General features: G+C 42.6%; 1 protein-coding gene and 3 long non-coding RNA genes across 4 annotated transcripts in view; 1 reads left to right on the top strand and 3 right to left on the bottom strand.

The window, feature by feature from the left end:
• Window positions 1-32402: 32402 nt before the first annotated feature.
• LOC143102782 (uncharacterized) lies at window positions 32403-33039 on the bottom strand. Its single transcript, XR_012982651.1, has 3 exons — window positions 32854-33039; window positions 32528-32696; window positions 32403-32444 (listed from the first exon to the last, which is right to left on the bottom strand). It is a non-coding gene; the product is annotated as an uncharacterized LOC143102782 (long non-coding RNA).
• A 10-nt stretch (window positions 33040-33049) lies between these two features.
• Window positions 33050-36368, bottom strand: LOC143102781 (uncharacterized). Its single transcript, XR_012982650.1, has 4 exons — window positions 36267-36368; window positions 36053-36154; window positions 34924-35130; window positions 33050-33970 (listed from the first exon to the last, which is right to left on the bottom strand). It is a non-coding gene; the product is annotated as an uncharacterized LOC143102781 (long non-coding RNA).
• Window positions 36369-49500: 13132 nt separating this feature from the next.
• On the bottom strand, window positions 49501-51736 carry LOC143102783 (uncharacterized). The gene is made up of 4 exons (XR_012982652.1): window positions 51510-51736; window positions 50779-50809; window positions 50147-50265; window positions 49501-49803 (listed from the first exon to the last, which is right to left on the bottom strand). It is a non-coding gene; the product is annotated as an uncharacterized LOC143102783 (long non-coding RNA).
• A 14794-nt stretch (window positions 51737-66530) lies between these two features.
• arg1 (arginase 1) overlaps window positions 66531-72089 on the top strand; it is a 23795-nt gene continuing 18236 nt past the window's right edge. The window contains exons 1-2 of the mRNA XM_076267015.1: window positions 66531-66729; window positions 66923-66995. Coding sequence (XP_076123130.1) covers window positions 66625-66729; window positions 66923-66995 — 178 coding nt within the window. The 5' untranslated portion in view covers window positions 66531-66624. The remainder of the gene's footprint in view (window positions 66730-66922; window positions 66996-72089) is intronic.

Raw genomic sequence — 72089 nt, forward strand, 5'->3', positions numbered from 1 at the left:
TTTTTTAATCTTTATCATGGATTAAAATATATTGTGTGGATGCTGTGATCATTTATAAAAAAAAAAAAAACGAAATACGAAATACGATACGGGGATGACGAGGCCCCCTGGTGGCCGAGGCCCCAGGCAATTGCCTGACCATGCCTAATGGCAGGTCCGCCCCTGCAAAGACACACACACACACAGACACACACACAGACACACACACACACACACACACACACACATACACGCACACGGTCTACATCTGATAGAAAGAGTGAAGGCTCTGGAACTAACACCTAACACACATGCAAACACACAAGCTCACGCACACAGACACACACACATACAAACCAGTGGTGGAGGATCTGAGGGGCAGACTGCAGGTGGATCTCAACACCTCTCTGGTCACACTGTCTGGGCTTAAAGTCTTGTGTGATTTCTTTTGTACAGTATAGAGAGGAGCTCAATGCCAAAGTTGCTCAACAACCAACTCAACAACCATTTATCTCCTGTAGCTTTACAAAATACACATAGAAATTCCATTAATGTCCTGTTGATATTAGATATTGTATGTTATTGTTGTTTGAGAGTTTTTCTGGAAACCATCACATGTTTTAATTTACCACCATTATTTCCTGCAGACTGTACATACATCTTTTTCTGCCGCTTTTGAAAATGACTGAAGTTTGTATCTTTTAAACAATTAAAGACATATAAATAAAGTCAATTAAACACATATAAATAAAGTCAATTAAACACATATAAATAAAGTCAAAAAAAGAGAACATTCTGTACTGAATTAATGTCATTCTGCACCGAATTGAATCATAACCATAAAGATGATGATGTTCTACCATCTAAACAGAAGCAAACATGATAAAACACCCACCTCGCACATCCACATATGAACTGAGGCCTGTTTAACACTGCAGTGTCCATGTACATCCACATATGAACTGAGGCCTGTTTAACACTGCAGTGTCCATGTACATCCACATATGAACTGAGGCCTGTTTAACACTGCAGTGTCCATCTACATCCACATATGAACTGAGGCCTGTTTAACACTGCAGTGTCCATGTACAGGGCCGACCCGAGGCATAAGCGAACTAAGCGGCTGCTTGGGGCCCCCTGCAATCGAGTTTATTTTCTTTTTTTACATAATAAATAACGTAAACAAGTGACATCAATGAATGAATAAATGAAACAATTAATCATGGGCGTAGATTTAGGGTGGGACGCTAAGGACTAGTTCTAATCAAAATTTTAAGATGACAAAATTATCCCCACCAATATTTTAGCTAACTCATTTGTGCTGCTGATCATTCCGACAGCCAGCACAACAGTACAAGAAACGTCGTCATTTGATTGGCTGAAAAACCGAGGGGGGGTGGTTATCTGACACGCACGCTACATGCATGGTGAGTGTCAAAGCACAGGCTACTTTGCACTGGTAGTCAAACGAGCATGTAATATTTTAAAATCGCAGAGCTCCCTCGGTCATGGAAAACCTGGAAAAGTCATGGAATTGTAAAATCATATTTTCCAGGCCTGGAAAAATCATTTCAGTAAATTCATTGATAGTTTTGGAAAAGTCATGACATTTTTCATACCAGGGACGTAGGTAGGAGGTGGCATATGGTGCTGGTCATATAATTAGAATATCATGAAAAAGTTTATTTATTTCAGTAATTCCATTCGAAAAGTGAAACTTGTATAAAGTACAGTATACATTCATTCCACACAGACTGATGTATTTCAACTGTTTATTTCTTTCAATTTTGATGATTATAACCGACAACTAATGAAAACCCCAAATTCAGTATCTCAGAAAATTAGAATATTGTAGCGCCGAGGCTATTTGCCCCTGTGTTGGTCTTTCCCCTGTGTTCCCCTGTGTCTTCTGTTTTCCCGGCGTGTGCAGGTGTGTGTGTGTGTGTGTGTGCGCGCAAGAGAGTGTTTGTGTCTCCCTCTCCCTCCTGTGTCATAGAATGTGTCAGATGATGTGTTTTGATTGAGGGGAGGTATCCGGGAGGGAATATTTAGGGGTTCAGATAGGTTAGCGATTGATAAGGGGAGGGAATAGAACAGGGAGTTCTAAGACGTCTAGTAAGTTTAGTCAGAGTAGAAGTGAATTGCGTGCGAGTGGGTTGTGTATCAGTGATCAGTTTGTTGCTTTGTAGTGGACACCTCCTGCTGCCCGTACCTTAACCTGTACATCCTTTAGAAAATAAATTACCGGAGTTTTGGAACGATATTTCAGCCTCCCCGTCTCCTACCTTCTCATCGGCATTACAATATTGTGAAAAGGTTCAATATTGAAGACACCTGGTACCACACTCTAATCAGCTAATTAACTCAAAACACCTGCAAGGCCTTTAAATGTTCTCTCAGTCTAGTTCTGTAGGCTACACAATCATGGGGAAGACTGCTGACGTGACAGTCCAAAAGACGACCATTGACACTTTGCACAAGGAGGGCAAGACACAAAAGGTCATTGCTAAAGAGGCTGGCTGTTCATAGAGCTCTGTGTCCAAACACATTACAGTTTTTCTCAGTCGCTTTGGTGCTATTCTCACATCACTATTAACATTTGCACAGCAGTTAGTGCATTTCTCAAAACAATTAGTGCAAACTGCAAAACCTAGTGGATGACCTGCAAAAGCACGTCACTTGCTCAAAATGGATAGTCCATTCCTCAAAAGCAGGTATTCATGTCAATGAAACTGTCAGTGTCATCAAAATGAGAAGTCTTGACACCATCGTTTATGAACAAGATAGTCAAATGGCTTTGTCATGTTTTCATTATGACAGTTCTCTCAGTGTTTTCCAATGCAAAAAAAAGGTCAGAACTCGGTGACACTACCTGAACATGCTCAAGACAGCACTATACAGTACTTGTACAGCCATTTGAAGACTACAGTAAAGTTACACATTGCTGTAGTTAGGGGAGTAAGTGAGTACAAGACACTGAATACGTACATTTTTACTGTATGCTCTTTGCAATTCTACAGCATTGTGATAGAATTTGATAACTAGTTCACCAATTTTGTATGTAATGACTCAAGCAATGAAATGAAGACTATTAGTTTTATTGGGAACGACTATTCAGTATCCATAAGTATAGTTCATTTTGACTGACATGACATAAGCAAATGATGATGTTGAAAAACAGCAGAGAACTGTATGAAAGCAACTGATACATGTCCAAAGCATTTGCAATTTGTTCAGAGGAAGGAGAAATTGCTACTATGATGTGCACAAATGACTAAATGTTGTGGAGGTTGAACTAATAGTTATGAGAATTTTAATTCTGATCTGAAAAAAGCACCAAAGCGACTGAGAAAAACTGTAATAGAGAGGCGAGGGAAGGAAAAGATGTGGTAGATAGGGATAACCGCACCCTGGAGAGGATTGTGAAACAAAACCCATTCAAAAATGAGGGGGAGATTCACAAAGAGTGGACTGGAGTCAGTGCTTCAAGAACCACCACGCACAGATGTATGCAAGACATGGGTTTCAGCTGTCGCATTCCTTGTGTCAAGCCACTCTTGAACAAGAGACAGCTTCAGAAGCATCTCGCCTGGGCTAAAGACAAAAAGGACTGGACTGCTGCTGATTGGTCCAAAGTTATGTTCTCTGATGAAAGTAAATTTTGCATTTCCTTTGGAAATCAAGGTCCCAGAGTCTGGAGGAAGAGAGGAGAGGCACAGAATCCAGTGTAAAGTTTCCACAGTCAGTGATGGTTTGGGGTGCCATGTCATCTGCTGGTGTTGGTCCACTGTGTTTTCTGAGGTCCAAGGTCAACATAGCCGTCTACCAGGAACTTTTAGAGCACTTCATGCTTCCTGCTGCTCTCACCAACTTTATTGAGATGCAGATTTCATTTTCCAACAGGACTTGGCACCTGCACACAGTGCATAAGCTACCTGTACCATTAAGGACCATGGTATCCCTGTTCTAAATTGGCCAGCAAACTGGTCTGACCTTAACCCCATAGAAAATCTATAGGGTATTGTGAAGAGGAAGATGCGATACACCAGGGCCCACTTCCCCGATAACGACGGAGACACGCTCTTAAGAGGGTTTTCTACGATTCATCTTACGATCGTTCGTTTGGTTTTTCCGACTGTTTCCCGAACATGCTCGTAGCGTGAACGCGCGTGCACTGCTCTTAAGATGCTCTTAAGGGGAGCTGTCCACGTTAATAGTTCTGAAATATCCTCTGATTTGACGGTGATGTCAGGTGACTGCACATCACAGCTATAGGCCTACCATTTAAACTTCGGATCTACACATTAATTCACATCAATACGAAAATAAAACACTTTGACATCTGCATGTAAGCATCCCAAGTAGGTTATATACCACACAGAGACATAAATAATTGTAATTATTTTAAGATTAGATTGTTGCACCATGCAATAATTTTTCGCGGTGCCACTTATGAACACGTTTGAAGATAAGAAAGAAGTCGAGTAAGAAAGAGAGGAAATGTGTAGGCTTAGATTTTGATGCAGTAGGCTACAGACTAAACCACATGTTGCTTTCTCTGCTTTTTACCTCATAGGCCTAATAAAATATTCACTTAGCAAAGATAAGGTCAAACTATTCTGGCAACGTCTCGTTTCATAACTTGATTACATTTTTGTCCGCTTTTCATCACATTATTATGACCATTAAATGTAGGCTATTTTGCACGCTAAAATCTGATTCATCACAGGTAAACACAATAAAGAATGGGAACGTAAATTGGATTATGTATTCTAAGTTGTAATTCCTCTGTATGTCCTGTTGGTGACCTCAGTGAGAAGTACTGTTAAGACGCTCTTAGCCGGTAACGAGTACTCTGGAGCACTCGTAGATCTACGAGTGTTTTCACGACGCTCTTAAGCTACGATGGTTTCGGGAAACAGTCGGCAAATCTTAAGACGTTCGTAAGAGGGACTTTACGACGCTCTTAGGCTTAAGATGCTTTCGGGGAAGTGGGCCCTGGAATTTAATTTAATATTGTTGTAATGGTAGGATAACTACACAGTTTACACAATAATTACACTGTGTTATAAATATTGTATATCAATGCATTTATTGTCTGTCAATTACCCAAAATTGTGGCTCTGTCTCTCATTGAACAGTAGCTTATTTAATGCATTCTAATCCATTGTCAATCACTTCCGGGAACTTTTTGAAGTTTACATGAACCACGTGACCTTAACGAATTTTGAACACCCATTGTTGCAACTCTACCTTTATATGGCTCTGGAATTACTGACATAAATCAACTGTTTGATGATATTCTAATTATATGACCATCACCTGTATGCCATTCAATCACTTTCTTCATGGAAATGGAATATTGGCAAACGCAAACTTCCTGCAAAATCCCTGACTGCATCTTTTAATATCTGACTGAGAAAGGGATTTATTTTCTATACCAATGGACAGATGATGATGTTCATATGATAGTTATGGTTGTTATTTGTTCAACCCTCAATAGCATAACAAAGAATGGCACACAAAAATAAGAAGATCAGTAACATTAGATTACTATTAGACCCCCATAATGTGTTCATGTATTTTTACGTATAACAGAATGGCAGAAGGGCCCCAGCTGTGCCGTGACTGGCTAGGGCACCTGCACCGTACACCGGCAACCCGGGTTCCCTATCTGATTAAACGCATAAAAAGCCCAAAAAATATACCTTAAAAAAGAATGGCAGGAGCTGATTTCACCCCCAGCCCCCAATGTTCACTCCATGGCAGAAAGGTACCTTTCCTAAAGCCTGCACAGTGCTCTGTTATCATGTAAAGCCCGCCCCATGCTGGATAAGCAATTGTGATGAGATCCTGGGTTTGTGGTGATTCGAAAGCGGGCCTCAATGAAATCCTTTCCAGACCAACCTGCAGAGCTAATTCAGATTTGCTAACAGGTTCGTCTGGGTTCACCCAGGCTAATCCAAAAATGCACCCTTGTTTTTAGACTGGGTTTCTCCTTTAATTTGTGTTTGTTCTGGAGGCTGCTTTAGCCAAAAGCGTAACCCGAACAGGGGAGCACTGTGGAGCAGGGACCAGCTGCAGCATCAAGGCTGTGTACTGCAGGCCTCCCTCCATGTGTGATGTGACTCACCCACTGACTGTATGAATAATAAGTGGCGTAATCTAATTCTTTAGTACAGGTTTTCCTGTTGCACTGGTTTCACCCACATACCACAGGTAATTTTATGAACTTTATCTGACCACACAAACTCTGACCATGTCTAGACAGACAGGTGTATGTATCTCTCAGATCTTATCTCTGCATGTGTGACTGGATACTGTAGACACAGAGAGGGCCATCTGAAAGGTTTAGCATGACACTACAATAAGCAGGCCTCTGTGATCCCTAGACATGGGGTAGAACGGCATACTTGTTGTGCTGTCACAATTGTTTGAAGGTTCACTGAGTAGCTTTTGTTATGAATACTGGAGCATCTCAAAATGTTTGAATATCATGGAAAAGTCTATTACACTGCCCAGGCAGTGAGATTAAAGGCTCGGGAAACCAGTGTTTTGACTAAATTAGCTGATTAGAGCTCATCTCAGGTCAATAGTTCTGTATAATACATTTGTTATGGTTATGGTTATGGGATTTGGCAGACGCTTTTGTCCAAAGCGACATACAAATACAAAACAATAGGCTATAATACTTAAATTTAACAGGGAATGTTGGTCGGACCACATTAAGGAGAATATCATTAATAAACAACAATGTCAAATGAATCAACAGCCTAATGAAAATAAACAATACTATAATATACAAACCATAATGATAGGCTATTCTATTATATTGTATTATATTATTATATTTTGAAATTCTACAAATTTTGGCTATCTGGAGTCGCCTAGCAACAGGGACTAGCTGCTCAAGCCGCTCCGTCTGACTTGTTTTTGTTCGGATTGTTTATATTTACTATTTTATTCCTGAGTATTTTTCCTTCATTCTTGTGCACTCGTTTAGTTTAGCTGCACGGTTATAGATAGCCTTTTTATTTCAATTCTTTATTTAGTTTTTCCATACTTTTACTGTGTTTTTTTTAAGTCTGCCTCTGCGTTCTACCTGCGCTGCCTGGTGATCAGCTGTTTTTGTTTTTCTGCCGTTTGCCATCAGAGATATCTGTGGGGTATACTACGAAGCACGTTAGACACATCTCGCCATCACTAGACCCAAGTGCAAGACTCAATGTCGGTGTTATACGGTAACTGGCTTTCATGTTAACTGGCTGGACTGTTTACTTTGCCTCTGGAGTTAACGTAACCGCCCCCTTCTTTTGCATGTGTGTTCAGCTGATGATTTAGCCTCCGATACCTGGTCGCAGATTCGTCTGTTTAACTCAAGTTCAAATAGAAATGTTTGTGATGCTCCACTTTGTTGTTTAATAAAGCTTTACAACACGATGTGTCGGCGTTGGAAGTGTCAGGTTGTCTGTAGTAGGCTAGGCTACATGCGCTGGACCATGAATATGCCACCAAATAAATAAAACTAAATAAACTCCACGTGGGTCTCGAACCGCTACTAAATTAAACTGCTTGTATGATATCCTGACATCAACCTGCTTGCGCCACTAACCAGCTAATACATCCCAGCATATTGGCCATACTTATGTAGGCCTACTAGGCCTACAAGTAAAAGAGGTCACCTAGTATGTTATTGTGTTTGTAGCAGGTTAACTCAGTGAATCATGGTAACTGGCTACCGTGCAACGTTGCCCAAGCCATTTAGACCTTCAAAGTATAGCCTATAATGGGTTCTACGTTTCACTGGCTGCCCGCGGCCACCTAGTCTATCTTCAGCCTAAATTGAGGAAGCATTGCTGGTCTAAAAATGTATAAATAAAAAAAAAAAAACTGTATATAGTTATTTTGCATGTTGTATATAGTTCTTGTATATAGTTATTGTATATAGTTATTGTGCATTTGTGTACGTGTGCATGCTGGATATAGTTATTTTGCATATTGTATATAGTTCTTGTGGGTTTGTGTGTGTGCATGCTGTTATATAGTTATTACCTCCGCCAAGGAGATTATGTTTTCATCGGGGTTTGTTTGTTTGTTTGTCTATGTGTCTGTTCATCTGTTTGTTCGCAAGATAACTCAAAAAGTTGGGAGTGATCCGGATCACCGTCTGGATCCAGGAGGCGGTTATGTTTTCGCTTGGCGGAGGTCTGTACTCTCGGAGTGCTTTTCTAGTTTTGCATGGTTCAGGTTAGACAGGTAGGGTCTCGCGCCAAATACTCAAGGCCGTGCGGGTGCCTTAGTTTTAGGCAACGTAGTAGTCAGTCATGGAAGAAAACTCGCACACCATTGTTTGCCGTTGAAAAATAAATAAAAGAAGTGTTTAATCCATCAACCAATGTGCTACCAAGTGAGGTGACAAACATTTCGGTCCTCAGACCTTCATCAGTGCAAACCATATACAATGACGTGGCGCCTATTTATAGTCTGCGTCTACTAGGTTGCAGCTCTGTCAATCAACCTGACCCCTAGCTAGGTAGGTTGAAGTGTAGACTCAGAGAAACATGGGAAAAGAAGGCCCTCAGGCTCTTCGTTACAGTAGAGTAGACCTAGACATAGAAAGTAGTCAAGTTAATGCAAAAAATAAAATAAAAAGAATTTTTACATGCAAAATAGAGAAATAAGAAAAACATAAGGAAACAAGATTAACAATGAGCAAGTGAGTATTAAACAATAGATGGATATACGGATATATAGTAAGCAGATTGAACATTCTCAGATAAAACAGCTCAAAGGAAACAAGACAAATCAAAGTCATCATTTAATCCATGTGGATGTAACGTTTCACTGAAGGAGCATCTGTCCTGTACAGCTCCTCCTACGGGTAGAAGAGACTCTATCTATTCCTAAAAATTTGAGATCTGACATGGAGTGGTTGGCTTCTGTGAAATGACGCGCAACTGGCGATTTAGGGTCCTGCCTGTTAATAGCACTGCGGTGTTCATTGAGCCTGACTCTTAGCTGTCTCCTTGTGCAGCCTGTGTATTGCAAACCACAAGGGCAATATAACAAGTAAATTACATTAGTGGAATTGGATGTAATGAATTTTCTTATGTTGTATTGTTTGCCAGTGGAGTAGCTTGTGAATTGGCTGGTCTTAGTGATCGAAGTACAGGACATGCAATTGCGGCAGGGAAAGAAGCCCGTGAGATCATCTAAGCGTTCACGGGGACGCATAGAGTGATTGAAGGTGTCCGAGTGGACCAACCTGTCTTTTAAGTTAGCAGATCTGGAGTGAGTAAAAAGGGGTGGGTTTTGCATGGCACACTTCATTTCTTAATCTGTCTGTCCATAGGTCAACACTGCCTCTTTACCAAGTTTCTTAAAGGTTTTCACCAATAGACCTCTGAAGTTCGCCTACAAAAAAGCAGCCATCTTTGACATCCGGTATCTGGCGATTTTTCCTATGGGAAAATAACATGGGGATTTTGAATTATCGCACCTGTTAAACTCTCGCAGGGATGAAAAAGTCTGAAATGCAGACGTTTTCCCGAACACACTTTTATCCTCTGCCTTCGAGTGGATACTGTGATCTCCGGTAAGTGAAGGCGGCACACTTAGATTTTTGCTACTCCAGAGCTAACTTGCAATGCAACTTGCCATAGGTAGTTAGCTTCAGTTAACAACCGGATCTCCTTATATGGGCAAAGATGGCCGTTTTGGTTCTTTTTTGTAGGCAAATTCAGAGGTCTATTCACCCCCCCAAGTATACGTGTTTACCTTGGAAAAACAAATTTGAGCCTGGCTTTATCACACTATCTGCTTTTGTGTGTATGCAAATTAGAGCATTTTTAATGAGATAGGGGCTCATTTGCATATACAAACATTAAAATATAAAAAAACATGCAATACATTTTTTTCTCATCTTAACATAAGTAATCAACTTAGAAAGTTTGATGGTGATATCTATTATTTACATTTTTTACCCTATTCACCTGTACTGCCTCGCCTTAATTGCCTATTTATGCTAATTATGCAAATTGCCCAAAGTGCAACTTTAGGCAACCAAGTTGAATTCCACCCACTAGGCCTATAGATGACATTTCTGCAATAAAACTTTAGGGTACGCAACATTTCTGGGTTCATGAAATCACAACTAGACTACTTTTACTAGTAACCTAGGGTATCCAATTTCACTGCAAAGTGTCAGCTGGTTAGTGGCGCAAGCAGGTTGGTATCAGGTTATCATACAAGCAGCTTAATTTAGTAGCGGTTTGAGACCCACGTGGAGTTTTATTTAGTTGGTGGCATATTCATGGTCCAGCGCATCTAGCCTACTACAGACAACCTGACACTTCCAACGCCTACACATCATGTTGTAAAGCTTTATTAAACAACAAAGTGGAGCATCACAAACATTTCTATTTGAACTTGAGTTAAACAGACGAATCTGCGACCAGGTATCGGAGGCTAAATCATCAGCTGAACACACATGCAAAAGAAGGGGGCGGTTACGTTAACTCCAGAGGCAAAGTAGACAGTCCAGCCAGTTAACATGAAAGCCAGTTACCGTATAACACCGGCGGAATCTTCTGACAAAAATATTTAGTTAGCTACAAACTTGACATTACAAACATCCAGGACTTTGACACGACAAGACAGAGAGACGATCCGACAAAGAAACAGGGGGGTAGAAATACACACACCAATTAACAGAAAGAAAGAGGACTGGACGAAACCAACAAGACAATAACGGGGAACAGGTGTGGAAGCAGAAACGGAGGGAAAACTAACAAGACAGGAAGCACAGACCAAATAAGGGAAAAGGAGACAGTCACATGACAGCAGACAGGTAAAAAAAACAATACACAAAATGGCCACCAGGGTGGCACAAAGTCAAGTGTGACCCTTGCTTTTAGCTCTGTTTAAATAACTCTCTGGTTTTCTAATCCTTACTGGTCCTATTTCATTTTTATTCTTTTATTTTATGTGTTTTTGATTTTTTTCTTGATTTAAGTATTATCTTATTTTGGACTTTTTAATTGCCCTTTGTGTATTTATTTTTCTATTTATCTATGTATTCATTTATTCTGTTTTATCTCTAGTTTTATGAGCATTGTAACCTTTTTTTTCCTGGTTTGTGTCTTACTGTCATCTTAACGCCTCTACTAGTTATACCCCCTTTTTAACTTCATTTTATTTGTCAATCTCCCTCCTTTGCTTTTTTGTAAGATGGCCTTACCTGTGAAGCACTTTGTGTCAACGTTGTTGTTTTAAATGTGCTATATAAATAAAGTGACTTAACTTGACTTTTCTTCATTTCTTTCAGTCACTCCTCTTTTGACAGAGGCTCTGTCCACATTTCCGGCATGAATTCGCCTCCACTGTTTGTTGTTTATTAAACCTGGCCTTGGAGGTGGGTTTCTGTGGGCCAGGTGAGGGCTGGTGTGGGGTAGCCGGAGGTCTGGGATGCACTGAGGGAGCAGGTGAAGGGGAAATTAAAACAGTGCCTGTGGCTGGGCTCTGAGGGAGGGTGAAAACAACTGGAGCAGGGAAAGATGGAAGCGGAGGGAAATGGGCAGAGACAACAGGAGGTGCTGTGGCTGAGGCAGCTGCTGGCTTTGGGGAAAGCTGCCTTGGTAGGCTACAGGTCTTGCATAGGCAGTAGGTGGAGCACCAACAGGGTCTTCTGCTGCTCGCCTCTTAACCCTGGCTTGCCCTACTTGCAGATGGTAATTGAGCAGGACACCAGGGGTTGGAGGAGGGATAACACTGTTGCGCTTTTGTGACGTTGTCTGGAGTGGATTGGCCACCTTGAAGATTCCGCTCCGTCTCGTAGGCTACTGCCGTCTGATATTCTTTTCAAACAGCGACACCGTCGTTGCATATCAGCTACACAGGCATGTTGTTTTTCTTTTCTTTGGTTATTTTTTGGGCTTTTTTGCCTTTATTTGGACAGAACAGTGGAGAGTGACAGGAAGCGGGTGGGAGAGAGAGATGGGGTGGGATCGGGAAATGACCGCAGGTCGGATTCGAACCTGGGTCTCCGTGGGCACTCGGGCCCGTATATGTGTCGCTCGCTTCGCTATCCAAATGTACAGTATCTTGCTTGTATGGCTTGTTTTTGGCTGCATGCATGAAGGCCAACGTGAGCATTTTTTTTTTCTCGGCCAGAGGTGCTACTCAAAAAATGTCTTCAAGATTGGCAAGTCTGAATTCTTGTAGGCAAACAATAAACACTGTCAGTGTCAAAGGGTTGGTCAACCAAGTAGCCTATTTAAGAATAAAAGTAATATAGACTTTATCCAAAGAAGTAATTAGAATAGGCCTAGGCTAGGTTAAGTTATAAGTCAGGCTTTGAGTTAATAGGCCTAATATGTCCACAGAGAACTGGTGGTCGGTATATTGTATATAAGTCGGGGGAAAGTCATGGAATTTTACATTTGACTTAGAGTGGGAAGCTTCTGTTTCGATGTCACCGGTGCATCGAAACTATGCCGCCGATTAGAGGTCTGCGCGGGACAGATTTTTCAGTCCCGCGCCTGCCCGCTCCCGCAATATTCTGTCCCGCTCCCGCCCGCATTAATGCGTCATTTTTAGTCCCGCTCCCGCCCGCATCTGTAACATCATGTCCCGCTCTCGCCCGCTAAAGCCCGCATGCAGGAGGGATAGCCTATTCAGTTTTTCTTTCTGTCTCACGAAAGGAGCACATACACATGAGAAAAAATCCAGATGTCAGTTTCTTGGTTCTGAATAACAACTGAAGGCCTAGTCTCGTGCCCTCTTCCTTTGTCATGCTTTCCATTTCCAGTTTTGACAATGAGCAGCAGGAACAAATTGAACCCACGTAGGCTAAATGACAATATAGGCTATAGGCCTGCTATCCGTCAGTTATGCTTAAACCCCATATCCAGCTGAACTATAGTTATGAACAGTACTTTAATCATTTCCATGTTTTACGCACAGACACACAGCTCTATCTGTCCTTTCCACCTGATGACCCCTTGGTTTCAGCACGGATCTCGGATTGCCTCTCAGACATAGCTACATGGATGAAGGCACACCACCTCCAGCTGAACCTCTCAAAGACTGAACTGCTGGTCCTCCCAGCTAAACCTACCATACACCACGACATCAACATCAAATTTGACTCTCTGTCTGTTTCACCTACCAGGACTGCAAGAAATCTAGGAGTTGTTCTCGACAACCAACTAAACTTCTCAGATCATGTTGCCTCAGTCGCCCGGTCATGCCGTTTCGCACTCTACAATATACGGAAAATCAGGACTTACTTAAATCAAGATGCCACCCAACTTCTGGTTCAGGCAATAGTTATCTCACGACTCGACTGCTGCAACGCCCTCCTGACAGGTCTCCCAGCCTGCGCAGTGAAACCACTTCAGATGATCCAGAACGCGGCGGCGCGCCTGGTCTACAACCAACCCAAGAGGGCACATGTTACCCCGCTACTCATCCAGCTACATTGGCTACCTATGGCGGCCCGCATCAAATTCAAGGCTCTAACGCTTGCCTACAAAGTAGTCTCCGGTTCTGCTCCCACCTACTTGAATGCCTTCATACAGATATACGCTACCTCCAGACCGCTGCGCTCCTCAGACGAACGACGTCTAGCTCTATCTCCGGTACGCTCAGGCCAATCCAAACTTTTCTCATCTGTTGTTCCTCGCTGGTGGAACACACTGCCAGTTCCTACAAGGGCAGGGACATCCCTCTCCATTTTCAAAAAACTCCTGAAGACCCAGCTCTTTAGAGAACATCTCCTCTCATAGCAACACTTACAACAAGTCTTGCTGATCCTAGCACTCACCAGCCGTCTTAAACTGACACGTAACTGTTAAAAACAGCACTCACTGATGCACTTATTCTTACTGTACTCTACCGTTTTTTAAATTGTCCTAATATTGTTGAGAATTGCTCTAAAACTTAAACTGTTTACCTTGTTGTTAGTCGCTTTGGCTAAAAATGCGTCAGCCAAATGTAATGTAATGTAATGTAATGTAATATTTAATTTGCGGGAGTGCAGTGAATCGTCGGTTTGTCCCGCACCCGCGAACGCACCTCTCTCATCCCGCCCGCTCCCGCAAAGAGCTTTCAAAAGTTGTCCCGCGCCGCACTCTTTTGCGTTGGGACCCGCGGGTCTACCGCGGGAGTGCAGACCTCTACCGCCGATTTCTTTTGGCTGTGACGGGCGAACGCTTTAGAAAATCAAAAATCCTTCTGGTAACTTTTGTGTGGCTTGGTCAGGGGATACGTCAAGTTTCGTGAAGATCGGAATAAATTTGTGACCTGTGAAATTTAGTTTCGCTTTCTATTAAATCCAATATGGCGGAAGAACGACAAGGGCCACCCAGTCAACACACCCATGTGGGGCCCATATGGGTTGGACATGGGCTGGTGAGTGGGCCCCATGTGGGCTGCCCTGCTGGGTCCCAGTTAATTTTGTCCGAGGGTTCCATGGTGGGCCCATGTGGGCAAGCCCAGATGGGCTAAAGGTGGGCTTCATATGGGCCCTAGCTAAAACCCACATGGCCAACCCAGGTTTCTGGGCTGATTATGGGTTCCTGCTATTCTGGGTAAAATTCATTTTGGGGGCTTATTTTAGTCAGCTCATACAGTTCTTTAACCGTTCATATGTTTGTTACAGAGCCAATCCGGGTCTGTTGAACCCCCCACATTAGGCTTTTTCAATACAGGCATAACAATGTATGTAAAAATACTTGACAGATGTTCACTTTAGCTCAGTTACCAATGATAGACTTCATTTATGGTTATTTGCTATTTAACTCTGTGAAATCACATTTATGATCATCATTTTGTGAGAAAACAAGTAAATTCAATTATAAAAAGGTAAATAGAAACAAGTTTTTTTTTATCATTATTGGTGCTTATTTCTTAGAACTTAATCAGAACAGGTGAAAGTGCTTTAATGTAAGTTTTGTAACTTTGTGTGGGGATAGCAGATGCAGAAAGCCAATGAGTTTGAGTGAGAAGAAATAATAAATAGCATCATTTTCTTTTTAGCAAACATTGAAAGCGGGTCCCACAGACCCAAACACCTTACAAGTGTTAAAAAAGCTATAATAACAAAGAGACTAGTAATATAATTCAATACCTTTTTATTTATGTAAAATTAAGAAAACATAGGTACATAGTACATACCCTATGTACTGATACTAGACTAAAAAATAAAATAAATAAAAATAATAAAAATAAATAAATAAATAAAAACAGCCAGTTAAGCTTTAGACAGCCGCAGGAACTTCAAAGATCACTAGACCAAATACTTCAGACATGAAAGCAGTTTATCAACAAGGCTATCGCGATTTCAGAACTGTTACATTCATGGCGTTTACAACTGTTACAACAGTAGGCTACCGCACATTTTAATGGCTACGTCAGGTTGTAAGGTAGGTCCTAGGCTAGCCTAGGCCTATATGTCGCTGTTAAGTTTAATTCTGAGATTCTGATACGTTTTCAACCCGGAATTGTGCAAATGTCATAGTTGAAATCAGAAGTTCAGAAATAATCACGTTATGCAGTCCGCTTAAGACCTCTGCAGAAGGCTACATGAAGTCGAATCCCCCAAACGTTTCACATTTTTTCTTTTTCCTTTTTTTATTTTGCAGGCGTCACGTGACCGCGGTATTGCAGTAATGCGGTTACCTTCCCAGCCCTATCAGTATAACTTAAAACATTATCCACATGCACACCTACCATATATTACTTCATACAGTTGTAAGGCCTTGAACTCTCTCTTCCCGTTTTGGCCCACAAAGTTGTACTGCCTGGATAGGCCATGGTCTAGGAGGAAGGTCATCATCCTTCTTGTGGCCTCGTCAACAGTTGTCCCCCCTATGTCAGTCACAGCTGCAACCTGAGGGGGAACAAAGACAATACAAAGCAAAGTTATCTACAGTATATTGCTCACTGGAGTAAACCACCCAACATGAACATCAACAGAACTGTCAGAAGCATGAGTGTGAGCACACTGAGGAAGTTTCAGATCAAGTTCACTGCCCAATAAAATTGAGTTGCACCACCCTAGACTTAACTCATTGAGTGCCAAAAACGTAATATTACGTTTTTTCTTCCCATGCGTTGAGTGCCAAAAACGTAAAATTACGAAACTAGACACTCTAACACACCTTATATGTGATTTTGGGAACTCTGTGATGAATGGAAATGAAATATATGATGATCGAAAACTCATGAAAACGCACAATCTGGACATTTTATCTGGACATTTTATCATAACTCGGTTGCCGCTTTGGGTCGAATCAGTGACGCATGCAGATGCACGTCATCTCAAAACCAGGCCATTTGCGTGGGTCTATCACTAGGTGGCAGTCTCGCCAGGTCTCGCTGATCACTTCCCGGAAAGTTTACAGGCAACACTTCATATTTCATGAAAGACCATTTCTAGAAAAAAACAGCGATTTTGATGAAAACTAGCCACTGTTTAGCTTGGGATTTCTCAGGAACAGAGGCGTGTAGAAATACACGGTTTGCACCCACTGAGAGCTTAAAGTTTCACCTTTTAAACGAGCCATTGTATGTGTTCATAGCTATAACACAGAATATGCTGTGGCTGTACAAAAATCATCAACAATGGTCTAGATTGCTGGCACTCTAGGACAAAGCTTCCGAAAACAGCTTGGCATTCAATGAGTTAACATACATACCAGTTTGGACATGAAGTTTGGATTTGCCAGTTTTCCTTCCATGACTTCCACAACGGTCTTTAGGGGGAAACCCTCTGGGGTAGAAGAGACGGTGGTGCCAATGTTGCCACGCTTTCAGCCCTACATTAAATTAAGCAAAGTTGCTCATTTATTGCAAAAGCAATATATCTTCAATTCATTTATCGTACTTCAAACCGTGTGTGTGCTATGATAATAGCCTTTATACATGCAAAGAACTGACCATGAAAATCTGAAATAATTCTCACAATTTATTTCTGTGACACTAAATGAAGATCAGATCACATTTTGTGACCAATTTATGCAGAAAACCAAATAATTCCAAGGGATTCACAAACTTTTACATTTTGGCTGTATGCATTCTCAATTAAAGGCCTATTCACACCAAGAACGATAACGATAACTATTAAACAAATATCGTTCTCATTAATATGAATGACGACGTTCACACATAAACTATAACGATAACGACATGAAGAACGATATCATTGGGGATCACTTTCAGAGCGATTTTGAGAACAATAAAAAGCTAAGAAGAACCCATCGATTTTTAGGCGTCACATTCATTAACACAAGGAGAGACTTTGGCTATCGTTGTTCAGTGCGAACACTTTTATCATTAACGTTATGGTTATAGTTATCATTCTTGGTGTGAATGTAATTGAAGTATGCAGCTCTCCATTTTGAAAACCATCCGCCAAAAACACCTCATAACTGTGTTGAGGTGAATTGCTCTTCACTGTATTTACATACCTGCAAACTCAGAAGGGCTGAAAAAGCTGATTTCCGAAAGACGCCCCCCCGCGCAGAAGATTTGAAAAAGATTTTACATTTTAACTATTTCACATAGGTAGACCTGCAATAATGAATATTGCATATTATCATATTATATTATAATAAACGTGCAGTAAGCAGAATTGAAATATGGCTGCATTTGACACTTTTACATTTTAAAATGACATAGTCCTAACAGTAGGCCTACCAGCTGTTTTGAGTTAAGGCCATGTTTAGCCTAATTGAATAACTTAATGATGGAGAAGATATTTTCAGACCTGCCATCCTTGAAGAAATGTCAGTACTACCTCAAACAAGGGAAAACACATTGCCCACCTTGGCCTTCATGTATGCAGCCAAAAAAAGACCAAACAACATAAATGTAGACAATCTGTTTTAAAGCCTAATCCTTATCTATAACAATCACTAGTGTTGATAGAAAGGGACTGTGGATATCCATTTTCTGGTCTCTATTCTAGCATGGCTGGTTTATTAGTACCTCTTTTCAATCCATTATTATTATTAGCTTCGCTGGCGGCGGTCATATAATGATTGTCAAAGTTTTTTTTTCTTTTTTTTTTTCCGTCATCTACTTCCTGAATTTTTTGTCAACGATACCCGGGACACCGAAACATCGGGGTACATGAAATTTGGTGGGTATGTAGTCCCACTAGACTTTTACGGAAAAATTTAGTTTGGTCCCCGGGGGCCACTCCCCCTCCGCGCTGGGCCCCCCGAAACCCAAAAAATGCAGTTCTTTTTCTAAATAACTACCTGAACCGTGGCACCGAGGATGAAGAAATTTTTATGGTATGTTGGTCTCAAGGGCCCACATCAACCTAGCCCATAATCACTCATTTGTGATTTGCACCCCCCCAGTAAAAAATGAAAATGCAATATCATTCTGCTTTAATCGCCCCTCTCTTCAGTTAAGATGTTCAGAACTGCACCAAATTGTATGTGTATGATTAACCTGGCATTCTCTGGGGGTATGCCAAGTTCGTAAAATTTCATCCATGGGGGGGGGTCTAAAAAAATGTAAGTTATGTGTACATTTAGTGACTGTACACTCATTGGCCTGTAGATGGTGGTGCACACATATACACACACACACACAGGCACGCACATACTATCGGTATCGGCAATTAGAACGGCCGATACATAATTACAAATTCAGTAGGATTAAAGGAAAACCAAATATTCATCATCATCATCATGGCTGCATTTCCAGTATTGGCGATACGTAGTCGTTTGTCCACCAGATGGCGCATCGTTGCAGTGAGACGTAATTTTGTTGGAAGTTAATCTAAAGTGGGTTGGAAAAACATTGGACGCTTCCTACAAGGACTGTAGTTTACCGCAGAGAACGTCTAATAAGGATAGGACGATTTTCACATGAAATGTAATTCCCATTTCTTCTTGAAGCCAAAATAAATCTGAGAATGTTTATCGGACATGCTTGGTTTATACTGCAGGTACGTTAACCTTATAATATCAATAGCTATATGACCTAGGTCCAATAATGTTACCGTTAGCATTGGTTGAGTCAGTGTTTCCCACAGAATTGGATTCAATTTGTGGCGGTAGCTGACTTGAACAAAGGGGGGGTATTAAGATCGTCTTGGTAGTGTATAGGTCTAATTGAGTGCCTGTCACTTTAAGACGTTTGAGGGAACCCTTGCAATTGTAACACAGTTGAAAGGCTGCTGATGTGTGGATGCAATTCATAACATTTTCTACATAGTTAAAATAAAGGTTCACGTACTTCTCCTTGGGACAAGCACTTTTGAATTTTGGAAAACACTTTTCCATTTACATCGGGATTTTGCAAACATTCAGTGTCAGAGTTAATAAAATGAGCCCTTCAACGAAATTGACAAGCAGCTGTAAGTAGGCTAAGCATGCTAAATTCGACATCCAAACAGTATTCTAACGTTAGCTTTGAGATACTGCTTGATTTCATAACTTAACTTAGTTTAGTCTCTTCAATGTAACCTACTATGTTGTGATAAGACCTTAGCAGAGTTCACTTCAATGCAGCAGTTTTGAAAAAATTTGCGCAGCATGGTCACGATGGTAAGCGGATTTAATAGCAATTTAGCCAGACGTCTTCTATGCAATGCTTCTATGTGGCAACAACAATCCTTCAAAAATCGTGAATATTTTGTTAAATGCACATGCAGAGGAGTGGCAGCGGGCTACGAGAGAGAGTGGGGCGGGGCAAGGAAAGGCTGCGTGCGTAAAAAGCGCAGCTCAATGGCAATGCAAGGATTTTACCTTATATTTAATTTAAATTAAATTAAACATAGAATATTAATCTGTGGCGGCCGATTTTTATTTCGTGGCGCCCCGCCACAGATTAGTCAATGTATGGGAAACACTGGTTGAGTGATGGAGGCCAATTTGATTGCATTTGTAGAAAACTATGCGGTTATACCAAGCAAATTGATAGCAGCACTAATTGTATCTTTCCACTGTCATCTCATTTGCTTATGACCATAACCTAGGCTACTAACAGGAGCTAAATGAGTTAGCCACAACACGTTTGCTACGTGATGGTTTTTTAATGGAAAATATATAGGCTACCTGAAAGATAACCTGTCTATGATGCATCCTAAACACCGGGCTGGGACATTTCTGCTCAAAGTCTCAAAAAGCATCTGAGTCAACGTTCATTCCCAAACACCCATATAGGCTACTTCAATCCTCTATTTTCAAAGGTGATTCAAGTAAGGAAGAGCATGGCCCAAAGTAAAGTAACTAGGACTGAAACTACATAAATTCGTCAAAGTGAATAATTTGTGTCAACTCGCCGCAATGTAGATTTATTAACGCACCCGTGATGATCTACATCTCCATTTAAACCAGATGTTTTAGAGCGCACGTTGAGAGATGTATCCAGGGCAGGGCTGTACCTACACATATTTGTTGCACGTGCTACAAAAATCATTCTTTGCGATGGATGATTTAGTACCAACGTTACACCGGTCCGATACAGTTTTGCCTATGGCTACCGTGAGACTGAGATGCTTTTTGTTTGTTCGAAGTGCGTGTTTAGGGTGTGAGAGGGGAGTCGATGTGCTTTGATTCCAGCTTGGTAGTTGTAGTCTAGAGTGGTGAAGTCCCGCCCCTTCCGTTTGCCTCCATGGGACCTATAGGGAGGGAAAGTGAAAACCAGCGCCCCAAGTGGTTGCGTTCCTATCGAAGAGCAGCTCCAATGTTAAGTCCCATAGACCTATTTTTTTTAAAATACTGTGAAACCAAATCAGCGATCTTATCTACCAAAAATATTTTTCAGTGTCTATACAGTAATAATCGTCTAACTGTGAAAATGTCAGACCCTATTTTGCCTTATTTATTTGCTCCTTTTGTTTCATAAACGAACTACAAAAAGCCATGTGACTTTACCCTTCCACGTTACTCACGGTAGCATGGTTTGTTTATTAGCCTGGTTAGCATTGCCACTTAACACTTACTGCCAGCTCTTCATGTGAGTAGAAGCACAACACCAGTTATCCAGACATAAAGGTTATCACCACGCGGTTTACATCACCTTCCGTTATTACAAAAATATGTAAGCCAGTTAAGCAAATAGCCGTATTGATCAGTTAGAGATTAAGCGCCCAAACCTGTGACGTCACATGCAACTGTAGTTTATTATCACCATGTTACGACAAAAACTCAAAACAATTCAACTGATCCTAAAAATAAGGTATGACCACTTGAAGCAATAGAGGTGACCCCAGTGCCTAACATATGGAAGGCATTAAATTAAGATCCCAATGTGCACCGAGATATATTTTTTCTAAAAAACAATCCCATCCCCTCCGCTAAACTCTAGGAACGCAACCACTAGATGGCGATGAGATTACTTTCCCTCCCTATCTTTCAAAAAAATTTGAACGGCAGTCTATGGCAAAAAAGAAATTATTTTCTGGTCCCAGTTGACTTGTCCCTTGAATTACCCATATGATGTTTGTCAATTTTAAAGACAATTTTTCATGTAAAGACATTTGCCGTTTGTTTCGTAACTATTGAATTACAACATTGTGAAAGATCGTAATTCCAACGACTACAAACCCATCAGTCGCGCTAGTGACGTTAGCTCATTCACAGCCACACTAGATTGTACAAGCATACCAGCAGCAGTGTTGGGAGTAACGGCTTTTAAGTATAACGGCGTTTCTAACGGCGTTAATTTGTCAATAATGGAGTAATCTAATTAATTACTTTTTACAACGTTACAACGCCGTTAACGTTACTGGACGTTAAATGCGGTGCTTTACTTACTTTGCATTGATTGAATAAACTGTGTAATCCGAACGCACCCCTGGCTCACAGCTAGTGAGGAGGTGGGTTAATAACGACGTAAGAGATTAGGATTGGCTAAAGCAGAGTCATGTTTCATGATAGCCAATCAGAGCCAGTGTTTTTACGCACTTGCCAGCACACGCGCCACACACACGCAACAGCTAAAGTAGAGATTCGATGAAGCAGCAGAGGTCAGGAGCAATCCGATGAAAAGTTGGCATTTTCAAGGTGGAGATATAAGCACTACTTCAAATTCATTGGGGTCAAAGGCAAGAACGTGCATGTAATGTGTACATTATGTCCAGGAGCGAAGACTTTGTCGACATCCGTTGTAAGCAACTCTAATTTAATGAGGCATCTCACACACGCTAGTGGCCAAAAACACCCCCCTCCACCAGAGATGATAGCTCGCAATCCACTAGCAGCTAGCAAAGAAGGACTCGGAGCAATGTCCTCCAAGCAGCAAAAGCTAGATCTTTCTGCCTCACAACAAAAACCTATGACACAGGCTGAAATCAACCGTAGGTCTGTCGATGTACAATTTCCCCTTGGGGATCAATAAAGTATCTATCTATCTATCTATCTATCTATCTAATATCGAAAGTTATGTAGCCTACAAACACCTGTCTGTTCTACTAATTTCAACTGGCTTTTCAAAACTGCTCAAAAAATCCAAATTCTTTGACATATAGCAACTTTATTTTTAACAGTAACGCAAATAGTTACTTTCCCTGGTAACGAGTTACTCTTATCATAGAGTAATTCAGTTACTAACTCAGTTACTTTTTGGAACAAGTAGTGAGTAACTATAACTAATTACTTTTTTAAAGTAACGTTCCCAACACTGACCAGCAGTCTTGAGAACAGTCTAGTAGGCTAGCCTACATAATAATCTGACATCAGAAACGCACTGTCACCGTCAGCACTCATTCTGCTGACACAGTGGCTGCGTGATAACTTAATTTGGCCTTGATCGTGCAGGACATTTCATAATGTCGACTGTGTAATCCATCATAAATGGCTAGTTTCAATGGAAAAGTTAGCTGGACAAATGAAAGAAAACGAGAAGGATTCAGTGAAGCATATCATCATATTTTAGAACCTTCAAAATTAGAAAACCGATGCAACTGAGATGGAGGACAACTCCACGTATAGAACAAAGACCTATTGTCCGAAGGAACTTACTGTAACTATTTGATAGCGAACCACACAGTTGTCCAATCAAAAGGTTTATTCACTGAGAATGAGAGCAGGGACACAGACCAAGACACAGAACACAGTACACACGGGGCAGGTCAAGCAGACACACACACTACACATACAGGGGAGGACGCAGCCCCCCACACAAAAAGGATCACACACGAGGGAGAACTAAAAGGGAAACATGCAGGGCATGAAATTGGCACCCGCCCACACGCCAAATGCGGGTAACTTTTGTGATTGGCGGGTGAAACTGTCAATGTACCTGCCACGTTGGCGGGTAGCCAATAAGACAACACAACACTGAGCAAGGAGATGCACTGTCCAGATTGCCGTTTGTAGGCTCGGAGAAAGCGAGATCAAACCCATTTGCAGGGGTGGCCTAACACGTTACATTTTTTTTCGAGGAACGGCAAATGACTTTACTTTTTCAAAACGTTAGCTTACTTCTACTCTTACTCAAGGACATTTTTGAGGCAATAATCTACTCTTTTACTCCGCTACATTTCAATTGCCTTACAATACGAGTAGCCTACAAGTTTATTATTGGAGAAAGTATCTCGAAGAGGGAAAAGCGCACCTCTCCCAGGAGAAAAGAAACAGGGCTTCAGAATGCGTTAGCCCACGATTATAAAAGTAATGCCTGGCCTAGCTAACAGCTCAGTTAACACAATGACGTACAGTTGCTGCATCTTCTGGTGAGGCTGCCAGAGTAACAACGAGACTAGAGGTAGGCTATGACATGACACGGAAACTTTCATGTATATTCATTTCTGGCCAGCATCGTTCAACAATCACATTGGACAAGGAAAGTAGGCCTACAACTTAATTTACAAGCAAATCAAATGCACTGGAAATCGAGCATACAAGTTAGAAAAAGCCTAGCATTCATTTATGTAGCCTCAATGTTGCAGGACATGACATGAGACGGTCGGCTGAGAAAACAGATAGCCTGCTCTGTCGCTCTGCCCGAGTGGATATGCCTAGGCTATTATAGCCTAAATATAGGTCTACCCATAATATAGCCATTGTTTTTAGGTTACATTGTCTGTATGGTGGAGTTATAACCAGACTTCTAGCAATGCAAAGCAGAAGAATCAGCTGCAATGTATTGGAAGACTGCTTTTCAATCCATAGCCACGTAATGCTTATTCTGGCTATGACAAAGTATATTAAATAAAATATATTTGAATTGGGCTTTTAAAATATGTTTGACTATATGATTAGCCTACAGAGGAGGAGAAAAGCAAATAGGCATAAAGGATACTTTTGTATCCCTTTAAAGGTCCATCAAAAATATAAAAATGTAGGCCTACAAACTTGTTAGGCCTACTTGAGTAATTTATTAACAAAGTACTTTTTTACTTTTACTTGAGTACTGTAATGTGTATTCTGTACAAGTTAAAGAACCATTCTTATGCATTTTCTGAGTCGTTCACCTTTATTTTGGGCACAAAATAATTTTGGCTGGTAAAAAAAACACTGTGGCAGGTGGATTTCAAAATTCACCTGCCACAGTGGCTGGTGGCCAAATAAGTTAACTTCAGGCCCTGGAAACATGTTACAACAAAGACGCTAACATTACACTCAAAACTAAGGAGAATTAACGACATAAACCCCCCAAATGTTCGCTCTCGTATCCCAGGATCCCCTGCGCGGGAGAACGCTAACACAGTCTTTTTGCGCCGACGCTACATTACATTAAATGAGGAGATATTAGCTGAATGTCACAAAAAGTGTTACAGAAATTGCTTGGCATCGCTTATTCAATGGCTCTCTACCGAAACGCCTGTAGCCTAGTTTGCGGAGGACGAACGAGAAAGCACTCGTTTGATAAATCAGCCAGTAGGCTATGCCTAGTAGACAAATAACTTTCAGAAATAATCTGTACTGCAAAAACGAATGTTGGTGGGTATTTAAACTATCTAGCGGGTGTTTTAACAGCTGCAAGAAATAGAAGCTTCATGGTCTTTATGTCCTGGTTCGTAAATTATTTTCATAAAACTTCAAGTTGCCCTATAACTTATATGACAGTATGATAGTAGGCTATTTATTTTCTGCAGGCTACAATAAACACTTTTTCAACTTTTGCAATATTACGCACTTGGCTACTGAACGCAAATCAGCAGGAGAGAGAATGCACGTAGCCTACAGTACGCAGCGTGTAGTGCAATGTGTGCTATTTGGTTACCAACTAACACTGTTAGCCAATTCACTAACTCAAGACTTCAGTGCCATCATATACAAAAAATTTTTATATAACAAATACAGAAAGGATGGAGGCAGCAAAAGTAAAGGAGTAATTTCAGATGGGGCAAGAACAAGGTGAATTTGTATGCTTGTCAAAACGTAGTCCTACCCTGCATTAGAGGAGCTGATCATCATACCAAGCACACTCGCTGTTTAAAGTCATACATCACGGTAAACTAAAACTAAGATAAAGGTAAATGTTACAAAGGTGGCAAAATGAATATACTTGTCAGGGTAGGCGGATAGGATCCAAATGCAAGACTCTTCCAGGCCGAGGTACAGACAAAAAAAACACTTTATTAGCAACTACAAACTACTTACATACATTCGGGGCTTCAACAAGACAAACAGAGAGACGATCCGACAGGGAACAAAGAAACAGGAGGGTAGAAATACACAGAGCAATTAACAAGAGAGACAGAGGACTGGACGAAACCAACGAGACAAAAACAGGGAACAGGTGAAGAGGCAGAAAAGGAGGGAAAACTAACGAGACAGGAAGCATGACCAAATAAGGAGATGGGGCGGAGACAAGACAGGTGACAGGCAGGTAAACACAAAGCACATGGGAAACAGGCAAGACAAACACAGGACACAAAATGGCCACCAGGGTGGCACAAACTCAGAAGTCCGGGCCAGATCCTGACAGTACCCCCCCCTCAACGGACGCCTCCCGGCGTCCCCAGAAAAGTCGAACCAGGGTGGGCGGAGGGGGCCTGGACGGAGGGACCGGTCCGATAGACCGTAAACACTGGGCAGACTCAGACGGGGCAGACTCAGACGGGGCAGACTCAGACGGGGCAGACTCAGAGGGCTTGGGCAGGGAACAAGCAGACGGGACCGACTCAGGCAAGGCAGGGACAGACTCAGGCAGGGACAGACTCAGGCAGGGACAGACTCAGGCAGGGACAGACTCAGACTCTGAGGGGGCAGACTCTGAGGGGGCAGACTCGGACAGGGCAGACTCGGACAGGGCAGACTCGGAGGGCTTGGGCAGGGAACAAGCAGACAAAGACAGGACAGACTCAGACGGGAGGACAGACTCAGACGGGACGACAGACTCAGACGGGACGACAGACTCAGACGGGACGACAGACTCAGACGGGACGACAGACTCAGACGGGACGACAGACTCAGACGGGACGACAGACTCAGACGGGACGACAGACTCAGACGGGACGACAGACTCAGACGGGACGACAGACTCAGACGGGACGACAGACTCAGACGGGACGACAGACTCAGACACAACAGGGGCAGGGGAAGGGACAGGAACAAAGACAGTGACAGGGACAGTGACTGGGATGGTGACTGGGACGGTAACTGGAATGGTGACTGGGACGGTAACTGGAATGGTGACTAGGATGGTGACTGGGACAGAGACACAGACAGAGACAGAGACGGGGATGGTGACTGGAACAGAGACGGGAACAGAGATGGGAACGGTGACGGGAACGGTAACTGGCACGGTGACGGGGATGGTGACGGGCACAAAGACAGGCACAGTGACTGGGACAGGGACAGACCACTCAGGATAGACAGGAACGAAGGGCTCGGGCAGAGGCGGGGCCGGAAAGTCAGAGGTGGGCGGAACCGACTCGGGCAGAGGCGGGGCCGGAAAGTCAGAGGGAGGCGGATCCGGCTCGGGCAGAGGCGGGGCTAGACAGACAGGCAGAGGCTGGGTTGCCGGCATGGCGTCGGGAGACGCGGCTGCAGGCGTGGCGTCGGGAGACGCGGCTGCAGGCGACTGGGCTGCAGGCGTGGCGTCGGGAGACGTGGCTGCAGGCGTGGCGTCGGGCGACTGGGCTGCAGGCGTGGCGTCGGGCGACTGGGCTGCAGGCGTGGCTGCAGGCGTGGCGTCGGGCGACTGGGCTGCAGGCGTGGCGTCGGGAGACGCGGCTGCAGGCGTGGCTGCAGGCGTGGCGTCGGACGACTGGGCTGCAGGCGTGGCGTCGGGAGACGCGGCTGCAGGCGACTGGGCTGCAGGCGTGGCGTCGGGAGACGTGGCTGCAGGCGTGGCGTCGGGCGACTGGGCTGCAGGCGTGGCGTCGGGCGACTGGGCTGCAGGCGTGGCTGCAGGCGTGGCGTCGGGCGACTGGGCTGCAGGCGTGGCTGCAGGCGTGGCGTCGGACGACTGGGCTGCAGGCGTGGCGTCGGGCGACTGGGCTGCAGGCGTGGCTGCAGGCGTGGCGTCGGGCGACTGGGCTGCAGGCGTGGCTGCAGGCGTGGCGTCGGGCGACGGGGCTGCAGGCGTGGCTGCAGGCGTGGCGTCGGGCGACTGGGCTGCGGGCACAGGAGCGGACTCGGCTGCGGGCACAGGAGCGGACTCGGCTGCGGGCACAGGAGCGGACTCGGCTGCGGGCACAGGAGCGGACTTGGCTGCGGGCACAGGAGCGGACTCGGCTGCGGGCACAGGAGCTGCAGGAGCAGGCGCCTCTGGGCTGGGCGCAGGAGCAGGCGCCTCTGGGCTGGGCGCAGGAGGCATGGTGTCAGAGGACCGGGTTGGACGACGCTTGGCACGTCTCCTCCTGGAGTTAGCCTGAGGGACCTGAATGAGTTCAGGGGGGAACTGGAACTCGTCAGGCTGAGGCTCTGGACCTGAGGTGACCGGCTGCAGGCGCAGCACGCCCACCCTAAGCCCCTGGCAATGAGCTGGAGGGGCAGGGTCAGGTGGGAGACTAGCAGCCTCACTGGAGGGAGCAAGGAGCGCCTGCAGGCTTCTCCTCAAGCCAGTGGTCTGAGCCAGTAACTTGGCTGCCGCTGGAAGTGCCGCCAGCCAAGATTTGGAGGAGAGATTCTTCTCCATTAGGGTCACGGCTGCCAGCTTTCTCTCCAACGACGTGTTGCCATGTAGGACTGCATTTAAGCTCTCAAACAAGTAGGCCATCTGCTGAGGTTCCTCCCAGGGCGGTTCAGGGTCTGCTGGGTCCATTATTGGTCGGATCGTTCTGTCAGGGTAGGCGGATAGGATCCAAATGCAAGACTCTTCCAGGCCGAGGTACAGACAAAAAAAACACTTTATTAGCAACTACAAACTACTTACATACATTCGGGGCTTCAACAAGACAAACAGAGAGACGATCCGACAGGGAACAAAGAAACAGGAGGGTAGAAATACACAGAGCAATTAACAAGAGAGACAGAGGACTGGACGAAACCAACGAGACAAAAACAGGGAACAGGTGAAGAGGCAGAAAAGGAGGGAAAACTAACGAGACAGGAAGCATGACCAAATAAGGAGATGGGGCGGAGACAAGACAGGTGACAGGCAGGTAAACACAAAGCACATGGGAAACAGGCAAGACAAACACAGGACACAAAATGGCCACCAGGGTGGCACAAACTCAGAAGTCCGGGCCAGATCCTGACAATACTAGGCTATGAATCGTTCGTTCATTTAAAAAAAAAAAATGGGGGGGGGGTTACAAATTTATTCAAAATAATCCCCCCCTCTGGTTTTTACACAAATCGCACCCTGGGTGTAGGCTAACTTACCTCTCACTATGGAAAGGAGGATGGTGCTAGGCTAAGTTAGTCAAAATCTTCCAAAAGGGTCACACTACTCATTAATAAGGCATGCTAATGATATTGTAGCTGTTTTTTTCTTTAATCGTGGAGACATCTTTTTCATGCATTTTATGAAGTAGAACTTTTTCATTAGAGGGGGAATAGCTAGTGCTATGAAGCTTAGGCTACATGATTGATATGCCTTGGTTTATGCGATAGATTTAGATTTTTTGAATTATTCGTGTTTGACAGAGCATTCAAGTTCATTTCATGGTAGTGTTTGTGTAGAAAAGACTATGGACTTTTAGTTTGATAACTAGTTTTCCCTGGTTAGTTAATGCATTTCCTGAGTTTAGCCTAATGACTCTTATTTTGACATCGCTAGTTTCAGGATATGACATCACGCTTTCCTCCATCTTTGTGTAGTTCAGATGCCATGATTCAGTTATACCTGACTTCAGAAAGTTTCCCCCTTTCATCTGAATTAATCCTTGTGTTTGTGTGCATAAATGACCAACGTAACGGCTCCCACACACAGCTGCGTTCCATCAATGCATGCCAGTGGGTGTTCCCGACGGTAGCTATGCAAATGACTTGAAGTAAAACCGTAATGTGATTGGTTGGTGCCGTCCGTAGATTGGCTTGATTGGCCGGTGCCGTCTGTCGGTGCAGCAACAGCTGAACTCCTCAACGCGAGCGGCGGGAGAAACGCGACGCGACGGACCCACAATTCAGTTCGGCAACGGATCACGTGAGCCCATGTAAAGTGAATGGAATGCGTCTCCAGCAACGCGAAGCACACAGCTGTGTGTGGGAGCCTTAAGTGACTGAATATTGCAGTTCAGATAAAGTTAAGTTAGTATTGATGCATATTTGGTATATTTGTGAGTAATCCTGTAGTTATTTGGTAGATTGTGTCGAACCTGCCTAGATCACATGCTGCCAATGTAAATCCAGTTCATCTACCTCAGTTATGTGTATTAATGATTGGAGTAGTGCTTAGTGTGGTGTGAAGAGATTAGTAACGCCACAGACAGCATCTGATTTATTTCTGTTGTGTTTACACTGTAAAAAATAACTTGTTATTTTTACGGTAAAATACTGGCAGCTGTGGTTGCCAAAACTCTACCGTTAAACTACGGTAAAACATTTCCTTATTTTACGGCAAAAAAATGTATTGATATTGTTGATTGCCCGGTTAAATAATGTGCTTTTTACAGTATTTTACCATAAAAAAAAAAAAAAAAATTTTTTAAAAAAACATTGTTTAACCTGAAAATGTACATGGAAATTTGTTATTTTTAATGGTAAAACATTTTTTTAAAAGTAAAAACTTACTTTTACTTATACGGTAAAATACTGAATTAATCCAGATACTACCGTTAAAAAAACATTACTTAATATGGATATTTTACAGTGGGAAAAAAACTATTAAAATTTGTTTTACATAAAAAAAAAACCCCACAAAAACCAAACGTAGAATATTGAAACTATTTATTATTCAGTAAGCATAGTTTTAAACTTACAAACTGTAACAATGTGTCAGGAAACCTCTATGTTTTATTTTAGACCATTTAAGTCTACTGTTAGTAACAAATCTTACCACAATGTGGTATTAGTGCACATATAGTGTATCATTTTCATATTATCAAAATAAAATCATCCATAAAAGGAAGCAAAAGTGTCAAATCTTGCAACATAAATGACATCCACCAATCATGGATTGAAAACCTATGGGACTTCTGTATGTAACTTTAAAGTGAATTATTTGTTTATTTATATGAATTGTACACCTCCAGTTAAGCAATTTTAATCTAAAGACATACATGGAACTATCAGGTTTGCCTTGACTTGGTTAAAGTACAAAAAACAGTTCAATAAACTAGAACATGTACAAACTGTACCAGACAATTTTCTTCCAAATAACACAACAGCCAGAGGCGTATCAAGCTTTTTAAAAGTGTGAGGGTTGTGGGATAGGAAAATGAAACAATCTGGCCAAATTATAAATAACTCCCTACAGGGACGTTGTAAGTATTTTCTGAGAGGGGTGCGGACTATATTGGTGTCCGGGAGTTTCTCCCCCGAAAAAAATGTGAGATTCTGATTGTATGTGTGGCTCATGTGACATGTAGGCCTACATGATCTACCTGCTATCACTTCACTATTTGACACTACCCTACATGGAGACATATCTCATATTATAAATCAAGAAATCATTTCAGAAATTATGTTTTGTGCATGTGGGTTAGCAGGCTACAATAAATTGCCTCACAGAAAACAGCCTAATTTCGAGGTATCACTAATACCTATTAAATAAATGTAAAGGACTCAGAATAGTGACAGAACTGTAAGCTCAAATTCAAAAACGTTTGAAGTTCACCCAAACATATGCAAAGGGAATATAAATACATTGTGTTGCATATAGCCAATTTAATTAATGTCAATTTAAAGATTATGATTAGCAGTTTCTATGGTTTTTCCATTGATAGTTACAGGAAGCCACGTTGTTGTTTAAACTATTGTTGCTTCTTGCCCACGTTACCTCCAGATTCACTTACTGCAGGACGCACACATTGCATGAGCGCTCATAAGCGTTCAATTTGAGTTCTATGCTGGAAATCTTAGTTCTCAGATGTAGAACTCAAATTTGTCTTGACGCCGCCGTTTGTAAGATCAAAATAAGATGTTTTACATGGAACGCGATCGTATTTAAGACAATAAGATCTCCAGTAGATGTAGCACTACGACACATATGACAGTGAAATGCCGCCGACGTTTGTAAGATCAGGTCAAATAAGACGTTCTAAATGCAACGCGATGTAATTAAGCTGATCTTTTCCAAGCGTCTTGGAGACATATGTGTGCTGACTGGGATATGTCTATATAGTTAATGACACCAAATTTATACGTTTTGATTGGGGAAACTTTTAGCCTAGTTACTTTTTGTTTACAGTCGGCGGTTCCAATTCAATCTTGCTGCAAATCAGACGTGTGAAGCACTGGGCATAAATTTCGCGGCTACGTGTACCATTAGGTGAATTGTTGAGGAGGCCCATAGTTTGAGAAAAGCTGCAGATCATAGACAGAGAAAGCATAATGCTCCGAGAACAGTAGCTAAAGGTCTCGGTGCGCGCACCCCACCCCCGTTTTCACTTTGACTCCCTGCATTTCTACATTGTGACAAAAACTGTCAGTCAGACAGTGAATTTTGGTTTACTAAATTAGCATAATGCGATAACAATTATCCTTTAAATTCTACCTGAAATCTGCTCACTGCAGACGTTATAATGCCGACCCAAGCAGCCACACCCTTGTAAGACGCACACTTTGAATTTGATCAGAGCGGCTCTGGTTCTTCACTGGCTAACTTGATGTGATTGGCTGGATGACCGTTCAATCAAATCAGCAGACCTATTTGTGTCTCTCTGTGTGTGCGTTATGGTAGATATGGTTCCAACTCTGTACGGGAGCGTCTATTTTACTTTCATTTTAATCTGACAAAAAGTGTGGGGGATAGACTCGTGTTCCAGCAAAAGTGTGTACGTTCTAACACCCACATCCCCCACGCTTCCTACGCGCCTGACAACAGCTGTGGCAAGGTCTGAGATCAGAGTGAAGACTCTGGGATTGACGGAGTACACTTTTTTCTTCCTCTTCCACTCGACTTTCGTGCCTTTCTCAGGATTGATTGAAAAGAAGCACCTTTATGAAAGAAAGAGAATAACCTCAGGATGGATATCACATGGCTTGCATTTTGTGATACTCTAAAAAGAAATAATTTTTACCTTTGGAGGAACTCCAGTGTAGACCGTAGTTCCACTGTGTTGTGTATGTTAAAGCAGTAGTAACTGCCAAACATCAGGGAGATTGCAGATGTGAAGGAAGTGATGTGGTTGTTGACAATCTCTCTGTCGATGCTCAACATAAATGTCTCAGCAGCAAAACAGGAGGACCCTTATAATAAACATGAATAAAAATAAACAATTTTAACAAAGGATGAATCATACAACCTATTGAACTTATAGGACTTATTATCAGGTAAAATGTTAGCCAGCTACAAATGAGAGTTAGTATACCGGTAGAGAAAGCAGGTTTAGTTCAGGTTACTTACCACACACAATAAGGCAGGGTGTTGGTGGCACATTCTCCATCTGGACGTCCTCAGCAAGGCTGGTCTTCTCGATGTAATGTAACAGATGCTCCTCCTTCTCATCAAAATGAGCCAGTAAAAGAAGCACCATCTTCTGAGCAACCAGTGGACTGACCCCTTTCATTTTGAATCTTGAGAAGAACATCCAGAACTTTTTTGTGTCTATGTGCATCAACATGTTTGAAGAAGTTTAAGAGGCGTGCCCCCTTTTTGTCCACATTGGCAAGAAAGGACTCAGTTAAACTCACACCAGTCAGTTCCTGGAAATGTACTGCCAAGCCAACTTCCTTGAACAAAAATGGCCATTCCTGCCTTAATTTCTGGATGCTTGAGCCATTGTTGATCTCTTTACGCTGTGTGAAATAGGTGGACTTGATTAATTCTTTCACATCATCTAAATTGTAGTTCATGTCTACAGACATCTTCATGTTTTCTTTTTTTTCTAGCTGACTCTCCTCAGTCTCTGGGAGTGGCAGATATTTGGGCATCCAGTTGATACAGCCATATGTGTCTTGAACAGTAGCTCTTTGTTCAGCAGATATTTCATCTGTGTCATCATCTGATACTGTTTTGCGTTTTTGTATCTTTGGTGTGTCAGGTCGTTTGACATTTTCAACTCTTGACTGGAGCTGCTTTACCAGAGAATGATGTCCAAGTCCAATAACATCACCATCAATCACATCTTGGAGAGATTTTGGATACCTGGCCACCATCATTTTTGCTATCTCTGTGGTGTTCTGTTTGGTTGGATTCTTACAAATCTTCATCATCTCAGAGACCACGATCCTTACCATTTCTCGTCGTAGTCACGCACTTGGCCTTTTCTGTCTTTCCAAACTCTGTACCAACTCTTCAGGAAGCTTCTGCCATGGTATTTGAAAATTGTATACCCAGTTTGGCGCAAGTGCATAACACCTTCCTGACGATGATGATGTAGCTGTGGATGACGTTGGCGCAAGTGGATGACACCTTCCTGATGATGTAGCTGTGGATGATGGTGGTGAGGCCGTGACTGAGGAGGGAGAGGAAAGGAGAGACACTGGAGAGGAACATGCAGGGGATGTTGGAGTGAATGAGTCTGCAAAAGTACAACAAAAAGACATTTTAAATTATTAAACCAAAAACTATTAAAGGACAATTCCGGCGCAAAATTAACCTAGGGGTTAATAACACATGTGTACCGAGTTCATCCTTTCTGTGGGATATGTTTTCATGCTAATCGAACGTGAGCAGTTTTACCACAAACCGCTAATAAGCGTTTAATGCTGGTCTTCGGGGCACACGCAAAGTAAGAAGAAATCGCTATTTCTATACCACTAACAAGGCTCAAAATATCACCACACTTCCACAGTAGCATAATGAGGGGCCCCACATGTAAACCGAAGCATTGAGAACTTTGTAAGTATACAGACTGTTTATGAAAAAGATAGTTTAGAAACAGTACCGTTCATGTATACAGGCTGGCGCCATCTTGGGAAAACAGTCACGTGAAAATTCAGCTCACGTTGCACGACTGGAGCAACGCAAGCTGAACTGTCATGTGACTGTTTTCCCAAGATGGTGCCCGCTTAGTTCTCAATGCTTCGGTTTACATGTAGGGCCCCTCATTATGCTACCGTGGAAGTGTGGTGCTATTTTGAGCCTTGTTAGTGGTATAGAAATAGCGATTTCTTTTTACTTTGCGTGTGCCCCGAAGACCAGCATTAAACGCTTATTAGCGGTTTGTGGTAAAACTGGTTACGTTCGATTAGCATGAAAACATATCCCAGAGAACGGACGAACTCGGTACACATGTGTTATTAACCCCTAGGTTCATTTTGCGCCGGAATTGTCCTTTAAACTAAAGGACACTCTAACGGAATTGTCCTTTAAACTCAATGTTTTTGTACTCTGTAACAGATAGCATATTGATAAATGTGTAAATAGAGCAGCAACATATCAGAAATTATTATATATATTAAAAAAATATGTAAGTGCTTGCTATAAGAGAAGTGTGCAATGTTGTGGCAATGTTTTATGTTTTACACTCACGGTTTGGGGCCCAGGCAGCAACTAATCTTCTGGCTTGTATGGGCTTTAATACTGGCAGCAAGTCTCCCTCGGTAATGTACTGTAAATCATCTGTCGTTACTGCACCAAGTGCCTTCAAAGTATCTTCAACTGACCCGACAACTTCATCAGGAAGTTCAGGAAGCACTGCTGTTACAGCATTGCGTATCCTCTGTGATTCAGCCATATCTGTTAAAACACACAAGAGAAACAGTTTAGCATCTGGCCTTATGATTCAGTCTGACAAGAGACTGTGCTTCAGTGGGACAATCTGGAATCCATTGTTCATGTACAGTAATATGATAAGGGCCACATGTCAATCAGTTCACTAACATATTTGCACTCTAATCTTCCACTGCTGTTTTTTACAGAGTACATGTGATAGTGTGAAAGAAATTCCCCATCATACACTCTCATCAGAAAATGAAGTGCACAATCATCTTTAATGAGAATGAGAATGATTTCACCAAACTCCACTGAAGCATCATTCTTTGTGACAACAAATTGTCCCTTCCTGCAAATTATCCCATTATACTGCACATCAACAGGAATTTGTGTATTTCTTTCAGTGAAGCCAAATTCTCGGATTGTGTCTTTAACTTGCTGACTGTAAAGCTCTGAGTAAAATGGTGAGCCATCTTTAATTTCCAGGGTTGGAGGACTCACTGACCCAGCAGAAAGAAAGACCTGAAACATCTGATGTCTCTCTGAAAGAGTCAAACACAGATTTTTGAAATTCTTAAGATGTCTTGTACATCTTTTCAAATAACTATGTTTGCTCTCAAAACGCATAGTCCATAGACGCATAAGTGGGCCAAATTTTAGGATCAATCCTGGATAATGCCGCAAATAATGGTGTTTAGGTCTCAAATTGATATCTGGAAATAGTGCCTTCCGGTTTTCCAAATATTCTTGAATGAGAATATCCAGGTAAGCGACCTGAGCCTTGGAAATTTGCTGAGCACAAATCAGGTCAACAATGTCCTTAAGCTGCAAAATTAACTGCCAGACATTATCTTGGGGGTTTGTCACCAATTATCAGAGGCAGCAGTTTCAAGAAGTTCCAATTTTGGACAGCATGTCCACTCAGTTTCAGAATTTGAGGACTTACCTCACAAGGTTTGGAGCAAGCGTCTGTTGCTTTATATTTGAACTGCTTGATTCTCCTGTTCAAAATTGTGCACGTGAACCATTTCTTCTTTTTGATGAAATACTTGAGGAAGAGAGCAACATCATATGAGAGGACACCCTCGAAAATATCATGACCAAGACAGGGGGGCATGCCAGGTGAACAAAAAAAGTTTTGCAGAGAATTAAATACTGACCTAAACTTTATCCCTTGAACTTGTGGAGTATCCTCTCTCTCCAGCTGTTCAATGGCAGATCTGTAATTTTCTGGAGTCCGCTGCAGTCCACAGATGTTAGGATCAGCACCCTGAAATTCAGTTCGAGAAATCAAACAATATCTGCAGAAATACTGAGATGAACTGAAATTTTCTGTGAAACCACCAATGGTGTGAGAGCCCAGGTTGTCTCCAACAATGCAATAGAGAACTCCCTTTAAAACAAGTTCATCTCTCATTGTTATCCCATTTACCTCCAGTTCTTTTAGATCAGTAAGCAGTTCAGAAAAAAACCTTTGCATGGCCAAAGTCCTTAAAATCCTTCTCTCTACACAACAAAACCAACTGCATGTGGTCAACATTTGATCGTGCATGGGGTGGCATGTTAAGTAGAGAGAAGTACACAGCCAAAACCTTGTGCTTCTTTTTAGCAGAGCCCAACGGGTTCACAACTTCGAATGCATCCTGGTATAAAACCATCTTCAGACAACCTGGATTTTCCTGAAAAAATGTGTTCGACATGAACAGTTTACCATCACAACAGTCAGAGAGAACATCTGTTTTGGAAACATTAAAATGATCGACTGACATAAGGCCCTGCCAAAAACCGGACTCCTGCATACTTTCTAAGGTTTTTAGCACAGGAACATAATGGGCAAACCTCTCTGTCCTGTTCTCATCTCTGCCCAACAACATTTTTTTGGGTTCCACATATTTGAACATCTCTTTAAAGCACTGAGTTCGTGATTAAGCAGTTCTCATAGGCCCCTTGTGGTAAGCTGTAAACAGGTCAGATTGTTTAATTGCATCACTGATTTTTACAATGTCATCATCTGAAACTGACATATCTTTTAGAAGCAAATTTATTTGATTCAATGTATAGGTCTGTCCTAACTCATGTATATTTTGTATTTCCTCAACAATGTTTTGAATGGTAGACACTGGAAGGAGATGCTGTCCCTGTAGTTTCATGTAAAACATACACATATTTCTCAGATACAGGTCACTGAAATTAGACTCATCCCCTACAGTGTCTTCAGCATCAGGCACACTAGCAGGTTCCTGTATTGTATCAGTAGGACTGTCACATTGTGTATCGTGGACTGACGTACAAATCACATTTTCTGACCAATGTCTGTGTTTTCTGGACATGTGAGAGGTAAAAGACGATTTTCCTGTGAACACACTCTTGCATCCTCTCACTGGGCAAGCTACCTGACGCCCTTCTGTGATGTGTTCCTTTAAGTGAGCAATCAACGGTTTGGTTCCCTCACACTGGCGGTCACAAAGTGAGACGGTGCATTTTAATGGCGCTAAGGTCACATCCTGAATAACGTTAACGGTTGGTGTTCTGTTGTGGTGGTGATAGAAGTGCGACTTTAGAGCAGTGTAGCCTGAAAACACTTGCTTACAGCTTGTACCAACACATTTAAAAATAATTCTGGGTTCATAATAGTCAAACCGGGTAAATGAAACAATTGCGTGTCTGTCGTCCTAAACACATCTAAATATGTATTGCATGTTTCCAGGCTACAGAAAAAGTCTAATGCAGGCAAGTTAGCCGTAAAGCTATCAGGGTATATTAACAATGTTCACACTAGCTGTCTGCAGTGCAAGTTACAACCCTGCACTGTGCAACCCTCTCAATAACCCAGTTCAACTAAAGCCTTGATTTACGAGACTTACCTAGGTAAGTGAACACAATTTCCTCTTCTGGCTGAGGCAAATTCCTAAAAATCCAGACCGCTGATTAAGCTCCTCCGGTGAAGACCGACTCAACCACATCAGTTTGTTGGAAGTTAGGGAAGAGCTGTGCTGGTGCTGACTTGAGCTTGAAGGAAAGGCTCTGGTTAACCGGCGGGAATAATACAGTACGCTGATTGGCCTATTTGAAATTAAGCGCGTTAATGTCAAAAAATGCACAATCCCCAAACTAATCATTATCATGAGTTTAGATGCGTTTAAATTTAGCAGAGCAATCAGATGTTTTTAAAATCATTGAAGTGTTTCTTTCTCATATAAACTGAAAGGGATAAATACCCTACTGCATGCCTAACCACAGATTCATGTTTTAATTTATTTTAGTTAAAAATACATAAAACACATTATTTTATTTATTTATTAAATAAAATTTAAATTGAAAAAGTACACATCAGCAAGGACTTTATTTTATGCTAAATAATGCTGTTAATTTGACAGTAATTACTTTTTTTTTTACTTATTTTACTTTTATTTACTTATATTTACTTTTATGGGTATTTTCCCATTATTTTCTTTATTTTCAAAGAAAAATCCAGTGTTTTCTACATACTACAACCATAAAAATTAAAGTTATGTAATGTTTCTTCATTTATAGCCATTTACTGTATTTACTACGGTGATATACTATTTTACATTTTACGGCCATCGACTGTTGCGATTTGACAGTTTTTTGCCGTAATTTCGAGGATCACGCGAACACATAAACGCAGATCCAAACCTATGTATTGTAAATACTGCAGTTCAATAGAAGAAGTCAACTTTACTCAAACCGCCTTGCGTCATCCTTTCCAACCAAACCCCCCATTCAACATCTTCAGGCCTTAAGTAGTGCTCTGGCCGGCACTCCTTGATTGTGTTCGATGAAAACTGAACGGCGCAACCTAATAGTCTTAATATACAGTCCAACCACCTGCTATCTCCCCTACATTAATGGTCCTTCGAGCCGGATGTACATTGTACTCAATAAAGATGGATATGAAAGATGTTGAATTCCCCGGTGCGCGCCCCCCGACGCCAGACACGCCCTCCTCTCCATTATGAAGATTATGAAGTAGACTACAGGGGGCTTGGTGCTCATTGGCATGAAGAGGAAAATGCACGTAGTCACAGTACTCCTCGTCATCTCCTGAGTCACTCACCTGTTAAGAGCACAGCCTATGACGCAGAGCTAGAAGACATCCAGCATGAGAGGCGTGTGTTAGAGCACATGTTGGAGCAGTCACTGCAGTCCCAGCAGCGCATGTCAGCAGGCCTGGCAGAACTGAAAGCAGTCCGTGCAGACATGCTACAGCTGGTGAATACTGCACGCAGTCTACAACAACCGCACGAGGCACATGGCTATCACCCTACCACAGTGGATGATGATGGAGGATGGCCACCACCACCACTGTGGTTAAGCAACACCGGAGATGTGCCACCTGCGAGTGAGCAGCCCACGGTTGACCGCCTCGACCGATTGATGAGTGAACTGAAGCTATTAAGAAATGAGACACTGGCAGCCAAGCCGAATGTGGCGCCAGTAGCCCAGCCGTTGTCGGCTCCACCAACTAGCCAACCTTTCGGGCCCACCTACCCCAGTAATAGCCACGGCCCTACAGTTACCCAGCGACAGCGCCCTGCATGGTCTAGTTTGCCCCCACCTCCACCGCAGCTCACCTCCACACCATATGGTGTGCCTCTGAACCCCACTGCACTCCACCACGTCCACCACCTCCTCAGGATCTGCCATATGCAACCAGGCAGGCGCCAACCTACTCCAGGCCATCATACCACACCTCCATCGTAGAATCAGCATATCGTGGCCCCCGTGCTACCATACCCAACTTCTCTCATCGAGACCCTGGTGAGTTTACTCACCTCAAGATTGCCCTAGAGAACCTGCTACCTGTTGATAGCACCGAAATGTTTAAGTCTTAGTTGATCACCTGAAGCTAGAGGAGGCCAAACTGATAGCTGATGCCTACATCCACTCCCAGACACAGTTTACTGACACAATGATGGCCCTGAATGAGAAGTTAGGACAGCCTCATCAGTTGACTATTAAGCAGATCGCTGAGGTGATGGACACACCTGACATCAGACGCAGTGGCCTTCGACCAGTTCTCCCTTCAGATACAGTCACTGGTGGGAATGTTGAAGACACTTGGCCCTGATGGTGAGGTGGAGCTCCTATGCGGTACCCACATTGCAAGGCTGCTCAGCAAGCTGCCACCAGAACAGCGAGCTGATTTCCGCAGATGCATGTTCAGCCAGTCTAAGAGGAGTTACACCCTCTACGACCTAGCTCAGTGGCTGAAGCATGAAGCCTGGTGTCAAGACTTCGATGGCCAACTGTCTTCCAGAGGGGTGAAAGCCAAGCCCAGTGCTATGCCTAGCACCAACCCAAAGAAGCCCTCCGTCACTGTGCTGCATGGAACAGACAGTACACCTAGGGAGGTCAAACCTATAAGTGACAGTCAAACCAAGGTCAAGCCAGCACCCTACTGTGCATTCTGCGATAACCGAGAACACCACCTGAGTCAGTGCACGGCCATCAGTAAGCTAAGTAAAGAACAGCTAACTGAGTGGATTAAGACCAACAAGAGATGTTGGCGCTGTGCGCGCTCACACCAGGCGGTGCAGTGCACCTTAAAGAAGACCTGCAACCTGTGTCAAGGTCGCCACCTACAGGCCCTACATGAAGTCAATACAGCAACCCTGAGAGGCCCCACCCAAGCAACAGCGCCACCTCAAGACGGTGGCACAACCTCCACCGAGGTGTTGTACCTCGATCGGCCAGCTGCGGGCAGCAGGGTGCTGCTGAAAGTGGTTCCAGTGTTCCTGTACCATGGCGGCCGCACTCTGGACATCTATGCTGTATTGGACGACGGGTCAGAGAGAACGATGCTGCTGCCAGCTGCCGCTGAGGGATTGGGTCTCCATGGAACTCCTGAATCCTTACCTTTACGTACAATCAGACAGGATGTCCAAACCCTACATGGAGCCAGCGTATCCTTCACCATCGCCTCCAAGGCAAGACCCAAGACCAAGTACCAAATCACCAATGCCTTCACCTCTGCCCGCATCGATCTCGCCGACCATACTTACCCTCTGGAGCAGTTGCAGAGGAAGTATAAGCACCTCTCAGGACTGCCTCTTCAGCCCTTCAAGAAGGTCAAGCCACTCCTGCTCGTAGGCAGTGACTACCCCCACCTGGTGACTCCTACCCAGCCAGTACGACTGGGTCCCCCTGGTGGTCCAGCAGCAGTCCACACCAGGTTGGGCTGGGCCTTGCAGGGCCCCTCCAGTGTTATAAGCCAGCTCTCCAGCCCACAGCACTGCTTCTTCACTTCAGTTCCCCTTCAAGTGACTGAGTTAATGAAGAATGTTGAGAAGCTGTGGCAAGCTGACCTCATACCACTCAGGAATAGCAAAGTGGTGATCCGCTCCAAGCAAGACAACCTTGCCATCAGCCTGCTTGAAGGAAAGACGACCCGTGACGAAGTTGAGGGCATCTCTCGCCTCGCCACCCCCCTGCTGCGGCATAAGGACATGCCACGCCTTCAAGCCACCTCCGATGGAGTCCTGCCAAGCCTTAGAGGAGTCGAGAGACGACTCCAGAGAGATCCTGAGAAGGCCACTGTGTATCGCGCTGAGATCGACAAGTTGATACAGGCAGGGTCTGTTGTGAAGCTTGAGCCATCAGAAGTAACCAGAAGAGAGGAAGTATGGTACATTCCCCAACACCTAGTTAGCCACAATGGCAAACACCGGCTTGTATTCAACTGCTCGTTCCGGTATCGAGGTCAGAGCCTCAACGAATACCTCCTACCTGGGCCTACTCTCGGAGCATCTCTGCTGGGAGTCCTCCTCAGATTTCGGGAGCATGAAGTGGCTGTGAGTGGAGACATAAAGGGCATGTTCCACCAAGTTCGCCTGCTACCCGAGGACCGGCCTCTCCTGCGCTTTGTGTGGCGTAACCTACAGCAACACGAACCTCCTGCAGTGTACGAGTGGCAAGTGCTGCCATTTGGCACAACTTGCAGCCCGTGCTGTGCTGTGTTCGCCCTGCAGCACCACACAAGAGAGAACACCCAGCCTGGAGATGAGGTGAGAACTTCAGTAGAGCGATGCTTCTATGTGGACAATTGTCTGCAGTCCCTCCCTACCACCACCGCCGCCAGAGACCTCGTGGACAAGTTGAGAGCGCTCCTGTCCTCAGCTGGCTTTGTACTTCATCAGTGGGCCAGCAACATACCTAAAGTGATCAGCCACCTACCTGAGGACCTCCGATCCACCAACGCTGACCTCTGGTTGGCACACGAGAAGACGGACAGTCCCGAATCGACCTTAGGTCTCAGCTGGCAGTTCTCCACTGACGTCCTGGGATATAAATGTCACCCTATCCAGTATGAGGAGCCCACAATGCGCAACATCTACAAGGTGCTCGCCAGTCAGTACGACCCCTTGGGCTTCATCCTGCCCTATACCACCAGAGCCAAGATGCTAGTGAGATGCCTTTGGGACAAGATGCTAGTGAGATGCCTTTGGGACAAGCAGAGAGGCTGGGATGACCCCCAGTTGCCCCCACATCTCCTCAAGCAGTGGAGAGACTGGGAAGGAGAGCTGCAGTTTCTCCCCCTAGTCCGCTTCAGTCGTCCATACCTACCCAAGGGCACAGCTGCTTCCGTAAGCGAGAGAGAGCTTCACATCTTCTGTGATGCTTCGGAGCTGGCCTACGGAGCGGTAGCGTACCTCAGGATGGTCGACAGCGACGGCATACCACACCTGGCCTTTGTCATGGCTCGATCCAGAGTGGCCTCCAGACGTTTACAGTCCATGCCGAGGTTGGAGCTGTGTGGTGCCCTCACCGGAGCTCAGCTCTCCAAGCTGCTAAGCGATGAGCTCACCCTGGACATCAAGCAAACCATGATGTGGACGGACTCCACAACCGTGCTGGCGTGGCTGAGATCGGAATCCTGCCGATTTAAAGTCTTCGTCGGCACCCGTGTCGCTGAAATTCAAGATCTCACTCAGCAGCATACATGGAGGTATGTCAACTCTGCCCAGAATCCTGCCGACGATATTACTCGCGGCAAGAGACTGCAGGACCTAGCCCAACCCAACCGATGGAGCCAAGGCCCTCCTTTCCTCCTCCTACCTCGTGACCAGTGGCCAGAGGAGCCTCCAGGCGCCTTGGGAGATCCTCCAGACCCTGCAGAGCTTCGCAAAGAGACCTTCTGTGGTGCCACCTCCACAGCTATGCGTCAAGCCGACTCAGAGCTGAACCAGTACAACACCTGGAGGGAGCTGCTGCAGGCCACAGCCCTGGAGCTTCATGGGGCGGCTGCTGAGGATGGATGCGCTAGTGCAGAGGATTACCGCCATGCAGAGACCCACCTTCTCCGAAGGGTCCAGCAAGACTGCTTCCCCGACGAGCTTCGTCTCCTTAAAGCGAAGAAACCAGTCCTACAGAGCAGCCGTCTCTGTAACCTCTCTCCGGAGCTCGACGAAAGCAGCAACCTCATCAGAGTTGGTGGCCGACTCCGCCGGTCAGAGGACCTGGACTACACCAGTCTACACCCGGTGGTGTTAGACCCCTCACATCCAGTGACCCGCCTGCTTATTCAGGACTTCGATAGTCGCTTGAAACACCCCGGGCCAGAGCGCGTCTTTGCAGAGATCCGACGCTCCTACTGGATTCTGCGAGGCCGAGAGGCAGTACGTCGCTTCCAGAAAACGTGTACCGACTGCTGCCGCTGGAAGGCGAAGCCTTCTGTCCCTCAAATGGCTGATCTGCCCTTAGCCCGCCTACGCCTGTTTAAACCTGCCTTCCACTCGACAGGCGTAGACTGCTTCGGGCCGTTGGAAGTCAAGGTGGGAAGGTGTCTGGAGAAGAGGTGGGGGATCATATTTAAATGTCTAATCGTCCGAGCGGTTTACCTTGACCTACTTAACTCCATCGATGCCGACTCCTTTCTCATGGCCCTAAGAAGGTTTATTGCCCGTAGAGGGGCCCCTGCTGAGCTCTATTCAGACCAGGGGACCAACTTCAAAGCCGGTGACAAAGAGCTACGAGAGGCATTCGCAGCCATGTCACCTGATCTCCAGTCCCTCCTGGCACCCTACAGAATCAACTTCCACTTCAACCCTCCCGCTGCTCCACACTTCGGAGGAGTGTGGGAGCGAGAGATTCGCTCAGTGAAGAGTGCCTTGTACACCACTGTAGGCACTCAACCCCTTCAGGAGGAGGTCCTTCGCACTGTCCTCATTGAAGTGGAGGCGATCCTGAACTCCAAACCGTTGGGGTACGTTCCCTCCGACGTCAGTGACCCAGACCCAGTCACTCCCAACTGCCTGCTGATGGGGCGGCCCGACGGGTCCCTCCCGCAAGTAGTCTACCCCAGAGATGAGCTCCTCAGCCAGCGGAGGTGGAAGCACGCTCAGGTGCTGACAGACCACTTCTGGGCTCGCTTCATCAGACTGTACTTACCTGGGCTGCAGCTCAGACAGAAGTGGCAGTCTTCCTCGGCCGACGTCACAGAAGGCTCTGTGGCAATGATCGTGGACCCCCAGCTCCCTAGGGCCATGTGGCCTATTGGGCGCATCGTCAAGATCCACTCCAGCCCTGATGGTCACATCCGGTCCACGGATGTGAAGGTCAGAGACCGCACCTACACCCGACCTGTCGCCCGGCTGGTGATTCTGCCAGCCCTTCCAGTCGGGGAAGAGAGTCGTCCCACTTGAGGAGCCTTTTCTTTGTTGCAAATGTACCACGTACATTTGGGGGCGGCTGTAGAAAAGACTATGGACTTTTAGTTTGATAAGTAGTTTTCCCTGGTTAGTTAATGCATTTCCTGAGTTTAGCCTAATGACTTATTTTGACATCGCTAGTTTCAGGATATGACATCACGCTTTCCTCCATCTTTGTGTAGTTCAGATGCCATGATTCAGTTATACCTGACTTCAGAAAGTTTTCCCCTTTCATCTGAATTAATCCTTGTGTTTGTGTGCATAAATGACCAACGTAAGTGACTGAATATTGCAGTTTAGATAAAGTTAAGTTAGTATTGATGCATATTTGGTATATTTGTGAGTAATCCTGTAGTTATTTGGTAGATTGTGTCGAACCTGCCTAGATCACATGCTGCCAATGTAAATCCAGTTCATCTACCTCAGTTATAAGGGTGTCACGATTTCGATTTTATTTCGAAATCGATCGAAATTACATCTCAATCTCGAACTTCGAACTTAAAAGTAGAATCGACGATGCAGCCACACCCCCAATGTCACGTCCAGCATGTATGCCAAGAGCACAAACACACATGCACGTGCTGAACTGCAGCGTCAACACTCCTCTAATTTTAGTCTGCAGCCAGTTAAAATATAGGCCTACACATCAACCTACCGAAATCAAAGCCCCTCTTGCTACTTTGAAATCACCGGTGTGGAAGTATTCGTTCATTCACGTCAATTAAAACTAACTTAGCCTACTCAACTTAGCAAGTGAAAAGATGGTCTAATTACAGTCCAAAGTTACTTTAAGGCTTAAAATGCAAATTTATAAGTACATATTCCATGAACACTAACCTTGGGTCCCTTCGGAGTGTTCTGAAACAATCAAATTAACATTCTGTGTTGTTTCATTTTACTATGTTCACGTCTCTGTTTTAGCCTAAAGTTCTGTTTACATTACAACCTCGCGGTTGGAACGGTTTCAAAGCGGTGTCAAAATAAAAGCCCCCCGAAAAAGAAAAGGCCAAAAAGAGTAAATAACATAAGGAATGCATTAATAGTAATATTTAAAAAAGATCGAAAATCGAATCGAATCGTGACTTTAAAATCGAAAATTACATCGAATCGAGGATTTGGAGAATCGTGACACCCCTACTCAGTTATGTGTATTAATGATTGGAATAGTGCTTAGTGTGAAGAGATTAGTAACGCCACAGACAGCATCTGATTTATTGTATTTATTTCTGTTGTGTTTAGGATCACGCGAACACATAAACGCAGATCCAAACCTATGTATTGTAAATACTGCAGTTCAATAGAAGAAGTCAACTTTACTCAAACCGCCTTGCGTCATCCTTTCCAACCAAAACTGCTGTGTATGGGACAGTGCTCTTCCACAGGAAGTTGATTTACACAGCGGCCCCATCTTGTGAAATGGGCTAATTGCATCTCTAGTTGCTTTTATGACTCTATTGCTAAGCTTGCCTAGGCTTCTCTACTCTGTATTAATTGCACCTAAATTCAACGTAAAATGGGCTGCCTTTATTTGCCTCTCATCAATTCCTTAAGACTGCTTGGCCTATTATTGTGAAAATGACATAAGGAAACTTTGATTCTGAATTGACTTTGATTGACACATCACATTTTTTTCTGGCTTTGCAATTTGCGTTGGCTATCGAGTTGCTTAATGCACCTGACTTCTGATGGCTCAGCTATCCTAGGCAACGGCATGACCTCTCTGCAATTGCATCAGTAGAAAAGGACCTGATGAAACCCATGAATAGTTTTATTGTAATATTATGTTAAAAATTGGTGGTAAGCATTGGTTTGATTCTATTGGCCCTTTATGTCTGCAGATTCATTCTCAGGATTAATCCTGAAGGCTCCAAGTGTCAGGCCAAATCCCAAATCAGCCGCCAGACAGGGAAGAAGGTTCAAAGGAAGACGGTCGCCCTCAACCCACTCGTGGCGTCTTTTATTAGAGAGTTGGTGGATTTTGAATGGCTGAATTACTGGTAATTAGGCTAATTCTGCCATATTATGAACTCTGTAACACATCCAGAGGCAGACAGAGTACACAGCTTTATTACTTGAGTAAAAGTACAGATACCCTTTGTTCAATTTTACTCAAGTACAAGAAAAAGTACAACAGTCAGATGTCTACTTAAGTAAAAGTACTGAAGTACTTGTTTTTAAAAGTACTTGAGTATCAAGTCAAGTCAAGTCAAGTCAGTTTTATTTTTAAAGCGCATTTAACATGCACATAGTGCAACCCAAAGCGCTCGATTTCAATATCAAGAGTACAAGAGTAGCCTACATTTTCTAAATATTGCATTACTACTGCCACAGTGCTTACATTTATGTACAGAAACGTCCTACATGGAGTTATGAAAAATGTTAATACCTTGGAGAATGTAAAAGGAATTGAAAGTAAAATCAAGTCATTTTCATCTTGTTACCATGTTGTCAGGAATGGGCAGTATTTCTAATACATGTATTTAAAATACGTATTTCAAATACAAAATACTATTGAAACATTTGAAGCGAAAACTATCATTAAATTGAAATAGTCTGGTGAGGTGGGGCCACAGGTTGGCACATTCCCGGGATGGACCTGCTGCGTCTTCATCCATTGTTTCGTCTCTTATCTAAATCTGACCATGGGGTTGACTTTGGCGGAAAGCTGAAGGTGATTGCTGATAGGCTGTCCCAATCAGTGGCGCCTGCACAATCCAATCATGTTTGAGAGGGAAACAACAAATTAAGGGTTTTCGAGATTTTTTTTTTTCCTTTTTTTTTAGAAGAAGTAACTGGTACTCACGGTTATGGATAGAAATGTAGGGGAGTAAAGAGTACAATATTTACCTCTCAAATGTACTTGAGTAAAGTCATGAGTACTCCCCAAAAATGATAGTCGAGTAAAGTACAGATCCCTTAAAATTGTACTCAAGTAAATGTACTCCGTTACTGTCTGGCTCTGAACACATCACAGGCCTTAAAGGGACATCACATTTTAGGGAAAATAGATTATTTGTCATCTATCCCTTGGTTAGCTAAGAGGATGCATGCCCTGCCCTTCCCCTTGTGTGCAGGACTTGTTGGATTATACCATAAAGACAGTCATGTTGTTTTACAGTTAGTTTGTCTATGGTTGCCATTATATTTGTATTGATGAGGTTTCTTTTAATAAAATTATATTATTTTCACATACATACTGGTTAATGTGTGTTTTTTAATATATAAAATAATATTGTAGGAATAAATGCAGTAGCATTACTGCAAATGATAAAACAGTAGTAGTAAGTACTGTAAATAAAGATACAGTAGTATGTGTACTACTGTAAATTATGATGCAGCAATAGAGCACTACTGTAAATTATGATACAGCAATAGAGCACTACTGTAAATTATGATGCAGCAATAGAGCACTACTGTAAATTATGATGCAGCAATAGAGCACTACTGTAAATTATGATGCAGTAGTGTGCAAAGATACTGTAAATGCAAACAGTAATAGCAGAGACGGTTGATAAAGCGAGACGATTCACAGAAGGGTTCTTCCTGTTCCCCTATGACGTAGGGTTCACTAGCGCCACGCCTTTTTAGGAGACTAGCGAGAGATTCTTTACACTGTGGCCCTATGGAAGAAATCATTTTTTCTCGGATTATGCCCCAGCCCTTAATTATACAGCTCGAGATTGGGCATTTTAATGCATTTTCTGTAATTCACATGTGTTCCTTACATTCTGACATCGACATGGCGTTTTTCAGATGAACAGTTAATGAGAAAAACGACTTTGTTTGCCACTTGTCTGTCTGTTTCTGTAACCCACTGGCACGCGATCTACTAAGTAGCCGAAGGTTCTCTGGAATAAGTTACCGTTGCTTACCACTTCGATGTTGATCACTCAATCGCGAAAATGGATTGCGTTCAAATAGGCTGTATAGCAGACGGCCATACACATAAACTAGGGCAGTGGTTTCTCAACCTTTTTTCAGTGATGTACCCCCCTGTGAAATATTTTTTCAGCCAAGTAGCCTTCCCCCTAACCAGCGCAAAGCATTTTTGGTTGAGAAAAAAAAGATTTAAAACAGAGCACTGTGCCATCAGTGTCTAATTTATTAAACTTTGGAACTAATAAACACAAACAAAATTCAAACATTTGGATAGTAATCCATGACTACATTTATTGCAAATTATTTGTATATTTTAAAATCTCACGTACCCCCATTTGAGAACCACTGTACTATAGTATTGCATATTATTGTTTAACAAGTAGGTCATATCACATAATAATCTGGACAGCCAGGGGTGCGTTTCCCAAAACCATAGTTTGCATTGTAACCAACAAAGTAGCTAACTTAGTTAGCAACTATGGTTATGGGAAACGTGCCCCTGGTTAACAAGTTGCTAACTAGCACACCTAACCAGACGTCTGCTTTCTCAATTAGCCTTACCTCTGATGTTTGATAAAGTAGCGCCAATCGATGTATCCCACAGCGCCGCCACACGGCCATATCTTTAGGCCTACTACCCACGCAAATTACAATGGAAATACACCACTTATTTTTTCATTGACATAAGGCTAAAAATATGATGAACACTGGCATTTCTCTTTCAGATACCATATTATTGAACTAGTAGAAGAAAGAGGTAGCTTGTTAATATAAGGAGTGCCGACTTGTCCATCCGATCCAAACAAGTAAACCTGAGGAAAGGAGGGTATAAAGTGTGTGAGGCTAACTTTGAATGGTATGGTTTTATTTGAAATTCACATTTTCAACAAATCCCACAATTTAACACCTGCATACATAGCCACATTCTGCAGTCTACCCACAAGGAAAAGAATAGCACAACTGCCCTAAACCCCCTCCATCAACTGCCAGTAGATGTGTCCTGCATTGAGTGGTAGTTAAGCATTTACAAAACTAAATACTGTTATTGTCTTTGAATTAACTAACATCCTGAATGGAGTATAGGAAAGCAGGATCTCTTCGTTTGGTTGGATGAAGGTTGAAGTCATATGGCCAGCATTTACAGCACCTAAAACAGAGACAACACCACGCAAAGTAAAAAAAAAAAAACATCATGAATTACAATTATGTTCTTATGTTCTTGAAATTAAGTTACTACACCTGCACAATGCTTTGCTTAATATGATCCTTCATACTATAAATGCTGTGATAACACAATAGGACTGAAGACTATGATACAGCTGGAGAGGCTGCCAAGTTAGGCAAATACTACGACTGACTTCTTTGAGGCCATGAACAGGCTTTTTGATGTCTTAAATTCACGGTATAAATGTCCATTCAAATCCCCTACTCCAGTTTTAGCATCAGTCAAATTGTGATTACAGCACTTGATTACAAACACAAACACTTACTTCTCAGGCGCATCTCTGACCCCAATCCATGGCGTCGTCCTATAGGACCACAAAGCAGACATCAGATCCACCATCTTACGGAGAGCCTTCAGTGGATTGAGTCTTGGACCTTCAGGTTGCTAGAGAACAATACATATAGTGCAGCAATCATTCTCAGTGTGTTAACTAATGTTGAATAATAGATTCCATACAGAGGGAAGTTTAAATCTAGTTACAGAGTTTCATAGTGACAGGCTGTTGGTCGAAACATGTTGGCCAATGCAGCCAAAAAGGCTTTTCCTTTGGAGTGCCTTTTGTAGAATTAGTTTCAACTTTATTTTGGTAGTGTTTCATGAAGTCTTCAGGTCTGATTGTTAGTAGCCTATATGAAATTATATTTGATATGTTTAACTTTGAAAGTCTGTAACTTGTATAGGGCAATTCCACGCAAAACTGTCACATCCATAATGCCAACTAAATACCATGGCATTGTGTTGGTGTTATGGATGTTACAGTTTTGCGTGGAATTGCCCTATACATTTGAATGGCCACAAGAGCGGACAGTTACAGAACACAGTACATAGCATTGACTTATCCTCTGAATAACACAGGTTCAAGTTCATTCCTCCCTGTCATCGCGGGTTCATCCTCACCATCCATAGCGTCCTTCTGCTCGTCCAACAACTGGGGAGAGAATTAGCAAACATGACGTTCATTTTAGTGCTGCTTGATAAGGGTCTGTGCAAGACCATCCGAGAAAAACTACTCACAACTGATGTAACGTTATTCAACACAATCGTTGAGCGCCACCCTGACTACACATTTGCCATCAGAGACAAACTTAATACAAAAATATGTAATGTGCAGGATCGGGGCAGAGATCAGTAGAGAAAATCGTCGCGTCATCAAGGACAGACAGAGAATATGGCGTAAAACTAAATGTTTCACTAGCTGCTACGCTAGGCTGATAATAAAATTCAGTGCACCAACAACTGTGTACATACGGTAGCTACTCATTTTTTACTAGCAACTAAACACATTTCAAAACTGCTAAATCAATGTCGCTTGCAGTAGATCTGATCCACAAGCTATAGTGATGCCGATTTAGGTAGAGCAAATATCAGGTTCGTAAATTATCTTTGTAGCCTAACTACCAAATTAATCTGGTAGCTAGTGCCTCAGCTAGCTCTGCTATCGGTATCAGATGGTTAGCTAGCTAACGTCAACTAACGTTACTCCTCAATGAGCTAACATTCATGACGGCGACACGAGATAATAATAATGTTATTACCTAAACTCCGCAGACATTTTACTACATAGATAACTCGTTACACTGACACAGACTAATCACAAATACCTTGCCACATTTCAAACTGCCACTTACCTGGAAATCAGACCGCATCTTGCCACGACGATGTACCAAATTCAGTCACCCAGGCCAGCTCCAGTTGGTCACAGCAAGAGAGAGGCGCGAAAATGAAAAATATTTGACGTTTTCATCAACCAGGTAGCGTCAGCGCATTCTGACCACGCCTTTTTAGGAGGCAGGAACTGTGTACAATTCCATTCCATTGTAGAAGCCTGTGCTGCTTTATCTTTGTATATTAAGGATCTTTGATAATAGGATAACTACTGTAAATCATTATACAGTAATGCTACTGTAAACTACTGTAAATCATTATACAGTAATGCTACTGAAAACTACTGTAAATGCAAATACAGTAATAGGATAACTACTGTAAATTACAGTTGCAGTAAATTACTGCCAACTGGCTGCCAGTAAGTTTAGATGATAATATATGTGCTACTATGGATTTATAACAACTTTGGGTGCTGAGATATGCAAAACATGAGTACCTTGTCTCACCCCCCACAGCACAGACGATCTCTACTCTTTAAAAACAGCCCCTACAAGATTCTTAGCAATTCTGACCTTTTGACGATCGAAACTATCTTAGGAACAGAGATATGCCCCAAACAGCCCCTACAAGATTCTTGGCAATTCTGACCTTTGACGATCGAAACTATCTCAGCAACAGAGACATGAAACTGCCCCAACTGGTCCTTGACAATTCAAGAACTTCAAGCATTCTCCTCCAAGCACTTTGGGATGCCTGGAGCCATAGTGCTCATGTCCCCAAATATGTTGCTGGATGCATTGTAAGCCATTCTAAGCTGTTACACACGCCAAAGCTGTTTTGTCATTCAAAATAGGGTATTGGTCTTCACAACTGAACGTAAATGCCCCCCCCCCCTAACAAATACATCTATCCCTCATGTTATGTTGGTGTCTTTCTGCTCCTCTCGTGTACTGAGGCTGCAATGATCACATTCCAACTAAAGGGCGGGTCTCAGCAATAGGTGCGTTATGTCAGTCTACTCTAGAAGCCTACTTCTCGCTTGTTTGCGCACTAATTATCAAGAATTTTGATCTATATGCTACACAGAAAACAAACAAAATTTCGAAATGGCTCGCATAGTTTGTTTAGGCTATTAATGTGTTGTATATGTTAAGTACATACCTAAAATGGTGGTCCATTTGTGGAAAAACACCTAAGATACGTTAAAACGAACTCAGTAGGGGAGAGTGGGGTGAGTTGTGCCAGTTTTTACTTAAAGTGACTTTAAAGGGAGGCCATGATAGTAATGTTTCCAACTAGCCTGACGAGCCAGACCCACATTAAAATGTAGGGTCTGGGCACTCACCGTTCGCAGTGCTCAGTCCGAGGGGCAGGATAATCAGTTGTCTTTCAAATTCCCTCTGCACGCAATAGGACAGCGGCAGCGCTATGAGTCCCATGCGTTTCCCAGCAGCGGAGCTAGTTGGCTAGTTCAAACGTTTGCCAACTTAATAAAAGCTTAACTCGTGTCACACTGTTCGCCAGCAGCAACATCCATCTTATTTGTAGCAGGGAATTCAAGCCAAACCGCTGCAACTCTACCATCAATCATTATGTTAAGCCCACCTAACGACTCTATACACGATTTCATTGGCCTGATTAAGTTTCGATTTCTGGAGCTCACAAGCCAACGGAGAGTTGCTATGTAATTTGCGTCTAGATTTCTAGGCTAGCTTCCAACTACAATATGAACATATATTTCAGGATGTGGTGCATCTCTGGGAACAATCACTTTCAATCTGAAATATAGTATTTAAGAGAGCTTTCTGAAAAAAAGTGGTCTTGTGGCACAACTTGCCCCTGGTGCGGTAAGTTGTGCCTTTGAAGAGAATGCATTGGGGTAAATTGTGCCATCGATTATTGAAGTAAAACAGTATATTTTGATCTCAGACACTGTAATGCTTTATAAAAGCTAGACAAATTCAATACAAAATTACTCATTTAAGGTTTATTTAAAGTTATTTTACAACATCAAAGGCCAATTTTCTACACGCCTATTGCACCACAAGAGCACATCAGAGGTAATTTTCCATTGTCACACCAGTTTCATCCATGTTGTAGATCTTGTGTGGAGGGAAGTCATACCTGAAATGAGATTAAAGTTTTGTTGATCAGAGAAGTTCACAGCAGATTTAGGTGGTTGGATGTGGTTGTGTAGATGTCAACTCTGCCACTGCTACTACCTAGAGATGATGTTCCCCCTCTCCTTCCCAGGCTTCCTGGTCAGTGTGTGTGTGTGTGTGAAGTTCACAGCATTTCATGGGACTTAGACCGTGAAACATTACTCCTAGTGCCTTTATATGATTCTGCCAGCTCCTTCTCCGTACAGTATGCCCTGCCTGTCTTCCTCTTATAACTCTGTGGCATGATAAAATTAAGAATGTCACATAGTTTTAGTGATAAAATGTAAGAATAAAATGCACAATTACAATAAAATAATATGTTTAAAACATTATTTATAAGTGGGGGGTGAGTTAACCCAGGCCCTTTGGCACAAATCACCCCAACCCCACCATTTTGGAAAAAATGCATCATCCATCAGATTTGAGCTAACATCATGCTAGCTGTATAGACTTATAATGTAGCTTACCAAAGCACTAAAACATGTTTGAAATGTTTCAAACTTGTTTATAACTGTTTTGACACAACAATCAAAAAAACATGATCATAGAAATTTTACTTTGAAAGGCAAAAAACAGTAGCCTAGAAATCTAGACGCACCCTAGCGGCGGCAAATTAATTTGCTCAGCCTGTACGTCTAGTATCGAACCATAGGGATTTCTATTGGCTGACGCCGTGGACTTCATCCAATCACAGCGCTCTATTTTGTTAGAGAGTCTTAAGGCGGGCTTAACAGGATAACGACAGTCCTGCGACGGTGAACAACAAGGAAGGTGGCTATGGCGAACGAAGAGCGGTTGTTTGAATCGGCGTTGGCGTCAACTTTGGAGGAGTTGGACTTGTGCTTTTCTTTGAAAGTAGAGCAACACAATGCACTTAAGTCATTCCTTTCGAAGAAGGATGTATTTGCCGTTTTGCCGACCGGATACGGATATGGTCGTAGCGCTGGCCTATTGCATGCCTAGGCAGTTTGAAAGACAATTCTCTGCCCGCCCCTTGGATTAAGCAGGTGAATGATTCGATTCCAGACTATACACTTCAATGATATAGGATGGCCCGCCAGGCTAAAATAACAGTTAATTTAACTTAAATGTGCTTACCTCTCATGCAATGAGGCTCTTCTTTGCAGAATGAGTGAAATGGCTGTCTTCAAAAATGTGTGACCAATTTCTTGGTTTCCTAGAAATAGGGGGTGGCACAACTTCCTCACTGGCACCAATCACCCCACTCTCCCCTATGAGCTGGTAACTGACATTTTAGACAAAACGCCCACACGAATGAACGAGGGGATGCAGCGTGACCCCATGCGTATGACGTGTCGTGCAAGTGGATCGGTACCTCATTGCGCGGCTCGCGAGCCACATCCGTCTCGTCAAGCTATAACTGGTGGCTCGCATGGCAGCTTTGGCGAGATCCGCTGCCCTGTTTACCGGTGTTGTGTGCCTTCTGGTTTTTCCCACCTGCTGGTTTCCTTGCGCGTGCTCGCGTTGCTCACCACAGCTGGAGTTGTCAAACATTCGCAAACAAGTTGTTTTCGGCGGATTTTAAGTCGCATTTCATATCTATCCCATGATCATTACTCTACAAGACCTACTAGACCTACAATAACGTCATCACCAAATACATATTTTATTTTTATTTGATCAACCACAAAGAGTAGCATACTGTGCACACACAGTGCACTGACGGCCGTAGCAGCCCAAGGTAACCAGTTGTTTTAGATGAAGGGCAACCACTTGTTTCAGCCTGGACAACATGTTACCTGGGTGTATACGTTATTAATTGATGTTATTACACGGCTCTTCATAATGCTGCAGAATGCTCCATTCACTTGAATGGGCCTACCCAACGTTCGGCGGTCTGCTAATTCTGAATAACAGACCGTTGCTAAGTATAACAGACCGCTGTCAAGGAAAATGGGCTTTGTGCTTCTGAGTCAATTCTTTCATATCACTACGCAAGGATTGGAACTTCATTCAAAAGTGAAAGCAGACGGTTGATCAGCTGTGTTCTAAAGAATGTTTGATTCAAGTTCAGCGTGTGTTGTTGCGAACTATTTGTTTCTCAGCAAAAGCCATGATGAAACGGTAACAAATAGGCTATAGCCTAGGCTATGTAGGCTAAAGAGTCATATCGTGGGGAGTTTATTGTGTCGTTTTGGTAAGTAGCCGTGTAATAAGTGGGATAATGTATAGAACACCGGTCATTATCGGGAAATAGGTCCCTCCAGGGCGGAACAAGACCCCTCCGCTGCGCGTCGGGGTCCGGTTCGCCCTGTTGGGACCTATCTCCCGACAATGACCGGCGTTCTATACATTATCCCTTACGTAGCCTACAATAGTCAATTGTATCGCGTAACAGCCAGGTATTAGTTGGCTCAACGAGTAGGGAGAGTCGTAGCCTGCAAGTGTTGCTTTTGCGGGATCGAATCCACATTTACATGTCTTTTGTCCGAGTGGCTGTAATGTAGCCGAGCGCGCATGGCGTATATGAAAAGCGACTTCAAACCGCCTAAAAACTTGTTTGTGAATGTCTGACAACTGCTGCAGCGCATGCACGCGCAAGGAAAACACTAGGTGGAGAAACAAGAAGGCACACAACACCGGCAATCCTACAGCGGACTTAAACTGCCACCTTGTGGCGATAAGTTGTAATACATTTCACGCAGCTAGCGTGAAACACAAAATGGATCGGTTCTTAATAATTAAAAAAAAAGTGACAGAAATGAGCTCAAAAACCAGACGGACAGACACACAGTGTTGTAACGAATAGTGGAGTGGATGGGGGAAATGAGTCTGAGGAAGCAGCAAACAAAAATCAGCACGAAGACACCGGAGAGGGACAAGCAGACAAGCGGCAGGTTTAACGTTGGCTAGTAAATAAATCAAACAAAATAGGGTTTCCAATATCTTCCAAAACATTTTAGTTGTTGAATCAGCAAAATGTATTTTATTCGCGATGTCTTGGATAAGTACTTCATTACCCACAATCCTGAACAATCCCACAATCCCACAGTGATGCCTCTGATTGGTGGAAAGGCCGTTAAGGTCATAGTTTGAAACGTTATCAGCGAAAATTATTGACAAAGATGGCGGAGTCTTTTACTGCCTATGGCGAAATTCTTAATGTGAATAAAAACTTTCTAGACGAACATTGGTACTTGTATCAACAAGGATTGTGGTTTATATATCACACGAACTTAGTCAGGGCCAATACACCATCAAATACAACACTGGAAATGCTAGTTTGAACGCTTAACTTTTCAGTTAGCCGACAGGCTAATCATTAGCCTTTCAGACATTAGAATGTCATCAGAGAATGTCTAATAGGGAGGGAAAGTGAAAACCAGCGCCCCAAGTGGTTGCGTTCCTATCGAAGAGCAGCTCCAATGTTAAGTCCCATAGACCCATAGATATATACACTAGATGTCGCCTTGACTACTGCTGTACATTGGAACGAATGCGTCAATCGAGACGCCATCTTGCTTCAGTGATCCACTCCTCTATAATGCATTAGCGTCAATCTGGGCAAAGATCTAGCGAAAATAAAATCACCATAAATCGTCAAAATCTCAAGCAATTATCCAGTTTTTTGGGGTTGTTCCAACTGACAGGCATGTATTTATGGTTGAGTCTAGAGAAAACTAAGCTTAAGACGATAATAAAGATACATTTTACCCATCTAGCCCCATAGACTCCCATTCATTCTGCACTAGCTAGAGGCGGCCCCTAGAGGAACAATGAGTAAACTGCAACCAGGTTCGATACAATGAAAGTAAACAGGCTCTTCGTAGACAGGCTCTGGTTGAGGCCACATACCCCTCGTCTCGTTTACGTAAGTTGTAATCTCACCAGAAGTTGCTGTAGATCTGTAGAACATTTTCCTCTGCTACTACATAGGCTACGCCAGTCGTTACTTTTATAATCATGGGTCAGTGCCATGGGCAAACGAGATGTAGCTGAATTCATAAATGACAAAGCCATGAGAAAGGTGATTTTCTTACGTTTCAACAACAAAGAAGCCGATCTGCCATCATTGTGAGAAGTTCCCAAATTTGTCGCTAATCGCTAAAAAGGTTTTCTATCGCTGGGGATGGCCAAACGTCGCTAAATAGGTAACGCTAACAATACAGGAGAACTAGTTTAGCGCTTCAGATCCCTGTTCCAAGATGGCGGCGGTGTTGACGCATGCTGAGAAGCAGAAGGCGACATCTAGTGTATATACAGGGCTCCAGACTAACTTTTTGCACTAGTTGCACTGGTGCGCCTTTTTTCTTAGGTGCACCAGCACAAAAGTTAGGTGCACCCAAATGTTCAACCACATCGCATTTAACACCGCAGCAGGTTCACATTTTCCCCTTAATTACTGTCCTTTATAGGTTGTCCTATGCAGGGGCGTAGCCAGGATTATTTTATAGGGGGGGCCAGCTGGGTCCAGACTTTTTATTGGGGTGGCACTTGGGAATCAAAACTATTTGAAAACTACTCAAACTCAGGGATTCTCTGGGGCTGAGCAAATGTGAAAAATATGTGGTGTGTGCCTTACGGAAATAAATGCCATTTTTTTTATTTAGCCCTATGAGCCCTACTCTATTTTTGGCCATTCTCACTACCTTTAGTTATAAGCATTTATCCTGGTCATTGTAAGTGCCATTTACACATGCTATATTTTTTCAGAACAGTCTAGACAACCCAGATCTGCCACCAATTCATATTAATACTTGCATTGATTTGGTTTTTATTTCTAAATAATACAAAGACAAAAAGCGTATTATACCATTCTTATCTCTGTAGCTGGACATGACTTTCATGTATGTGTTGGGCAGACTGTCCTGAAACTGGCAATATAAGAACCATGGTGGAGGGGGGCTTTGGGGCTGACAATTTACAGGTGTGCGCCTTACAGAAATAAATGCCTTTTTTTTTAAATTTAGTAATGAAAAATGACCTTTTGAGTTTGCTTGTTCTGTGTGTACACTCATGATGATTCTAAAACAACTTTTTACTGCATTGTCATGAACAAAGTGAAGGCAAAAAGGTGTTTCTTTGTCGAATAAATTGGGATGCAATGTGAGTCTCGAATTAGATGCCATGCAGAAATTTGCTGGGATCTCATAACCGGATTATGAACATACTTTGCCATAGAGAAACACATGATAACGTTGGATTATGAACATGCTTACAAAAACGTACAAAAACGTGGGGCAAGTCGAGCTATATTAAGTTATTATTTTGATGTCATTTCGTCTGTTTTTTAACCCAGAATTATGTACTTGGTATCAAATGATAGCTCTGTGTCTCCTCTTTCATCTGACATGCGTGGCATAGGCCTATCTATCCGATCGGATCACGGGTTCGTGAGTAGGGCCTTATTCAAACGAGAGTAATGTGTGCAGCGTTGGTTTTTGTACATGATGTTATTTTGCAGTCACGTTGTCTGTTTTTATAGCCAGGAAGCATCGATACTTGGTACCAATAGATAGCCCTGTGTCTCCTCTTTCTTCTGATATGCGATCACGGGTTCGCGAGTAATTCAAACGCGAGTAATGGGTGCGCAGGTGAACTGTAAATATGAATCAATATGATTTCATTATTTATTTATTTTTCATACTTGATCGCACAGGCAAGTGTTTAGTCTCGTTGGAAAGCCCCACTTCTGCTCTGTCACGCAATTAAGGTTTCATCTCGCTGCGATGAACAGTTCTGGAGCAATGTAACAAAGAACTCAGGCAAAGCAGCAGCCTGCCTCTGCCTGACCAACTATGGCAAGAACCACGCAGTCAGCAAATTATGTTTTTTAAAAAAGTAGCCTAGGCTAGGCCCTATTAGCCTACTGTTATTGGAGCCATCCGGAGATATGTGCCTAATATGCTTGCATTTCACCCAAATTTTATTGAAATATTTTTGTAACAGCGTTACCGCGGGCATCCGATTATTTCTGATCAGCCCCACAAGTCAATGTCAGAGCCTACCTAACAAGGACAGCCCAACACAGCTCACTTGGCTATGATTCGTGACACATTCTAACATCTTATTAGCATTAATGTTCCAACTCATCATCAACTCACCTGTTGTTACTGAGGTTAAGTAGTAGTCTACTGTCAAGTGTTTTTTAACAGATGACTTGAATTGTCCCGCTACTGCTGCTGCTGCACTAGGCTACTCACGATTTGATCACAACCGTGGGCTACACTTCCTGACTGGGCCAATGGTCGTAGATAGAGTGCAGTAATTGGTTCAGTCCCTGCTTTGCAAAGTGTTGGCAAAGTGCCGTCGAAAAGGGCTTTTTTTTTTTTTTTTTTACTTTTCACTGAACGGAGCTGGGGGGGGCAGCAGGGGGGCCAAGCTTTGACCAGTGGTGGCCGTGGCCCCCCCTGGCCACCACGTAGCTCCGCCCCTGGTCCTATGACTTATGATTTACATAAGTTACTTAATGAAAAGTACCTTAATGAAGTGTTACTTAAGAAAAGTAACTTAATGAAGTGTTGGTGCTTTAAGTGCTTCACTGAGCTGAAATTTAAACTTAAAACATCTCAAGATGAATTAAATAAAAATAACAGTGAGTAAATTAACAGTGCACGTCCTTAAAGGGCTTCAAACTGCACATCTCATGGCTCAATGTCTTATCCTTTATGATCTTTAGGCCTTGGCTAAACCAGCTCGCCATGCATCTTCCATAGAAATGTATTTGAGCACAATTTAAAGAGATGTTCCAAGTAGCCTGGGGGATTTTTATGTGATTTTGCAATGATGATTGCAATAATCATTTGACAGCCCCACAATGCAATTTACTTTTTAATTTTAGTATTTTTACATTTTCAATAAGAACATCACTATGGTTAATGCATTAACGAAATGGTAGGCCTATTATTATAGGCTATTGCAATGACTTGCCATTTAAATGTAGCAGCGATATTCGGTTTGCGCCAAATACCGGATTAAATTGATTGATGCCATCAGAATTAGTTTACACAACTCGCGAGCAAAACGAATATTGCTGTTGAAAACCGGGTTACTCCCTGCATGTAACTGCGGTCAATGACGCACTCCTTTTCGGCGATATCTGTATCTCTGTCGTTCGGGAAGGCCTTGTATGCATGGTTCGCAATTTTAAGACGCAATTTTTCATCCGCAATTACTCCTATAAATTTGGCGCAAGTGGCATTCCTGTACGTCGGGATTACGTTCAAACTCTTTTTCTGGTGAATAATTATTTCGGACTGAACTTGGTGAAGGGAAGTTTCATTAGGCCTATCATAGGCAACTATAAACTTGATCATCATCTCGGGCTCGTCTGATCGGTTTGCTGCTGCCAGCCGCCGAAAGGCAGTGGGGAGAGGGGACATTTATCTCGGCCTATGTGACCACACTGTAATGCAACTACATCCACTCTGTTAATCTGATGGGTCTCTGACCTCTCTCTCACTCGCTCTCGCTCTCTCTCTGCAGCACACGCATTTTGAAATTTACACACAGGCACTGGGCCACGGCCAATCAGAGGGGAGGTCCCGCCCTTCACTATCTGTGATTTGTTTAAATCACGATATTGGCCAAATATGTGTCTGTTATTGAACCAAAGGTAGAGTTTCAATGCGGACACTTTTTCCTCTCTCGAATAACTGATCGCACCGGTGCGACCTCCGATTTTTTTTAGTCGCACTTTTGAAAAAGTAGGTCGCATTTGCGACCAAATTGGTCGCACTCTGGAGCCCTGATCTATGCCATAGACCTATTTTAAAAAAAATACTGTGAAGCCAAATCAGCGATCTTATCCGCTAAAAATATTTTTCAGTGTCTATACAGTAATAATCTTCTAACTGTGAAAATGTCAGACCCTATTTTGCCTTATTTAAAAAAATCGAAATTGCTCCTTTTGTTTTGTAAACGAACTACAAAAAAGCCACCCTTCTACGTTACTCACGGTAGCATGGTTTGTTTATTAGCCTGGTTAGCATTGCCACTTAACACTTACTGCCAGCTCTTCATGTGAGTAGAAGCACAACACCAGTTATCCAGACATAAAGGTTATCACCACGCGGTTTACATCACCTTCCGTTATTACAAAAATATGTAAGCCAGTTAAGCAAATTGCCGTATTGATCAGTTAGAGATTAAGCGCCCAAACCTGTGAAGTCACATGCAACTGTAGTTTGTTATCACCATGTTACGACAAAAACTCAAAACAATTCAACTGATCCTAAAAATAAGGTATGATCACTTGAAGCAATAGAGGTGACCCCAGTGCCTAACATATGGAAGGCATTAAATTAAGATCCCAATGTGCACCGAGATATATTTTTTCTAAAAAAAAATCCCATCCCCTCCACTAAACTCTAGGAACGCAACCACTAGATGGCGATGAGATTACTTTCCCTCCCTATAAGGAGAGAACTGCCACTTTCGGAAAACTTCCAGTTTCTGAACTGGTTGCAGTTCCTTCTGTGGTTCCACATGAGGGCGCTCGTCCACAAGTGCAGAATGAATGGAGGTCTATGGAGCTGTACCCCTCAAAATACACTTTTCTCGGGATATAATATTTTTTCAAGTAATTTGAATATTGTATTCGAAAGGGGAGGCAAAGAAAATACACAATGGAGTATTATATTTTTTAAAGTCACTTAATTGTTCTAAAAAGCCTTTCAAACGTGTCAATGATGTCACTCATTAGCACAATGCTAGCGTGTTATGGGCTACAACGACCCAAACTGTAAGAAATCAAAAGGACATAAGTACTCGTTCAGTCATCTTTTGACCTATAACCCATGTTGAAGTTATACAAACTACAATCAAATCTGAGATTTGTCAACGACAATCAGGTGAAAGAGCTCAATTTAGCCGTCTAGCTCCATTGACTCCCATTCATTCTGCACTCATGGCGATCGCCCCCAGTGGAAATCTGGTGGAACTGCAACCAAAATTCGGTACAATGGGACTTAAAGGAACCGTATGTAAGATTGTGGCCAAAACTGGTACTGCAATCACTTTCAAATTACTGTAGAGCGGTGTATCCCCTCCCCCTCCCCCCTGACTGGCAGAGCTGGCAACCCGGATGCCGAAACACTACTGACTTCGTCATTAGTAGATAGGTGGAGGGTGGCGCATCAGGCAAAAACACAACATGACAACATCAACATCAGTTGAGGGCTGCAACTTCACTTTTTAAATGACAATATCCTGGCCTTACTACTGTTGTCAGTGATATAAGTATTTGAAATGAACATGATTTCTTAATGTCTAGTGACATATCTGGGCCATTTTATGATTAATTGAAATACATTTCTTACATACGGTTCCTTTAATATGGAGTGGCCAGGCTCTCCGTAGACGGGCTCATGTCATTATAATGCTGCTAACATTAGCCTACATGCTGCAACACAGGTATGAAATATATTATGTTTTAGTGACCTTGTTGTTTCTATGAATATGAATTGTTGTTTATATGAAACATCAACTTAGTCGAGGCTTGAAAAGCCCTGTATACCCCCATTAAGTACTTAAACCTTTGAACTAGCTAGCTAGCTGATAGCACAGGCTGGATGCTACCACCGGCTAGACACTGCAGTAAAATGGTTAGCAAACCGTCCATGCCCCCGTGCAGGCTTGGAATTTCACCATTTTGGGGGCAAGGCCACTTGGCCTTCAGTTGGGCATATTTGGTGGGGGGCACAAAGGCCACATGTCAGGGCACCAAGGCCAACGTTAACTATACAGTAGTAGGCTATAAAAATGATCGAAATTGTATTTAGCCTATTCAGTAGACCTGCATCACTGTATGAAACATTACAAAAACATGAAACATGACATATTACATAGAACTGTAAATCATCTGATCATCTAATATTTACAGATATTTAGGCTATATCGAACATTTATTTTATATTTGGCCTGTTATGAAATCATGTATTGAACAATTTAAGCACAGCTCAGCTTTAAGAAACTCAAATAGCCTAGATGCATGCTTAGCACTTTGTGATCATTAAGGCTACTTTAACAAACTCTTAGTCAGCTGTATATCCTCTGATTTTAATATTTACTTACATCTAGCCGATATTTGTAACATTTATTTTGTATTTGGCGTGTTATGAAATCTCGTAGGAAAAAAATTAAACACGTTGTGAAACTTAAAGCCCAAATTTGGAGACATGCATGTCGAAATTTGCTACAAATTCAAAACCGGATTACTCTGGAATGGCTAACTGTACAGGGGAATGTAAACCTTCGTGTTCGGTAAGGTCTGCTTTTTATTTTGATATATGGTTTGCCATGTTTTGAACGAAGGGTTCGTTAAGTATTCCAAGATGAATGGGTAGGGAGATGGGCGTTAGAGCCTAGAATTTATGATTCAATTTAATCATAGTATTTATTTGTCTCGCGAACCGTTCACCAAACGGCTAACATAGTTTAAAAGCTGAGAAAAAGCTCTTTAATGTGATGTGATACTTGTGATGCCTGTATGATGAGTATGCTACTTCGCGAGTAGTTCAACTGAGAAGAATGGGAATCTGGACGCACTTACATTACACTAACACAAACACTACATTAATTTGCGCTGTGAATGCTAAGATTATTTTGTCAGGCCATAGGCTAATAAAATACGCTATTAGTCGGACGCAAACCAGAATATTGAGAGAAGAGGGCACCAAGGCCACAGTGGCCTGTAAACCTCTGATTTTCAAAGGGGCATCACGGCCAACGCAAGGGGCTACGGAGGCCATGGCCGTCGTGGCCGCCGTGAAATTCCTACCCTGCCCCCGTGAATATTTCACTGTTTCAAGGACGAAATCAAGAGTGTCCAAAGGGGTGAAAACCACTTTAAATCGGGTCACATTATTGACTGTTGTGTGTCGAGGGTCAGCTTGTGGGTTTTGTAAGGGCCAGCATGAGGGACAAGACCTATCAAACCTACGAAGTTGTGTGGTGAGTTTTGCAGGGAGGTTGGTAATGCTAGTTAACATTAGCTAGGCTACTGTAGCCTTCATACTGTAAGAGCCATATCATCAATCATTAACCTAGAAATACTTCTTCGTACATTTAATGAACATTTTGTGTAATAATTCACAGCAAGTTAATAAACTGAATATGGTGGTCCAAGAGCAGACCATGCACCAGTCCATGCATCAGGGTGGCAGTCAGATATGAAGCACTGCACAATGTTGCTAACGTTAACGTTAACGTTAACCTGTTTCACACACACGATATAAAATACACGATGGTAAATATAACATTCAATACCAAAACACTATTATTTACACGATTACTCCTGAAATAACTGCTATTAACTATATAAAAATCATTGTTTGGAGGAGAGGGTTCGTGCTGTCGCCTGTTGGAAACATGGTTGGAAATGATTTCGCGCTGGTTCGTGCTGCTTATATATTTTTCAGTGAGGTGCGGTGGTTTATGGGATGAGTAGTTCCTTCGCTTGGAAATAAAAATATGTACACAGTCTTGTACCTTTGACTTTTTTTGGACTTTCTCTTCGTTTTCTCACTCGAAATGATATGTTGTATGCTTATGAGTTACGCCGTAGCTGATTAGCCTAAGACATGCTCTAAAACTCTTTAGATACGGATTTTTCCAAAACCTCAATGGGAGAAATGAATGTGAAATTTACTTCCGGAAACTAAGCTCTCTCGGAGGAGGGGCGGGACTGTGATGCTCTATAGCCCAGGCTACTGGCTTGCATGCCAGCAGCACTCTTGAGGCGTCGGGGAGTGAGGTTTACCAACGTTCCACAAGCACAGCTAAGCATCCGTTACACCCATGCCCAGCTGAAGCCCAACTAACCCAAGTAAGGCCCATGTGGGCCCCACATGGACGTGTTTGCTGGGCAGTAACATCTTCAATTTCCACAAAACTACGTTCTGGCCGGATGTTCCAGAGTTGGACCAGTAGGCCTAATGATATCCCAAAAGGTCTAGGAGCAGGAGTTGGCCAAAAAAACTGCCTTACAGGAATATTAATAATAATAGGAAAAACTTAAGAAGAACAATAGTGTGCTGATTTCAGCAAGCACACTAATAAATGTAAATGTAATTTAGTTGAGTCAGTCAATCCATTGGAGGCATCGTGGATGATCTGTCGCACAAGTGCAAAGCGTCGTTTCCAAATAACACCAGGTGAGGTCGCCCTTGTGTTACGGCAATAGACAATATACCCCATCGCGCAACTGACGATGAACTCCCAACCGACTGGCCTATTCTAAGATAGGCTAATACTAATAGTTATGCTGACTGGTTTATCTTGATCATATTAACTCGGAGACTACTCAAAGTAGCGTCATAACTTTGCCAGAGAGCTCTGTGTTTTTTAGTCGGTAGTTCAGTTTGCCTATATGCAGAGAATAGGCTACAGAATAATGTAGCATGCATTTACAGGCCTAGGCTTAGGTCTAATAGATCAGTAGATTTACATCACACTTTCATTACTTTTGATAGACCTTGTCTCCGACAATAGGACTACAAATTATATTTAATAATACATGCTAATAGGCTACCAAATAAAAAAAGACGCATTCGTTTCGCAATCCAGGAGCCCGGGAGGTGTCATTGCAAACAACAACTCATGGCCTATACTTTCACTTTACATAGCCCCAAAAATGATATAGGTATCTGGAACGTCCGAACAACCATATCATATCAACCTACCAATTTATGCCAATCGATTTGTAATTATACTATTTTAATTTAGGCAACTGAATGCTCGAGAACCCATAAGGCTTATTACATCAGATAATAATTATAGCCTACGCCATTATCCAGTGACTTATTCTGAGTGGCGGAATATCCAGAATGTGTCGGTTCCGTGTACAGACGTGCCGTGCTGGGGCGGCGCATCATCAGTCCCAACCTATATCCTCGGTCTCACTTCTACTGGCAAAGTGTGGCACGGTCGAACGTGTCATCACACACGTGTAGGTAAAGCCGTGAGAGCTTGTCACTCCAGCCAGCGGACTGCACCAAGCAGCTTGTCCCGCGACATGCCACCGACGAAGGGCTCGATGGGGCTGCGGCTCGTCCTGCGGACATTTACGAGAGGACATCACTCAGTTGGCATAGTCGGAGCGCCTTTTTGGAAAGGACAGGTGAATTTTCGAGGATCATTCAATAACGGGGTTGTGCATACCCTATAACCTAATCCTAAACGTAGCGAGAAGGTTGAATTCCTGGTGCAAGGATGAATTTCTCAATCTTTAAAATTAAATACAGACTCATCACAAAGTTAAATCGCCTTATGTTGTAGAGGAAAAACTAACCCATCAATTGCTGTCACCGCAGCCAAGAGCCGGAGTGGAAGAGGGACCAGATCTCATTCGAGCCGCCGGATTGGTTGAGAAACTTAAAGGGCAAGGTAACACCGGTTTCTTGTCTGTTAAGCCTGCTACTATGTGCCCTAGCTGTAGCAATGCCAACACTATGTGCATGTGAAGGACTGTGCGTTTGCCTACCCTTAAAACTGGATCAAACCGTGATTCTTCTAAAAAGACACGGTCTACACTAAAGGCGTGTCCCTTGCTGGTCAGACCTCATTGTGTTCTTTCCATTAAAGATTAAAGTGCTTGGCAATGCCAAGGTGTCCAGTGACACTGTGCTTCTCACTGACCCAAAAGATGCCATGCCGCTACACAGCCCGACTTATTTCTCAATCAACAGCCATTAACGACATACAGTAAATGGTTATGGTTGTACGGTTATAGTATTTTGCCGAAGGTTTTGTCCAAAACGGAATAGCCTATGAACCCTTGCAATGGTTAGAAGATTAACGATTAACGTCAACAAAGCCTAATAAGCATAATAGTAATAATAACAATGATATCAATAACAATATCAAATATTAATAATAGGCCTACATATTATATTAAATATACAAGCCATAATAACTAAAGAGAATTAATGAATTACGTAATCTGAATTCAGATGAGTCTTTAAACCCCTCTTGAAAGTCCCAAAACTATCGCAAGAACGCAGAACACTCAACTCTTTCCACCAATGAGGAACCACAGAGGAAAAGAGTCATCGGGCAGTGGCAGCATTATGGATGTGACATTTTGACTCATAGTGCAGGCAAATGTCTGACCCAAAACTAATTAATTTATTTTCACGTTTTCAGTTGTGATCTAAACACCATAGTAAAAGTCCATGAAAATCCAGTTGGTGGACATATGCTAAAATGACTGGCTCAAAGTAAAGAAAGCTCAATAAGTCTAAACTGAACTTGTCAAGTGGTACAAACTAATCACCAAACCTAGTGAGAGCCACAGAATGTAGGCTTAAAGCAACCCAATGCAGTTCTATTACCTTAAAATAACGGTTTCAAAGTCATGGTACACTGACATATAATACAGAGAATGAAGTCCCTGAAATGAATGAAGTCTCTGTCAATGCATGCCCAGAATGATACTGCACTGTGTAAAGCTGTTGATCAGGCAGGATCATGATTCATGACCCTTTTAGTTGGTTTTTACGGTACTGTGTAAGCGCTAAATAGGGTTATATTGATGCCAATGGGCATAGATTTGGATGATACATGAGGCAACTTTTTGATCATAAAGTTCTCAAGAAACTGATGGTTAGTTCTTAAGAAACTGATGGTTACAATTCTGAAGAAATGTAAGGTGTGTGTGTGTGTGTGTGTGTGTGGGGGGGCAGTATTATGTTAGCCTACTTATCTTACACTGGATCATCTACCTCTGGTTCTCAAACTTTTCACAATGAGTACCACCCACAAAAACAATTGGCTCTCCAAGTACCTCCATTATGACCGTCATTAAAATACAGGTGCATATAGGCCAATTCAACTACATATTTTACATTTTACATACTGTTTTGCGTTGTCAAGTCTTTATAAAAAGACACCTTGGAGACTCTCCGAGTACCACTAGTGAGAGTTTGCGTACCACCAGTGGTACCCGTACCACAAGTTTGAGAACCACTGATCTACCTGAATCTCAATATTCTGTTCTGATCACAACAAGTCTGGGCACATTACTAAGTCAGCACCAGTCAGAGGCTACATTCATTGTTTTGCACTTTTATGATGTCATCATGTCACCAAAAGTATTGGTTTTACCAAAAATATTTTTAAACTACAAAAATACACACCTATAAAGTATTTTGATACAAAATATGAAGCCATTTTCTTCAACCCAATCAAATACAAATTACAAAATACTATTTTGTATTTGAAATATGTAATACATGTATAATAAATGCCCATCCCTGGGAGTAGACATCACATATTCTGATATATTGTGTTTGGTTCAGGAGATATGATGCAAAATAGGTTTAATTCAGTTATAGTGGAACATTTAATGGTTGCCATGGCAACCATTAGGGTTTTTTGATCATGTTTTTATATCCAGGGCTCCAAATTGTACAAGTTCACCAAGTCTTATGCCTTAATGAAAAAAAAATTGTCCTAGTTTTCACATATCCACTATGAAAGTTCAATAAAACTGCCAAAGGTGCAGCTTTTCGCCATTGACCTATGCACAAATAATTCCAGTTTTGACAATGTTCCACCACTTGGATTTTCATGGACTTTTGGTATGTGATATGGGAAGGTTTCATGAGCTGAATACAACAAAAATAATTTCTGTTGCAATTAGTTTTGGGTTGGGTGATTTTTTTCTCACAGATTGCCTAGACTATTTGTATTGTATGATTGCTTCAAACATGTATTTGTGCTCCGCTGAGTGATGCTGATCCATGTGTTGGTAAGTGTGCGTGTGTGATGGCATACAGTTTGGAGAAAAAAACACACACACACATTTGGCATGCCCTTGCTGTTATAATCTACGATTAATGTGGAACATGGGCTATAACTAAAGGGAAATGCACCTCCGTTCAGTGTCTCCAAAAGTGTTCAGTTTTTTTGTCCTTGCGCAAAACAGACATGTTGTTGCCTCATTATTGAATGATGAAGAATGAGTTGCATTGTCTACTTGTCTATATGTTTGCTACCACAACTACCAAATATTTGCAATAGCTCTAACCCTAGGTCCACACACATCTTGGTGATACTGTGCACCAACCTGACCAAGCTGTAGGCTTTCTACAGTATGTGCAATATCCGTTAGTCTTAAAAAAGATGAACAGACACTCAAGGCCATTTAGACACCTAATGTGTGTGCGAGTGCGAATTGTAGTGGGCCTTTTTGGATGAAAAAAGATGAAATACTATAGATTTAGATAGCTATAGACTATTTAGATAGATAGATAGATAGATAGATAGATAGATAGATAGATATTTCATAGTATAATTGAATTATTGAAACAAATATTTTGATGACAGGGTGGACCAATGTTTATTTTGCACATAGAAGTGTGTGCACAAAATGTCAACCTTGTCAGGTAAATGTCCACCCTGTCAGGCCTAAGGGCCTAATTTACAATAGTAGTGTAGACATTTTCACCTTCAGTTCATATTTTTACTCACAGCAAACTGTCATTGGGTCACTATGTAGACTTGTTGTACACGTACATTTGGTATAGTTATACCTGCATGTTATGAAAATATTGTATTCAGATCACTTTTTGTACTTGTACTTGAATGTTGTTGTTGTATGTATTCAACAGCCTCTGCCTGTAAAGTATATGTACTTACTCAAATCTACAAATAGTAATTATTAAACAAAAGCAGCTTGACAAAAAAAAAATCACTTCTGGCATATGTTAAGGTTGGACAGAGCAAGTAAGCAAACATATACAAAAAATGATTTAATTTAAAAACCATTTAAAAAGAACATTTGTCAGAAAAAAGGTCAGCTACTCACTGACCTCAGCAGGGGAATTTCCCACCAATGAAGAGAGAAAATAAATTGCTGTCCTGATGTTAGAGAAGATGGACTTTTCTTAAAGGGACAAATTTTCCATTATGACAGGGTGAACAATGATTTCAGGGACACACAAAAACAAAAACAAAAACTCTAAAACTTTAAAAGCACTATTCTTATCATCAAAATATCAATGCACTCAAGGGGAGAAATATCTCATTTAGCTAAACAATTTGAAAGCAAAACTTTTTACTATATTTTACTCACTTTGAACTTGAATGCATAGTACCTACACATTTATGGACCAACACATTTAAAGCAACACCAAAGAGTTTTTTGTACCGTTTCAGTGGTTCATCAACTTGTAACAGGGTGAACGGCACTTCTGCATTCGCTTTACGGCCCTCTATCGGCTTTAACCGCACTATGTAAGTTTGCCAGATCGGGTAGCGGATCTGTAGTTCGATGGAATGAGTCATAAGAAACTACAAATTTGACTTGCATCTGATGTCGCAATACATCGTACTTTCATAAATCGTGCAACATATTCTACCTTGTCTGTGGACATCGTTATTTGCCAAGCCGGTGCTGGATAAGCAAATAACGTGTGTGCGACAGAGGGAAAGTTCTTTGGTGTTGCTTTAACCTGTGTTATTAAGGCAAGCAGAGCATATACAGTACATTTATGGACCAACACATTTAACCTGTGTTATTAAGGCAAGCAGAGCATACATTTATGGACCAACACATTTAACCTGTGTTATTAAGGCAAGCAGAGCATTGTTCTGTCATTCCCTTGTCAATGTGGAATTTAAAAAATTATAACAATTTGTTGAAACCTTGAGTCCATTTATCCCCTTTTTGAATATAACATGGGCATGTAAAAAGCATTGTTTGGGAACGCCTTACACTGTATTGGATACAGAAAGAGTGCAATTTTCTATTAAATTCATTCAGATTGTACTATACAATCAAACTTACACCTAAATGAACATTTAAAAATTTTAATAACAGTTCTATTTGTGTGCGCACAACTTTTTTTTTCTAAGGTAAGGATGACCTTGGCATGGAATTGCCCCTTGAATGTGTGTTAGCGTTAATGGCTGGTTCAGAGAGTCGCAGTGGGTGATTGGGGATCTAGAGCTGAATGATGGAATTCAATTGCAGGAAGAAGATCCAGTAGCCAGAGTGAGGGATTTCAATTTAATGTTGGCTGCCATAGACAGCCAATGGAGAGTAATTAAGAGAGGAGTTACATGTGTCCTCTCTGGCTGATTAACCAGCAGCATTCAGAATCAACTGTAATGGTCTCACTTCACAAGCAGGTAGGTCAGCTAACAACGCAATAGATCTTGCAATAGATCAGTTTGGAAAGAACCATGGCCTGTACAAGAAGTTGTGTGGCATATTGTGTTAGATAAGGTCTGATCATCTTCCTAATGTTCTAACGGATAAATCAACCAACCAAGGATTTTGCGATTGATGCTATGCTCAGAGAAATTTAGTTGGTCATCAATTGTGACGCCCAAGTTACATGCTGATTTAGTTGGGGTTAGTGATGCTGAGCCCAAGCCTGTTTTTATAAGATGTCCTTATTTCCTCTGTTTGATGTGTGGGTTTGATTGTGTGTGTGCGCCAGCGAAAGCTGAAAAGAAAGACAGGGTAGTTGG

This window comes from Alosa pseudoharengus, unplaced genomic scaffold (assembly GCF_046254945.1).
Source record: "Alosa pseudoharengus isolate Yale_2024_CS ecotype anadromous, Long Island Sound unplaced genomic scaffold, YU_APseudo_1.1 YU_APseudo_1.1_scf_4, whole genome shotgun sequence".
NCBI lineage: Eukaryota > Metazoa > Chordata > Actinopteri > Clupeiformes > Clupeidae > Alosa > Alosa pseudoharengus.